General features: G+C 45.6%; 3 protein-coding genes and 1 pseudogene across 3 annotated transcripts in view; all 4 read right to left on the bottom strand.

The window, feature by feature from the left end:
* Positions 1–2,935: 2,935 nt before the first annotated feature.
* On the bottom strand, positions 2,936–4,101 carry LOC144135413 (sulfotransferase ssu-1-like; annotated as a pseudogene).
* Positions 4,102–28,845: 24,744 nt separating this feature from the next.
* On the bottom strand, positions 28,846–30,125 carry LOC144135412 (sulfotransferase ssu-1-like). The gene has a single exon (XM_077668075.1). It carries the CDS (start codon positions 30,123–30,125, stop codon positions 29,184–29,186), a length of 942 nt encoding a protein of 313 aa, XP_077524201.1. The 3' UTR covers positions 28,846–29,183.
* Positions 30,126–49,171: 19,046 nt separating this feature from the next.
* LOC144135411 (sulfotransferase ssu-1-like) lies at positions 49,172–55,209 on the bottom strand. Its single transcript, XM_077668074.1, has 2 exons — positions 55,145–55,209; positions 49,172–50,495 (listed from the first exon to the last, which is right to left on the bottom strand). Exon 2 carries the CDS (start codon positions 50,476–50,478, stop codon positions 49,537–49,539), a length of 942 nt encoding a protein of 313 aa, XP_077524200.1. The 5' UTR covers positions 50,479–50,495; positions 55,145–55,209; the 3' UTR covers positions 49,172–49,536.
* Positions 55,210–69,772: 14,563 nt separating this feature from the next.
* LOC144135409 (sulfotransferase ssu-1-like) overlaps positions 69,773–72,089 on the bottom strand; it is a 5,563-nt gene continuing 3,246 nt past the window's right edge. The window contains exon 2 of the mRNA XM_077668073.1: positions 69,773–71,182. Coding sequence (XP_077524199.1) covers positions 70,224–71,165 — 942 coding nt within the window. The 5' untranslated portion in view covers positions 71,166–71,182 and the 3' untranslated portion in view covers positions 69,773–70,223. The remainder of the gene's footprint in view (positions 71,183–72,089) is intronic.

The raw sequence follows: 72,089 nt of genomic DNA, 5'->3' as shown, positions 1-72,089 counted from the left end.
TTACCATATATACAGTCTTAACTGGCTCTACTATCATTTCACTGATTTCAGCTTGAAGAGGCAGCTGGTCGTCTAATATTTGTTCAATAACATCCTTTTGATTCGGCCCAGGATTCGCTTCGAGATCGCTACAAAGAAGCAACTTGCAATAAATAAAACATTCATATGATGGCTGAATCTCGTCGCTGGAAGAACAGTGTCATCAAATTACGACACCCAGACCGATGCGTTGTCGAAGTGAGGTTGATTTGCATCACAGCAACAGATGTCATCAGGCCACACGTGTCCAGTTCGTAACGCGTCTGAACCCAGGAAAACCTGTAGCACGTAGAGAAGCGCCCTAGTCCGTGACACGTTGGACCCTGGTTCGCCGTGCCCACTCAGTTCTGTTGTTGCTACTAGTTTCTGATAAAAAAAACATCCCAGGAAATCTCTTGTGACGGAAGAAATTTTTCTGTTTGTATTTTCTAACTCTTTTGCTCACCGTTGCTGTCTATAGCAGCTGCAAGTTTAAAAGAATAAGAGAGGTAAATTTCAACATAGGCTTTGTTGCATCGTTGTTCCTTCATTTCTAGACGTCATTATTCATGCACCTGTGACGAATTGGTTTAGGTGCTCCCGCTGCAGCGAGAAATCAGTCCCCAAGCGAAATAGGAAAAGAAAAGGTGCGGTACCACGGCTTTTTTACATATTGAGCAGTTCAGCCGATAAGGATAAGTTACGGGAGAGACGCTTGTCGCTCCTATTGCACATGTACCCACAGGGAAGGATATGCTTCGGGGGCGAGTAAAAATATTAAAAATGTGATCTCCATTTCTCTTTCTCGGAGATAGGGGTAATATAGTATGGCGCACATGTTGAGCCGATAGGATTTGGTGTGGATTTGCAGTTGTAATTTGCGCTTGGTCCAGAAGAACAATTCTCTGGGATTCACCGTTCCCGGAACCTAGTTATACGAGTGAAACCTCTGTTGAGCATGCACTCTAATGTCTCAAATGAAATGTCATGGTCAAGGCCATGGGTCAACGTTAAAAGTTGAGGTCAGGTACGCAATGATCGGAAATATACGATGACATGGTCATACTTAGCCTGGGCCATGCCATCAAACAGTGAAGTTCGTTTTGACCTTTTGAGGCATTGAAGGTCATTGTTGATGTGGTGACAGCTGTCTCAAATCGAAGGCCAAGGACAAGGCTAAAATGAAGGTCAAGTTCACAGTGGTCATATACATATGATCGCGTGGTGATACCACCATAGCTAGTGCCGTACTACCACGCAACTGTTGAATTTGACCTTGTGATGCATTGAAGGTCATTGCCTCATCCACATTGAAATCGCAAGTTGTACGCCGAGGAGTAGCTCTCTTGCTCTGTAAAAACAACTCCGCAAAGTAAACTGCGGATCAGAGGTACTACATGCATTTACTGCAGGAGACTTAGCACGCCTACATCTATGTTTTTGTAATTTTCAAATAAAGGTGTGCTTTTGCTGGAATTTCATCGCTTTCATTGTGAAAACTGAAAAGAAGACAATTAAGACATTGCATTCGGAATTAGCGAACCATAGCTTGCTATAGTCTGATACTTCGGCATAATGAAGAGGGACTTGGAAATTTCATGATTTGTTTCTTTACTTTTACCGGCTCCTCTGACCTGTCACGCTTATCTCCTGGGCTCTGCGAAACGCATCACGTAATATAATTTCGTTACAGTGTCTGGCGGTGAAGGTACATCTTTCAGGGTAGTAGCGCAGGCAACCGATGAAGGGACATGTCATCTCTCAATCCTTAAGTCCACTCTTATCACGCAAGAAGAGAGCTAATGAGCTTTACCAAAGCCTCTTGATATGCCCAGAGGAGAGTGATGATGATGATTATGGATTTTTGTGGCGCAAGGGCATCTATGGCCAAAGAGCGCCATGGCACATGGTATGTTTCGATTACTCTTGGTGGGGTGAAAGACCCATTTTCCAAGCATTTTACACCTTACTAGCCGAGCACCAGGCCAGGGAAAGATTGTACCCACTGTTCCACCGGTGGGTACCCGGCGGCACTGGGGATCGAACCCCGCACCTCCCGCATGCGAGGGGGATGCTCACCCACTCAGCCACCGCTGCGGCACCAGAGAAGCTTGAGCTGCTCTTGAGCTTGTTCGCTGCTGCGAACGAGCTAGTTTCAATATCTGTAAATTGCAGCTGGAGAGTCCCGTCTTGTTCCCGATATGGCGAAGTAATTCGTAGGTTAGGAGTAGGTAGGATATTTTCAGCGGCTTGCGCCAGCCACCCTTTCTTGAAGAATATTTGGCTGGTCACGTGGGCCACAACGGAAAGTACCACACCCACCCACCGCGCTCCCTTTCTCCTCACATTTTTTTTGTCCTGTCAGGAAGACACAGTGAAAATTTGGCAGAGGTTTAGCACAGATAAACATGATGTTCAGAGACAGCTTCACAGCAATGGATAAGCGACGTCTCCACGCGACTACTCTCATTACCCCCTCCCACTTGCCCTAACACAAGACTGAAAGGTCACTCCAAGGACAGAGGTGATCCTAAGGCCAAAGGTCAGTGTTAAAGGTGAACGTTTATTTATTTATTTTTTATTTATTTTAGCACGAAAGTCAGTATGCTTTAGTAAGCGTTAAGTTCCAAAGACACCTTCTTACACTTATTATATTTCCTTCTATTTCAATAAGTATTTTGGAACACTTCCTGCACTAAAGTGCAAGAACGCCTGCGTTTTACTCTGGAGTGCATTAAAAGACAGGTTTTTTAAAAGCGCTACAATCGCCGATTCTTTTATTTAGACCGAAATAAACATGAAACTAAGTTCTCTAAGACACTGCATTCTTGCTCACTCTTTCAGAATACTGCTGGACACGCAGGGGAGTTCTTCGACGCCAGGCCTCAAGAAGTGTTCTCTTTTCCCACAACAATTCGTGAAGAAATTTCCAGTCTTTGTCTTTCACACATTTTGTATATCATGCTGCGAGCTGATTTCAACACAAACAGACAATAGTAGATACGTAAAAGAAAATACTAATGATGATCATCTATATTCTGGCCTTCAAGCCGTTCAACATATGTCCAAACGAAAACTATTTAAGGCATTCATATTCCTCTTCTGGTTCACGTTTCCTTCATTGGTAATGTTAAGGCAAATCACAGTTCTTCCACAGTTGCATAACGTCCGATCCCCGTGTCTTTTCACTGATCCAGGCTTTAGTCTTCTCGATCTGATCCGGCGTGAAATGATTCTTCCAGTCACCAACAACCCCTTTGCGGACAAACTGTTTCTGTTCGTGCATCTCCGGCAATTCAGCCACAAACTTGCGCTGCACTTCCAAGGATTTAATGGCTTTTTCGGGTGGGAGGCTCCAAATTTTTTTAGAAAGGGCCTCTCCCCGCTGAATACTTGATTCACGTTCTCCTTGCTCGAGGCGCTTACCACTTTGTGCAGTAATGCAGAATCCTTCCGAAGTTCACTTCCGTACTGTTTCCCAAGAAAGTCAGCTACCTTTAGCGTCCAGAAGGTGGTATCGTTCCTCATATCTTCGAATGTGAAGCACAAAATGTTCGGCAAATCTCGGTGCTCGTACCAGGACAACAGGTGGTCGAAGTAGTCGCCGAAATTCAGCCTCCCCGAGATGAAAAGTTCGTGAAACCGTCCAAAGGATACGTCCTCTACACTCTTAGGTGTGAAGCCTACGACTTGATAGTAGAAGGAAACGCACACGTCATACGGATTTCTTGTAGCATAGATGTATTTAGCCTCACTCGAGAAAGGCACCTTGTGAAAAGGTAGGTGCGTCTTGATGGGCCCCGGCCTCACCATTTTTTCGCCTGCTTCAGCGCCCATAACCTCCAGGAACGGAGAAGCCAACAAGAACTCGATGGGCGTTTTGGGAGGTTCGCCCCTGTGTAGGATACTCAGTGCAAGGAACTGCGTCCACGTTGTTCCACATTTGGGATAGGCTGCGACGAATATATCCCCTGGATGGGGTTTGTAGTTAATCGCGCTGCGCAAGATGTCGTCGTGGAATGTCTTGTTCACCCACACTCCGTCCACATTTCTATAGGCCTGCAGGTCCATTTTGCACTCTTGCTGCCCTGCAAAGTTGAGTATCGTCTGTGAGAACCACAAATGTCAGTTCTGCTGACGTGTTAAACATGCCAATCATTACAAAAATCGAATCATCAATAAAAGCAAGAAAAGAACATCACGTCATGTAGGAGGTTCGGGCCACGACCTCTGCATGTCACGCGACCTCATCTACCAACTCAGTCGCGCCGGCGCCTGTCCCCTCTTCGAATTTCAAGCGAATTCGTGCTTTGTGTACCCTAACCTTGAAAGTGTAATCGAGTGCTGCATCGCCCCGCAAGTTACAGCTCTGGCGCCGCACGTGCAACAGCCTGCTCTACCGCAGGCGGCTCGTAGGGTGTCATCGAATGAGGAGGTCAGCAGCTTTACGAAAGCCCTCTTATGCAGCCTAAGGTGTGAGTTGTGCCAAAACGAAAACACTCGTTATGCTGTTGAGCCCAGAAGGGTAAGGAGGTGGTGCCTGATGTTATCATTTTGTGCACCTCTAAGTTCATTTCAGTTGCAATTCTCAATTAACGGCGACTATTTGAAGAAACCGACGAATCGCTTACATTAAGTTCATTTGAATCTGATACCTTATTTATTACAGAAGTAAAGGCAATTTCTAAAAGTTAGCCACAGACTTCTCACACTGACGTTAAAAGATTTCGAATTTTTATGCAAAATTCACTGTGCACACCTACAATAAACTGAATGAAAGGGAGAGAGTGGATGTTTAGATGTCATACATTTTACGAGTAAGATGTGGCACACCAGAAGGAATTTTTCAGAGTTCCCCTCTCTCCAATAATTATGCTAATCGTATTGATTAAGTACTAGAGAGAAGAGGACTCTAATTCCTTCTGGTGTGCCACATATGAGAGGTAAAATATATGACCTCAAAACATACACTCTTTCTATTTATTTCAGTATTTTACGGGTTTGCACAGTGAATTTTGCCTCAAAATTCGAAATCTTATGCTTATCGCCCCACGGCGGCGGTTTAGTGGTTATGGCGCTCGGCTGCTGACCCGGAAAACGCCTGTTCGATTCCGGCCGCGGTGGTCGAATTTCGATGGAGGCGAAATTCTATAGGCCCGTACGTTAAAGAACCCCAGGTGGTCTAAATTTCCGGAGCCCTTCACTACTACGTCCCTCGTAGCCTGAGTCGCTTTGGGGCGTTAAACCCCCATCAAACAAACAAAACTTATGCTAATAATATATTCAATATATGCACCTCAGCTAAATTAATCATTCCACACTACAATGCCTCACTTATTTCTGGGAATATTATCTGCCAAAAGGATCTAAGCTGCAATGACTTCCTTACTAAGATTTAGCATGCGTGAGACTAAATCAGATCGAGGTAAATGTAATTTATTCCAAAGCCATTACCTTCCATGCTTAGAATAAATTAGCTCCTTTGTGGCACATGTCCATAATGCAAGACCAACGCCTACAAACTGTTAAAAAACTTACAATTCTCGGTGTACACATTTCCTCTCACCTTAAATCAAACGCTCATGTAGCCTGCATCTGCAAAAGGCCGTACGATCTCACAGGTGTAATTTCACGCTGCCGCACCTTGACACCCGTGAGAGCCAAACTACAAATATATGTCATGGTCTGTTCCTTTCCCACCTTATCTATAGTTCTCTACTATGGGCAACAAACAGAAAAAATAGGAAAGACCTGCTCGCCTTCCTAAGAAAAATGACTCCTCTCAAAGTAAGAATTGAACTGAATTGGAGGGTTCACCCCACATTAGTATAGCGTAATACCATCTCCATGGATAATATGCGTGAATTTCATTTCTTGCAATTAACACAGTGATATCCATTCCTAGGTTGAGATTTTTATGTTAGCGTTCCTTGTTGGGGTGTTGTATAAGGAGCGGCTAAAAAAGTTCCCCCGCCTGAAACTTTCAAACGAATGATTGATCGTGTGGCTAGCTGCCCAGGAAAGACCATGCTTCACGATCTGACTGCAGATCTTGTTGATGATGCGTATGCTACCGCCACCTGAGCATTATACTTCATCCAGCGAACAGCGCTCCTGCGCGATAATGCCTGTGGGCGTCATGCGTTCGAGAATTTTTTTATATATTCACCTGTGGTGATAAGTTGCAGTCATTTGGCGCTATTACAATGAAAAATAGGCTAACCAAGTTTATGATCAGGCATCTCATAAGGAACAAGCAAAAAAATAATTTGTCTAGATTACCGCAGAAATAAACAAGAAAGCGAACCAAACTACCTATAAGGAAAGAACAAGTTATGAGGTTGATGTAGATATACTTTTCAAGAATAAACTGCCAGCCGCGCGGATGATGGCTTCTAAAATAATTCTTATTAGCATGCGAACGACCTGGAATAATATTTTTATTTAACGAAGCTTAGAATCCGTTGTTAGTGGAGAGCTCGTAGACAAGAAGAACACGACGTAAGCAATTTTTTTTTTGAAGCGAAAGAAAAATCGATCTATAACGTTCTGCTCAATGTATTGGATTAGGATAACTGTTGCAATGGAAGCCCTGGGCAAGCGGAACACGTGAAGAAGCAAGCGCCGAAATTTCAGGCAGCTACGCTCCGGCGCAGCTTTCTCTGTTACGTGGCAGCGAAGAAAAGGCAGTAGTTTGCTGTCGCGAATAGTGTCCTTTTAAACGTGGCATTCAAGCCGGAGGTCAGTATTCGTGCCATTGCGACACCCGCCACGGCTCAGACATCACTATGGAGACAGCTTGTAAGGCATCGATTATACCTTTTACACATCATCCTGCACCATGTATGCAAGAAAGGGACTTTGAGAGACTCCTGTTCTTCAGCAACTGTATCTTAATTAAAACAAACTGCGAACGCGAACTTGATAAGAAAACTATTCGGACTAAGGGGGCTCACTTCTGCAGAAGTTCAACTGTGGACTTGCACCATGGCCACTACCGTCCCAGCGCCAACCCACACTGGACCTGCCAGCACAAATCATGTCAGACGGCCCATTTTTAATGACAGGACTGATGCACCAGAGTTCTTTGAACAAACACTGACATGTTAGATCTATTCAGAAGCAAAATATCATGAATATGCTGGAGGATACAAGGCTTCCTGATGACGTGGCTGCAGCCCAATCTTCGCCACCTGATGCTCACTTTCGTGGCTGCACTTTCCTGGGAAGTGAATTCGGCGCTCCAATCGCACTTAGTGGTTATCGCCTCCTTTCGCTTCAGTGCATTTATTTGCGGGTTTATATGAAAAATGGTTTTCATAAAACAGAACTCAGCAGCACGAAGTCCATCAAGCGGAGATTTGCCGCCGCTTGTGCCGCCATTCATCCTGAAAGGACAAAGGGGCAGATTTCTAATCGTGATCTTCTGATGATTGCCGCTACTGTTTGGACAGCGCTTTAAAAGGTTTTGTAACTGCTGCAGTAAAGCCAAGTGTTTTCGTTTAAACTAATAAAACGCACGAGTGTGTTTGACGAAGGGCGATTAGGAAATTTTTTTGCATGCTCACCTTCTCAAGGCATAAAATTTGATTACTTTTCCACATACACGGTCCTGCGATGACCTGATGAGCTTGCATTCTGATATTTCTTAAAAATATGAGGATGCACTCATCCAGCCATGCCAATCAGTGGTGTTTATTGCAGCGGCCAGTGTACAAACACTTCTGCTATGCGCACTTATCAGCCTACAACACTACCGAATAGGCTCGAAGCGCCTGCGGATTGCAAGAAGGACGCCATAGATCACCACGCCTTTTGTAAGCTAGACACGGCCGTTTTCGGTGGCAGCGGACGATATCAGACGTCACCGTTAAAAGCTGCTGCCGAAGGAAGAAAACAGAGCACACGGGGAAAGCATGCTGATGGCGCTGACGATGCTGCCATGCTGCGTTCCCACTGAAGGCAGAGACACCGACGTCACCATCGCAATTTTGCGGACCAGTTTCAGTTTGAATACGGGTGGGTGGGGAATGGAATGGTTTCGCCTTCGGGACGCAAAACAATATATTTTATTCCTTTCATTTGATCGTACAGGTGTGTATCCGGAGGTGGTCGTTCAGATTGACTGCATCAAAAGGAATAAAACTTGAGTCCGTGGAAAAGAGAAGCAGTCTTATTTATATGGCGGTTCTCTGAGCACAATTTGTGGCATGCGACGGGTGACCTCTTCTTGTCACTTTATGCCCTTCCTGAGACACATGTGCATCACACACATTGCCACATTGAGCTTGACTGGATCGGAAATATACCTATGCACACACCTTCGTCTAATTGGTTTAAGGTGTTGTCCTGACGCATTTAATCTACCTTGAAAGGAGAGGGAACGTGCAAAACGCTGAAAGCAGTGCATTCTTACCGTATCGTGGCGTTCGGCAATAGAAACAAGTCTATGCAAAATGTCTCTGCTTGCCATGCATATTGAAAGTATAGCCAACGGAAACTGCTTTTTTTTCGTATAAAATGTAAAGAAAATTATTCGCCTATTCATCATGCGCACAGCTTACATGCGTTAAGGTAGGCTGTTCTTGCTATAAAAACAGGACGTTGTTTTTTTATTAGAATTCATCATTTGTTCTTTACTCACTAAAAAATTCCTAACGGAAACTGCGTGGCAGGGGCACTGCTCCCATTAAGAAGCCACCTCCTGCGCATGCGTTGCCGGCAGATGCTTTACCGCTCCACTCGGTGAAGGTGTGTGACGTCACGTAGAGAGTAGGCCGTGCACCTGGGATGCCTGCTTTCCTCCTCTCCGCAACGCGGCGACAGCGACAGAGCGCATATTGGTCGAAGCTCCACGGCTGGCGTCGGATGGAACACCACCAGCGTTCCGATGAGCGCATCATAGTGCACCTGCGTTCTATGCAGAACCCACTTTCATACATTGCGCACGCGATGCCGCGTCTGTAAGATTGAACAATCAGGAATGAAAATACATTAACGATACTATACAACGCAAGACATGTGTTCGTCTTTGTGAGCCTAACAAAGCCTTTCGCGCGCATAACTACGATTAGTTGAGCCAAAATTCAACCGTTTTTTTTTATTCTAGATTCCAGAGAAAGGCCTAGCCGTACAAAAAAATACCCTGCTATCTGCTCATCCGCTGAATCCAGCGCTGCCATCCGTGCTTTGAAGAAACGAATCTCGCGCTCTAACTGCTTCGCACGCCCTCTTTCTCCCTGAAGTGAAACACATCGTTACCGACTCGAAGGAGCCTGAAGGAACTACGAGCTGTGTTGGATACCTCCTCTCACCTGAGGCATCCTAAAAACACATCATTACCGACTCCAATGGGCCTATCGGAACGTTGAGCTGGGTTGAATACCTCCTCTCACCTAGCGCATCCTAAAAACACATCCTTACCGACTCGAAGAGGCCTGTTGGAATTATGAGTTGGGTTGGATACCTCCTCTCACCTAACGCATCCTAAAACACACAATTACCGAATCGAAGGGGCCTGTCGGACCTATAAGCTGGGTTGGAGACCTCCTCTCACCTGGCGAATCCTAGAAAATATCTCCCGGTCCATCGACCCTCCAAATTGATAATTCATCCGGGCTCCCGTCAACCAATAACTCGAGGGCAAAGAGCCGATTAAGCGGCCTGCGCGCTCTCTCCTCGGGCACTCACCCCAACAAATACAAAACCTCCTCAAAATCTCCCTGAAATAGCCCATCGGAACATTTCGAATCAATCACCCCAGGAGGTGATCATTTTTCCTCAAGACATCCAAAAAACGTCCTCACAACTAGGGTAATACTCGGTGTATTGGCTCTGGCTCAATAAAATTCTTTTTTTTTCATGAACACACCAGTCATCTAAGCGCACATATGTGCCAAATTTCAGGAACATGATTAGGTTACACGTCGTGTAATACATTTGTCCACACGCGTGAATGCATGCTGGCTAGGCCATTCGGACTTACCTGTTTACATGAAATGTGCTTGAACAAGGTGAAAATTTGGGCTGGATGGAGCATGATCTTGTGACGGGAGCAGCGCAGCACGAGACAAAGAGAGAGGCGGGACACGATGCTGAATAACAACCAGATTTTTAATGCACGTTCGTCGAATATATACATCTCGCTCGTATAAGAATGAAAAGAAAGAAGCATGAAAAACGGATAAGTTGTACACGTGGTAGAATATTAAGACATCGCACGCAGATAATCAATTTCTCTCTCACGAAGCGCTTTTGAAGGTTAGCAGACGCATATACGTCGCTCTTTTGTAGGATGTTGAAGGCTTCTTCAATCTCCCTGGTCAGTTGATCAAAATACGACGAGAGGACCATCGTGTTGACGAATTGGGGCGCGCAATCATGCTCTCTGCTATGTTTTGCTAATTCACTGCTGATGACGCCCTTTATTGATCTTTTTTGCTCTCGAAGCCGTTTAATTCAAAGAGCGCCCTGTTTGACCAATGTAGGTGCGTCCGCATGACAGATATATTTCATAAACCTTGCTTTTCACACATTTCACACGTGTTTTCCGGTGCTTTTTCTTGCACTGATTTTTTTTGCTCACTGTTGACTTTGGCAGCACAGGCCTGTTAACTTGTTGGGTGCTGACACGAGCACTTTTACACCAGCTCTTGCGCCTACCTTTTTGAGATTGTGGGAAATTCCATTAATGCAAGGGATGACCGTGTACACCTTCTTTTCTTCTTATGTGGTTGTAACCTACTTTCTGCCTCTATGTGCTTGCAGAATCCCTTCTGCGATACTGGATAGCAGTCTCGTCGGGCAACCTGCTGCTTTCAGCCGACGGTTTCCGGTGTCAAAACTGCCTTGAACTTCATGATGACAGGATCTCGTCAATGCGGCTCTCATTGCTGCATTTGCTAAGGACTAGAAGAACTAGGACAAGAAATAACGATTGAACTCCAGAGAGCAACGTTATGCGATTTCTTGACTTACCGCAAACTTTTCTAGGCGCTCACATATGCTGGCGGTAAGAACCACGAAGCTAGAAGAGACTGCTCTCCTACACACCTGCGCACTCCAATATCATCAAGCGGGGGTAGAAAAAAGCAGCAACGAGAGGCGCACTGACGAGATCCTGTCATCATAATGTTCAAGGCAGTTTTGACACCCGAAACCGTCGGCTGAAAGCAGCAGGTTACCCGACGAGGCTGCTATCCAGTGTCGCAGAAGTGATTCTGCAAGCACTTAGAGGCAGAAAATATGTCACAATCACATCAGAAGAAAGGAAGCCGCACGCGGTCATTCCTTGCATTAATGGCATTTCCCACACTCTCAAAAAGGTAGGCGCAAGAGCTGGTGTAAAAGTGCTCGTATCAGCACCGAACAAGTTAAGAAGCCTGTACGCCAAAGTCAACAGCGAGCAAAGAACAAGTCAATGCAAGAAGAAGCACCGAAAAAAACATGTGAAATGTGTGAAAGGGTGTTTATGAAATACCTCTGTCATGCGGACGCACCTTTATTGGTCAAACAGGGTGCGGTTTGAATGAACGGCTTCGAGAGCACAAAAGATCCCTGAAGTGCGCCATCAGCAGTGAATTAGCAAAGCATTCAGGATAGCATGAATGTGACCTGCAGCGTAGGAACACAATCGTCATCACGTCATATTTCGATCAACGGACCGGGGATATTGAAGAAGCCTTCAAGATCCGACAAAAAAGCGACGTATGCGTCAGCATACTTTCGAAACCGTTTCGTAACAGCGAAATTGATTATCTGCGTGCGTTGCCCTGATATTTTACCGCGTTTACATCTTATGCGTTTGTCATGCTTCTGTCTTTTCCTTATTGAACGAGCGAGATGTATATATTCGACGAACGTGCATTAAATATCTGGTTGTTAGACAGCGTTGATTCCAGCCTCTGTCTTTTTCATTTCGTGCTGCGCTGCTCCCGCCAAAAGAACATGAAATGTGCTGCAATTTTACACACAAAGGAAATATTAATTCATAAAGTCGTCCGATCCCTCCCAGATAACAGGAAATAGCAGCATAATACAGATGTAATCTCAGTTTATTAGATGTGCTCTTTGCGTTTAAAATGAATGCAAACGGGAGACGCATATGTATGCACCATTTAACCCACAAGGCACGTATCACCACGGCACCAGCATATAACAATGGCCAAATTTTTCTCCAGCTCCGAGAAATCTGAAAAAGTGAAGCAATAAAAACATAATACAGGCTGAAAGTTGTTGCACCTTAAGCAAGCATTCTAAAGGGTACCAAAGCATATATGACCATGCGAAAGAAAACGCATGTAAAGAACAACCTCGGTGAAAAGACAAGATGGGTGTTAGATACAGATACGCTGTATCAGATCACGGATTTTCTGGAGATTGAAACCTCCCTCTCGCTCTGCCTCACGCACGAGCCTCGGGGTATAAGCTTGAGCGTGTTATAAAACTGGAATAAAAGAATTAATTCTACTAGGCGAAAATAAAACGTGAGCATAAACCAACATACCTTGACGACGTTGACAACAGAAACCCGGGGATGAAATCAAATGCTGGAACAGCTGCAACTGTATATAAGAATTCAACGCAGCCTTTTGTCCTGCGCCTTCTCACGGCACAGCAAACGCTCAAACGTACGCGTTACATCCTCGTTACACCCCCGTTTTATTTTCTTGTGACTAAGTGGGGAGATAAGACTGCTTGGAGCCGGATGGAAAGGGGGGACGTCTTGAGGTAGGAGCCCTGGCGCGCCGCACCCATGGTACAGCAGACCGCGCGTGCGGCACAATACGGCGTGGGAGGCGAGATCAAGGTGATCAAGGCACAAGTAATCCGGTTGAGGGTGGGTTGGGAGTCAGCGATGCGAACACAACCCAACCTATGCCGCTGCCACAAGGTGGCAATGTAGGTAGAGCAGGATAACCCATGGGCACTCGCAGCAAGAGTGTGGTCGGACACCGAAGATCTCGTCCGCCTATGACCGCAGTGGACAGCCACGCTGCCACCAACAACACGCCACAGTCGTAGGAGGCGCTGAGGAATGCAGAGTGCGTGCTAGGAGTCGCCCATTGCCTTGAAATCCGCTGCCGCGAACGACGCATGGAAGAGCGCCGTTATGGTGTAGGGCCGTGAAGCTGCGAAAAAGACTTCCTCTGCGCCGCGTGCCGCTGCATCAGTTCCAAAAGGAATTATGTGGGCACGCCGAGGTTCGCGGGAAAGCTGCCATGAATCCGCAGCTACGATGTTCAGGACAGCCCAATTATGAGAGCAAGAGCTGCCGCTCGAGCAGCGAACGGCTGCTCGAATACGTGTGCGCATGATGGATTCCGTCCGGCGAGGAAGCCTGGCGACCGACGGCAGGCCATTACTGCACCTCTGCTAGACAGCGGCGCAGCGAGGACTGCTGGTAGTTGGAGATGCCTGCAGGGACCACCGCACCGTGTTTTAGTTGGAAACACGATGGAAGACGGGAACGTTGGTGTCCGCCGCTTCCGGCAGTGTGATGAACAGGCAAACCGCCATCGCCTGCCTGCCTGCAGATGGAGCCGACGGCCCACGAGACAGATGCGGGGTGAACTGCGCTTCCATCGGCTGTTCGAACGATACTGTTTGATCTTTCAAAACGGCGAGTGCAAGAGCAAAACCATCTCTCCCCGTAGCTCCTGGCGAGAGGGAGAGAGAAAACAGAGCGAGGAGTGAATTTGTATATTTTGTTGAGGAGCATTTGTCCAAAAAACGTTCTCGCAGTCACCTTTCTGGAACCAAGATGCTATGATTTATTTTTTTTTTCTGCTTAACAACCGCGAAAAAAACTTTCTAGACCGTTAATGGGTCCACTGCCCTTTTGCTTGTGTTTCAGTGTCCTGCCTCTACGGCTTTTAAATGTTCGATAAATGTTGTACTGGGACTGGGACATTCCATCCTTTCTGGGCGCACATGGGGAGGTATTTTGTTTGCTGGAACACTTGCTCTGGAAGTGTACTCCGAGCCTACCCAATTTCTAGTTACATTCAAAGACATCGCTACATATTATAAGGACAGTCATCGTCGCTTTTCGGAACACTGTAAGCGTCTCCGCAGAGCAGACGAACAACTTCTTCGCAAAAGGTTTACAAATACAATGCTGTAGCCGGCAGCATGAAAACACTTAAATTCGGAATTTGATGGCGACTGCAGCCTGTGCGGAGCGACATTCTCGAACTTTTTCCACATGGTCTGGGCCTGCCCTTCCAATCCCCACCCTTCCAAATCCTCCATCTCCCACCATTCTAGGGTGGCCTGTGAGGCGACGCTACACAGCTGCCATGACCTACACTCCCAAAGAACCCTGGTCGCTAGGGCGCGAGCGGCGCTAGACGTCATTGGCTGTCCGGAATAGGAGCTCCACCTAGATTTTTGAGGACCTGGGCCATAGGGCCTGAGCCCAAACACCTCTTTCTACTTAGTCAATGAATGTTTACCACCACCGCCACCACCCACTTCGATGGGCTACACAATGATACAAACAAAGAAAATGGAGGCAGTAATGACTGGTTAGAAACAGTTCAACATTCACAAAAAAAGCTAGGAGTCACAACCTGGAACACACAGAACACGATACAGGAGGCATATAACAAATGAAACCACCTGAAAAGATAATACAGCAGAAAATGGTGACTTCGGTGCTTTCCCTACCTTTTTAACTTTTTTTTCTGTCGTTGCTTCGTCTGACCTGGCTATCGGTTGCCTGCCCGTAAGATATCACGTACCATAGAGTGCGCTATCTATATACCGGCATAATGAGCTGACGCACTTTCCAAGACTGTGCCCACAGCGGCATCGGCAGCTCACATCAACACGGTGACCGCACAGGCTCTCATCATTCAAGAACAAAAAAAACGATTGTGTCAAAAGAATAAATCCTCTCCTGTCTATGAAAGCCAGTGTTCCAGCAGTTACCGAAAAAAAAACTAAATATTCTACTCGTTACGCCAAAAAAACGAACGCGTTACCACCCGACGTAAGCTACAAAAAAAAAGGTAACGCGCTACAGGTACCTATACCGAAAAAAGTACTGCACGTTACTTTGCCGTTACTGCATGGCCATAAATTATAAACAATGCGGCTTGGCTGCACAAACCTCTCGAAAACAGTTTTATAAAGGCTCATATTTAACATGAAACTGGTAGCCCAAGCAATTATTTTAGCCGAAATCCTGATTTAACGACAATACTTTGCACAAATTTGCAGGAGCTTAGCAGTGTTATCGTGGCATAACGTTGCCTTTAGGGTTGACTTCTAACTGTGTGGCACATGCTGAAGCCATTTTCTGAATGTGACATTAAACAAATAATGCCACTTCATCATCAATTCCAACTTCACAAAGAAAGCATCGATGGACTAAACTAATTCACAATAATTCTGACAAACGTGATGTTCCAAAATGCTCGGCAAGCTTCCACTCTTTAGATAGTTGTGTGTTTGAGTAGTTTGGTAAAGAGAGATAGGTGCAGGCAAGTTTGTGAATGTGTGTTCGGGCTCGTGTTTCGTGCTCTATGGGTATTCTGCCTTTTTATTTATGTTGCGTGCATCTTCTAGGGAAGGTGTTTTTTGGCATGCATTTGAGCCGCAATGAGGGTCGTAGAGACCGCCTGCACTATTTGTTTGTTTGAAACATCACTTTGTTGGCTCAGCGCTTCTTTTTCTAAAAAGGCGGCGAGGGGGGTTTGGAGGACAATTGAAATAAAAAGTAACTGCCAATGTGACACCTCACGTTACCGAAAAGCGTTAACATAAGTATGGTACCCGTTACACTTTAGAAATGGTAACGAGTACGTTACTAAGTTAGCGAAAAAAAGTAACGCGTTAACGGTGACGCCGTTAATCACAACGTGTTACCGCCAATAGTGATGAAAACTACAGAGCCGTGTCAAAAATACGACTAAATATTTGTAGCTTTTTCATAAACGAAAGTTTCTTTGTAGCTGTTGTTCTCTGGAAAGAGCACAATATTTTTCATTTTTTATCTTTTTTTACAAAGTGCAGCAGACATTAAGCCCGAGAAGGGTTGGTCGAACAAGTCACTCAAACCACATAAAAACCACACAATATAGCAATAATTGGTTAAACCTCATGGCACAATGGCTTAATTACCTGAATTCAGTCTGTTATTGTCCGTGAAAATAACGAAAACTTTTGTCTGTTCTAGCGAGTATAGGGGTTAGAGAACTGGGATGGTGTTGACGAGTATGTGTGGTTGGTGCCAGCGTTAAGTGTGATGTGGGATCCAAACCAAGTTGGTTATGTAATAAAACAGAAATAAATTCTAACCTAAGCTTTCTTCTCCGGTGTTCAAGTGGTTCAATTTTATTAATCTCCAGTAAAGTGGTTGGGGAGTCAGTCCTTGCATATTTATTAAAAATAAACCAAACAGCTCTTCTCCGTATTCCTCCTAGATTTTTTACGTTAGATTTAGCATACGGGCCCCACACTATGCAAGCATATTCGAGGATAGGTCTAATTACTGAAGAATAACGAAGTAGCTTCATGTTAGAAGAGGCATTTTTTTTGTATATGTGTTAAGCAGCACAATTTTCGAAATGCAGCAGAGCAGATATTCTTTATGAGCAAGTTCCACGATAGATTGCTACTTATGGTTACTCCTATGTATTTGCAGTTGGATACTTGTTAAAGAGGGATCAAGCCTAACTTATATGTGTAGCTATGATGTATAGTTTGTCGGGTTATCGACATGTAAACACTTTTATCTGCATTCAGAATTATGCCCATGGGTCGCACCGTTCGAAAACGTTGTTCAAAGCATTGTCCAGGTCCCTTTGATCTTCCTGCTTTGTCGCTTCTCGGTAAAGAATGCAATCGACAGCCAGCAATCGAATATACACTGATGGGTTAACAACTTGAATGATATCATTGACATACAAAAGGAACAGCAGAGGGCCCAAAGCACTTCCTTTGGGAACACCGGATGAAACTGGAGGAGAGCTCGAACGTTGTCGACCCACTTCAACAAACTGTTGGCGGTGTTTTAAGTATGCAGTAATTCATGTTACTGAAATATCAGGAATGCCAATTTCTTTCATTTTAAAAATTATTTCATCACGAGGAACTTTGTCAATTGCCTTGCTAAAATGCAAAATATTGCAACGATTTGGCCTTCATCTATGCAGGAAGCAAATGAATTTATTACTCTATTTAGCTGTGTTACCGTCGAAAATCCTTTTCAGAAACCGTGGTGGAAGATAGCTAGCACAAGATTTTTTTTTCTAAAAATTCGCTCATACAGTGTGCAACTTTATGTTCTAATAGCTTACAGCACGGGGACGTCAATGATATGGGACGGTAGTTCTGCAAAAGAAGGTGTCCGTTTTTATAAACGGGAACAATTCTGGCTCTCCACCAATCATCGAGTACTTTGCCAACTGACATTGAAGCACAAAAAATTATCACAAGGAATTCAGCCAGAGTTTCGGCATGGCGTCGCAGAAATGCGCTTGGAATCTTATCAGGGCAACATGACGTTTTGGTTTCAGGTTCAGTAACATAGAAAATACACCACGGTAAGAGATTAAACACACTTCGGCAGGATAATACACTCGGCTGTGTTTGGCACATGTGCACGGGGCAGGAAATACTTTGCAAAAGAATTAATAAAATTCTGAGCAATAGGCTTTGGAACACATACTGTAGTGTTTACCAAAATTTGTGTGACTGCTTTCTTTTTTTCACTGGTATAATTCCAAAGCTTTCTTAGCTCGGTTTTTGCAAACTTTTTAATTGATGTGTTGAAGAAATAATGTTTTGAATCACGTAAGACACCTGCTACATTCTCCAGCAAATCCTTGAGCAAACTACGGCTCATTTGAATTATATTGCGTGGCATCCTTTGGGTTTCCTTTCTTTATTTTTTGTGCCTGCTTGGTACAAAAGTTTTGATACAATAGAAACAGTTTTTTTAATCTTTTTATTCCGTCCCAGACTGCGCAGACATCAGCATCATCGAAATCAACAAGGCAGGTTTCCAGATGTTCTATGACGGATGCATCATTGGCACGCGAATAATCTTTAATTTAACGTGGTGATGAGTGTTTCTTTTTTGTTTGCCGTACTAGAGGAAATGAAGCACTCACCAAGTTTTGGTCAGACAGGCCTTGTTCCACAGAAACAGTAAAATTTACAATGTCGCAAAGAACGAACAGCAAATCTAACAACGAATTCGGGGAACCGACTTTACGGGTTGGTTCCTTAACTATGTGTGTCAGGTTGAGGAGAAGCATTATTTTAAACAATACGTTTGCTTGCTTTGTGTATGCACCGAGACACTCAAGTACTTCCCAATCCAATCCTAGCAAGTAGAAGTCGCCAGTCAATAAAGTTGTGCTGTTTTGGTACTGAGACATCTGATTTTCTAGTTTAGTTAAGTAGTCGGTTCCAGATCAAGGAGGCCTATAAAGAGCATATGAAACCAAGTTTGGTCCCCAACAGGAGAGTTTCACACATAGGCATTCAATATCATCTACGTCATCTTTAAAGAGGCTTCAATTTGTTTCTTAAATAGGAGAGCCACTCCACCACCTCAAGATTGACTGTGTTTTCGAAATACAGTGTAAGAAGGAGGAAAAACGTCATCATCATTCACTTCACTGTGAAGCCAAGTCTCAGTAATCACTCTAACGTGGGGATCATGGAAATAGTGTTATTTCGAGCAAGTCTGTCTTATTAACTAAACTACGCGCGTTAATGTTTAGTATGCGCAAAAGTTTGCTCTGATCTTGTAAACCGCGTCATGCCTTGTCGTGCTGATTCACTCTCTTATCCGAGTAAACTAACTTTACGCGTTTATTTTGTGATTTATCCCTGAAAAACGTATCTTTATCCGCTTTTAGCTTGTCATGAATAAGGGTGACGTTTTGTTTTATCCCTCTCTTCTTACGCTATATGCCAACGCAGTGATCGTGTCTGCAGCGTAGTTCGGGAATAATCATTCCGAACTTAACTTCCTGAGCATTTTAGCTTTGTAACATTTTCTATTATTGTCTTATGTTCTGCAAAACGTTTTAAATAGAGCAGAACAGGGCAGGTATCATTCCTATGACCCAAGCTATGAATGCGCCCGACAGATTGGTAACTGACTTGAAGCTTGTCTTTAAAACCTTCTTTCATTATTTTATCTTTCATCGTAGCTTCTGTTTCGTCAGATTCTTATGTAATACCGTGAATGCCTAGGTTGGACCGTCTGCTTCGATCATCGAGATCGGTCAAATTTTCAGCTTGAAAACCCATTACTTTCTCTATTGATTTCAAGGTTGTGTGTATTTCATGGGGCTGCTCGGTGAAGGTTGATGTTTCGTTCAGCTTTTTCTTCATTTTATTCATTAGACTGTGTAGATCCTTTACCATATATACAGTCTTAACTGGCTCTACTATCATTTCACTGATTTCAGCTTGAAGAGGCAGCTGGTCGTCTAATATTTGTTCAATAACTTCCTTTTGATTCCGCCCAGGATTCGCTTCGAGATCGCTACAAAGAAGCAACTTGCAATAAATAAAACATTTATATGATGGCTGAATCTCGTCGCTGGAAGGACAGTGTCATCAAATTACGACACCCAGACCGATGCGTTGTCGAAGTGAGGTTGATTTGCATCACAGCAACAGATGTCATCGGGCCACACGTGTCCAGTTCGTAACGCGTCTGAACCCAGGAAAACCTGTAGCACGTAGAAAAGCGCCCTAGTCCGTGACACGATGGACCCTGGTTCGCCGTGCCCACTCCATTCTGTTGTTGCTACTAGTTTCTGATAAAAAAAACATCCCAGGAAATCTCTTGTGACGGAAGAAATTTTTCTGTTTGTATTTGCTAACTCTTTTGCTCACCGTTGCTGTCTATAGCAGCTGCAAGTTTAAAAGAATAAGAGAGGTAAATCTCATCATAGGCTTTGTTGCATCGTTCTTCCCTCATTTCTAGACGTCATTATTCATGCTCCTGCGACGAATTGGTTTAGGTGCTCCCGCTGCAGCGAGAAATCAGTCCCCAAGCGAAATATTAAAAGAAAAGGTGCGGTACCACGGCTTTTTTACATATTGCCGCCAATATTTGCAGTGTTTGTTCGTTTTTCAAATCTGCCGCGAACCACCTTATCGCTTTGTTTGCGACGCAAGACGCGACTAGATTTATCTCGATTGATCGCAGCCAGGCAAAGCTGATTCTACGTTGTTCCCGAATGTTCTAGTATCTTTGCGCCCTTTATCTCTAATGTTCGCTATCAGCTTTAAATTGAGCACGGCCGACAGCGGCGGGCATTCTGTTCGACGACCGCCGAGCACGCTTGTCGCTTCGCCGCCGCCGAGTGATTCAGTCCATTTTGGGTGCAAGTCACCCCAATAAACAGTTCTTTTAGAAGACCCTTTCGTCCGTCTTCATCGCTGCTTCGACTGCCGTCACCCCTACGTGACATCTGGTGGAGGTGCGGGGTAGCCTTCCATGTTCCGGACGCCCCCTTCAAGTCGTGAACCCAGCCCTAAGCGCTTCACACCCGACGACGAACCAGCAGCTCAGCGAGCCAGCCGACGTCTCCAGGGAGAGGAGCCTGAGTTTGGGAAACTGCCGGACCGCACCAGACAGCGAAAAGACGCTGCTAAGAGCACCGCAACCTCGCCGAAGATGTCGACACCGATCATACTACAGCAGCCGCGGGTGCCGCCAACTCTCAGTGGATCCCCAGTCGAAGACCCTGAAGAATGGTTGGACCAATTTGAGCGCGTGGCGTCAATCAACAAGTGGGATGATGCGGCAAAGATTGGACACGTTTTTTTCTCAATGGATGGCTCCGCACGCACGTGGTACGAATACTACGAGTCGTCCCTTACGACATGGGAGCTATTCAAGAGAGAACTATTGAAGGTATTCACCAGTGTCGCGAGGAAAGAAAGAGCCGAACGACTCCTCGAGTCCAGGATCCAGTTTCCGAATGAGCCCGTCCGCAGTTACGTCGAGGAGATGAAGCGCCTATTTCGCCGCGCCGATCCCGGGATGACCGAGGAAAAGAAAGTTCAGTTTTTAATGCGCGGCGTAAAAGAACAACTCTTTGCAAGCCTCGTCCGCCATCCGCCAAAAACAGTCGAGGAGTTTATGCAAGAAGCCTGCACGATTGAGAATACCCTCGACGTTCGAGCTCGGCAGTACAATCGCCCTTCCTCTGCCTGTGCAATCCGTTCGGACACGCCGGCCACCACCAGCGACAGCTTGCGGGAAGTTATCCGCGAAATCGTACGAGAGGAGCTACGCCGATTACTGCCATCTTCCCCACAGCCACAAGCAGCGACTCAGATGGATGTGGTACGGGAAAAAGTGCAACAGGCACTTGGCACCCCGACGGCCACAGAACCCCAGGCCATGACCTACGCCGCTGCAGTAAGCACTGCTCAGCCCCAGCGACAACCCCCCCGTCCTCCCCGAGATGAGCCAATCGTTCCACAACGCCGCCTCCCAGCCCCCACCCGCCCAGCCTATGACCGACGCTCAAGCCCCAGGAAATGCGACGCCTGGAGGACTTCCGACAACCGGCCGCTGTGCTTCCATTGCGGTGAGGCCGGCCATATTCTTCGTCACTGCCCGTACCGACGTATCGGTCTTCGAGGATTTGCCGTTAACGCCCCACGACCACGCTTCGGACAACGTCCGCACGAAATCGACGAGTACCTGCGTCGAGAAGAGTACACGCCGAACCGCTTTTCGCGCTCACCATCGCCGTCAACCTCGCGCTTTGCGTCGCCACGCCGCAGCTACGCAGCCGCGGTACGAGAAAGGTCGCCCAGCCCCCGTAGGGGAAACTAAAGGCAGCAACCTCTGGAGGTGAGGTTGCTCACGAGCTAAACGCCGAAGATCCTCCACCAACCACGCCCCATGAAGACGCTGCACCCGCGACGCCGCATGAAGAACCGACACTCGCTGCACCGACGCCGCACACAATGACAACCTCGACCACGACGCAGGCTACCTTGAAATCGACGCCGCCACCCAGAAGAGCTTCGACCACACGCCCAACCCGTGACTCGCATACGCGACGAAGCCGTGACCCGACGCCGAGAGCGGCATGCAATGCAAGAGCCAGGACCTCCGACCTAGAAGTGACTATCGACGGCCGGAAAGTTACCGCTCTAGTCGACACAGGAGCCGATTACTCGGTGATGAATGGAACATTCGCTGCGCAGCTCAGAAAAGTCACAACGGCTTGGGACGGCCCACAAATTCGCACCGCTGGGGGCCACCTCATTACGCCATCAGGACGATGCACAGCGCGAGTGACTGTCAAAGGACATACCTATCCTGCGACCTTTGTTGTGCTACCGCAATGCTCCCGCGAAGTGATCTTGGGTATGGATTTCCTTAATGAGCATCAGGCTATCATCGACCTGTGATCCAAGTTGATCACGCTTTCGACGGACGAAGCCATCGCTTCGATGAAAACCCGGGAAAATCACGTTGCCCTAAGTGTCCTGGAGGAAGAAGTGAGCGTCCCACCCCGTTCAAGCGTTATCGTGACCGTAGGCGCCACGAAAGCCATAAACACTGAAGCCATCATCGAGGGGAACACGCAGTTGCTACTAGACCGAGGAATCAGCATCGCAAGAGGCATCGCACATTTCCGCAATGGTCAGGCCGAAGTACTGCTTACTAACCAAGGTAGATGTACACTGGTAGCGAAGGCTCCATAGACGCCCATTGGTCCAAAAAATGGCGGCTCGTGGGCACTCCAGCGCCCCCTGGATTTTGGGGGGCAAACTATGCAAACGTGACATAGAATGACGTCACACATACGTATGCTTTGGCGCGAATTATAAAGCGGTCTTTCTGTAGAATCCGCGTTTTCGAGCCCGTACCTCTCGAAGGTTGCTGCCTTTCAGCGCGCCCCAACCTTTGCCAGTCAAATGTGCTCGCCTTGTGTGCTCGAGTTCCTGCTAGTTATGGCCTTGTTAATGTGAAATTGGGAACGCAATGAAAGTGACTGGTAAAGGAGGGGCAGCATAGAAAGGCAGCAACACTTCCAGACACTGGCGTGGCCGGGTTAGCCGGGTATCGAAACAAGGCCTGCAAAGACGCGCTGTAATGCACCGCACACTCATGAATAGGGGGCAGGTCAAGAGTGTTGCAAAAATACAAAATTTGCCAGGTTTTAATAAAATGACTTACCTCTTTCATAAAACAAGGTGCTAATATATTTTTTCTTTTCTATTGGCAGATTACATTCCAATTTTGTAGCTTTATGATTTCTTTATATGAGTGTTTTGCCCCCCATCCTCTGGTTGTGCTGCAGTCGCGCTAAACCACTTTTCGGCCCAGCCTTCGCCACCACTTTAAATCCGCCTTGGACTAACTTCAGCGAAGAATACCGGCATATTAACAGAGGAACGACGATTGCTTTCTACCACGAAATATCTGACGTACGAGATTCCTTCGCCCTCTCCGACCCCTCCGCAGAAGATCCGCCTGACCAAGAGAACTCGCCCACTTTCGACATCAACCCAGCCCTGCACCGGAACAGACAAGACCAGATCCGCAATCTGCTTCAAAACTACAGTGAGTGCTTTTCGACATCGCCGAAGGTGCGACAGACGCCAATTGCCAAGCATCGCATTATAACGGATCAACACGTCCGACCTCTCCGTCAAAGCCCCTACCGTGTGTCTCCGCGAGAACGACCAGCCATCCGGGACCAAGTCGAAGAAATGCTTCGCGACGACGTCATCCAGCCTTCAAACAGCCCATGGGCGGCACCGGTTGTTCTAGTGAGAAAGAAAGACGGCGCACTTCGATTCTGCGTGGATTGCCGCCGCTTGAACAACATAACAAAGAAGGACGTCTACCCCCTCCCCCGCATCGACGACACACTGGACCGCCTCTGCAACGCCAAATATTTCTCATCGATGGACCTCAAGAGCGGCTACTGGCAAATTGAGGTCGACGAAAGAGATCGCGAGAAGACAGCATTCATAACTCCGGATGGGCCGTTTGAGTTCAAGGTGATGCCATTGGGTCTCTGTTCCGCACCAGCGACGTTTCAGCGAGTAATGGATACAGTGCTGGCAGGCCTGAAGTGGCAGATTTGTCTGGTATATTTAGATGACGTCGTTGTCTTCGCCTCGAACTTTGAAGAGCACCTCAAAAGACTTCGAACAGTACTAGACGCAATCAAGTCGTCTGGCATAACCTTGAAAGCAGAGAAATGCCACTTTGCCTACGAAGAGCTGCTGTTTCTAGGGCACATCGTTAGCAAGGAAGGAGTACGCCCAGACCCGCAGAAAACAGCTGCTATTGAACAGTTTCAACCGCCGGCCGATAAGAAAGCATTGCGCAGATTTCTCGGACTATGCGCATATTACCGACGATTTGTGAAAAACTTTTCGCGCATCGCCGAGCCCCTGACCCAACTGACGAAGGCAGACGTGCCGTTTAAATGGGAAGCGCCGCAAGCAGAAGCCTTCAAGGAACTTCAGCGTCGTTTACAGTCCCCACCATTCCTTGCGCATTTTGATGAAAACGCCGATACTGAAGTTCATACCGACGCAAGCAGCGTGGGACTAGGCGCAGTTCTCGTTCAAAAAAGTGACGGGCTGGAGAAGGTCATCGCCTACGCTAGCCGTTCCCTTTCTAAGGCCGAGGCTAACTATTCGACCACTGAGAAGTAGTGCCTTGCCATCATCTGGGCTACGTCGAAATTCCGCCCCTACCTCTACGGACGGCCGTTCAAGGTGGTCAGCGACCACCACGCGCTCTGCTGGCTTGCCGATTTGAAGGATCCCTCTGGCCGACTCGCTCGATGGAGTCTGCGTCTCCAGGAGTTTGACGTCACCGTCGTTTACAAGTCCGGACGCAAGCACACTGACGCCGATTGCCTCTCACGAGCCCCTGTAGATGCACCGCCGCTGGACGACGATGAGGACGCCTTCCTGGGACCCATCAGCGCAAGCTCTTTTGCTCAGCAGCAACGCTCGGACCCCAACCTAAAAGGCCTCATCGAGGACCTGGAAGGCAAGGTTTCTTCACCCCCCGCTTCATTCAAGCGAGGACTGTCTTCTTTCTGTGAGGTCCAGAATGAGGTCCTTGAGAAGAAGAACTTTACAGCGAACAAAACAGCCTACCTCCTTGTTGTACCTACTTGCCTCCGCGAAGAAGTTCTACAGGCTTAAAAGACGAGCCGACAGCTGGACATTTCGGGTTTACTCGCACCCTCCGCCGCATTCAAGACAAGTATTACTGGCCCCGACTGTCTGCCGATGTCGCAAACTATGTTAAAACATGCCGAGATTGTCAGCGACGAAAGACTCCTCCCACACGACCAGCAGGATTTCTGAACCCCATTGAACCTCCCTCAAGACCCTTTCAGCAGATTGGCATGGACTTGCTTGGCCCTTTTCCAACGTCAACATCTGGAAATAAGTGGATCATCATAGCGACCGACTACCTGACCCGCTACGCCGAGGCGAAAGCCATACCGAACGGAACAGCAGCAGAAGTGGCCAAATTTTTCGTGGAGTGCATTCTTCTTCGACACGGCGCCCCCGATGTGCTCATCACGGACAGAGGAACAGCATTTACGGCGGAACTCACGCAAGCCATCCTGCGCTACAGCCAAACCAGCCACCGGAGGACAACTGCATACCATCCGCAGACCAACGGACTGACCGAGCGCCTGAACAAAACCATCGCAGATATGCTCGCTATGTATGTCGATGCCGAACATAAAACCTGGGATGTCATCCTGCCTTACGTCGTCTTCGGCTACAACACCGCAGTGCAGGAGACCACCCAGATGACGCCTTTTAGGCTCGTCCATGGCAGGGATGCCACGACCACGCTAGACGCCATGCTGCCCAACGTTACAGAAGAGGAGAACGTCGACGTTGCCGCCTACCTTCAACGCGCAGAAGAAGCTCGAAGGCTTGCCCGATTACGGATCAAAGATCAGCAGCGGTCCGACGCCAGACGCTACAACCTACGAAGACGCAACGCGGAATACAAGCCAGGAGACCAAGTCTGGGTGTGGACGCCCATTCGCCGCCGTGGATTGAGTGAAAAGCTTTTGCGCCGCTATTTCGGCCCGTACAAGGTTCTTCGTCGGCTGGGTGAACTGGATTATGAAGTCATCCCTGACGCAATGACTGCATCCCAGCGACGCCGCGTACGACCAGAAGTTGTCCATGTAGTCCTTCTGAAGCCGTATTATGCGCGATAAAGGCCGCTGCATTTCCATGCTCTATTTTCACAAGATCCGTTTTTTTCCCTTACTAGTCGCATTATTTGTTTTAATGCATCGGGTCGATGCTTCTTTGAGAGGGGAGTAATGCCGCCAATATTTGCAGTGTTTGTTCGTTTTTCAAATCTGCCGCGACACCACCTTATCGCTTTGTTTGCGACGCAAGACGCGAATAGATTTATCTCGATTGATCGCAGCCAGGCAAACTGATTCTACGTTGTTCCGGAATGTTCTAGTAACTTTGCGCCCTTTATCTCGAATGTTCGCTATCAGCTTTAAATTGAGCACGGCGATAGCGGCGGGCATTCTGTTCGACGACCGCCGAGCACGCTTGTCGCTTCGCCGCCGCCGAGTGATTCAGTCCATTTTGAGTGCAAGTCACCCCAATAAACAGTTCTTTTAGAAGACCCTTTCGTCCGTCTTCATTGCTGCTCCGACTGCCGTCACCACTACGTGACAATATTGAGCAGTTCAGCCGATAAGAATAAGTTACGGGAGAGACGCTTGTCGCTCCTATTGCACATGTAGCCACAGGGAAGGATATGCTTTGGGGGCGAGTAAAAATATTAAAAATGTGATCTCCATTTCTCTTTCTCGGAGATAGGGGTAATATAGTATGGCGCACATGCTGAGCCGATAGGATTTGGTGTGGATTTGCAGTGGTAATTTGCGCTTGGTCCAGAAGAAAAATTCTCTGGGATTTACCGTGGCTTGAACCTAGTTATACGAGCGAAAGCTCTCTTAAGCATGCTCTCTAATGTCTCAAATGAAATGTCATGGCCAAGGTCATGAGTCAACGTTAAAGGTCGAGGCCAGGTACCCAATGATTGCAAATATACGATCACCTGGTCATAGTAAGCCACGGCCATGCTATCAAACATAAGTTCATTTTGACCTTTTAAGGCATTGAAGGTCATTGTTGATGTGGTGACTACTGTCTCAAATCGATGATCAAGGTCAAGGCTAAAATCAAGGTCAAGTTCACAGTGGTCATATACATATGATCGCGTGGTGATACCACCATAGCTAGTGCCGTACTACCACGCAATTGTTGAATTTGACCTTGTGATGCATTGAAGGTCATTGCTTCATCCACATTGAAATCGCAAGTTGTACGCCGAGGAGTAGCTCTCTTGCTCTGTAAAAACAACTCCGCAAAGTAAACTGCGGGGCAGAGGTACTACATGCATTTACTGCAGGAGACTTAGCACGCCTACATCTATGTTTTTGTAATTTTCAAATAAAGGTGTGCTTTTGCTGGAATTTCATCGCTTTCGTTGTGAAAACTGAAAAGAAGACAATTAAGACATTGCATTCGGAGTTTGCGAACCATAGCTTGCTACAGTCTGATACTTCTGCATAATGAAGAGGGACTTGGAAATTTCATGATTTGTTTCTTTACTTTTACCAGCTCCGCTGATCTGTCACGCTATCTCCTGGGCTCTGCGAAAGTCACTACGTAATAGAATTTCGTGACAGTGCCCGGCGGTGAAGGTACATCTATCGGGGTAGTAGCGCAGGCAACCGATGAAGGGACACGTCATCTCTCAATCCTTAAGTCCACTCTTATCACGCAAGAAGAGAGCTAATGAGCTTTACCAAAGCCTCTTGATATGCCCAGAGGAGAGTGATGATGATGATTATGGATTTTTGTGGCGCAAGGGCATCTATGGCCAAAGAGCGCCAAGGAACATGGTATGTTTCGATTACTCTTGGTGGGGTGAAAGACCCATTTTCCAAGCATTTTACACCTTACTAATCGAGCACCAGGCCAGGGAAAGATTGTACCCATTGTTCCACCGGTGGGTACCCGGCGGCACTGGGGATCGAACCCCGCACCTCCCGCATGCGAGGGGGATGCTCACCCACTCAGTCACCGCTGCGGCACCAGAGAAGCTTGAGCTGCTCTTGAGCTTGTTCGCTGCTGCGAACGAGCTAGTTTCTATATCTGTAATTGCAGCTGGAGAGTCCCGTCTTGTTCTAGATATGGCGAAGTAAGTCGTAGGTTAGGAGTAGATAGGATATTTTCAGCGGCTTGCGCCAGCCACCCTTTCTTGAAGAATATTTGGCTGGTCACGTGGGCCACAACGGAAAGTACCACACCCACCCACCGCGCTCCCTTTCTCCTCACATTTTTTTTGTCCTGTCAGGAAGACACAGTGAAAAAATTGGCAGAGGTTTAGCACAGATAAACATGATGTTCAGCGACAGCTTCACAGCAATGGATAAGCGACGTCACCACGCGACTACTCACATTACCCCCTCCCACTTGCCCTAACACAAGACTGAAAGGTCACTCCAAGGCCAGAGGTGATCCTAAGGCCAAAGGTCAGTGTTAAAGGTGAAGGTTTATTTATTTATTTTTTATTTATTTTAGCACGAAAGTCAGTATGCTTTAGTAAGCGTTAAGTTCCAAAGACACCTTCTTACACTTATTATATTTCCTTCTATTTCAATAATTATTTTGGAACACTTCCTGCACTAAAGTGCAAGAACGCCTGCGTTTTACTCTGGAGTGCATTAAAAGACACGTTTTTTAAAAGCGCTACAATCGCCGATTCTTTTATTTAGACCGAAATAAACATGAAACTAAGTTCTCTAAGACACTGCATCCTTGCTCACCCTTTCAGAATACTGCTGGACACGCTGGGGAGTTCTTCGACGCCAGGCCTCAAGAAGTGTTCTCTTTTCCCACAACAATTCGTGAAGAAATTTCCAGTCTTTGTCTTTCACACATTTTGTATATCATGCTGCGAGCTGATTTCAACACAAACAGACATTAGTAGATACGTAAATGAAAATACTAATGATGATCATCTATATTCTGGCCTTCAAGCCGTTCAACATATGTCCAAACGAAAACTATTTAACGCGTTCCTATTCCTCTTCCGGTTCACGTTTCCTTCATTGGTAATGTTAAGGCAAATCACAGTTCTTCCACAGCTGCATAACGTCCGATCCCCGTGTCTTTTCACTGATCCAGGCTTTAGTCTTCTCGATCTGATCCGGCGTGAAATGAGTCTTCCAGTCACCAACAACCCCTTTGCGGACAAACTTTTTCTGTTCGTGCATCTCCGGCAATTCAGCCACAAACTTGCGCTGCACTTCCAAGGATTTAATGGCTTTTTCGGGTGGGAGGCACCACAATTTTTTTAGAAAGGGCCTCTCCCCGCTGAATACTTGATTCACGTTCTCCTTGCTCGAGGCGCTTACCACTTTGTGCAGTAATGCAGGATCCTTCCGAAGTTCACTTCCGTACTGTTTCCCAAGAAAGTCAGCTACCTTTAGCGTCCAGGAGGTGGTATCGTTCCTCATATCTTCGAATGTGAAGCACAAAATGTTCGGCAAATCTCGGTGCTCGTACCAGGACAACAGGTGGTCGAAGTAGTCGCCGAAATTCAGCCTCCCCGAGATGAAAAGTTCGTTAAACCGTCCAAAGGATACGTCCTCTACACTCTTAGGTGTGAAGCCTACGACTTGATAGTAGAAGGAAACGCACACATCATACGGATTTCTTGTAGCATAGATGTATTTAGCCTCACTCGAGAAAGGCACCTTGTGAAAAGGTAGGTGCGTCTTGATGGGCCCCGGCCTCACCATTTTTTCGGCTGCTTCAGCGCCCATAACCTCCAGGAACGGAGAAGCCAACAAGAACTCCATGGGCGTTTTGGGAGGTTCGCCCCTGTGTAGGATACTCAGTGCAAGGAACTGCGTCCACGTTGTTCCACATTTGGGATAGGCTGCGACGAATATATCCCCTGGATGGGGTTTGTAGTTAATCGCGCTGCGCAAGATGTCGTCGTGGAATGTCTTGTTCACCCACACTCCCTCCACATTTCTATAGGCCTGCACGTCCATTTTGCACTCTTGCTGCCCTGCAAAGTTGAGTATCGTCTGTGAGAACCACAAATGTCAATTCTGCTGACGTGTTAAACATGCCAATCATTACAAAAAAGCGAATCATCAATAAAAGCAAGAAAAGAACATCACGTCATGTAGGAGGTTCGGGCCACGACTTCTGCATGTCACGCGACCTCATCTACCAACTCAGTTGCGCCGGCGCCTGTCCCCTCTTCGACTTTCAAGCGAATTCGTGCTTTGTGTACCTTAACCTTGAGAGTGTAAGCGAGTGCTCCATCGCCCCGCAAGTTTCAGCTCTGGCGCCGCACGTGCAACAGCCTGCTCTACCGCAGGCGGCTCGTAGGGTGTCATCGAATGAGGAGGTCGGCAGCTTTACGAAAGCCCTCTTATGCAGCCTAAGGTGTGAGTTGTGCCAAAACGAAAACACTCGTTATGCTGTTGAGCCCAGAAGGGTAAGGAGGTGGTGCCTGATGTTATCATTTTGTGCACCTCTAAGTTAATTTCAGTAGCAATTCTCAATTAACGGCGACTATTTGAAGAAACCTACGAATCGCTTACATTATGTTTGTTTGAATCTGATACCTTAATTATTACTGAAGTGAAGGCAATTTCTAAATGCTAGCCACAGACTTCTCACACTGACGTTAAAAGATTTTGACTTTTTATGCAAAATTCGCTGTGCACACCTACAAAAGACTGAAAGAAAGGGAGAGAGTGGATGTTTATATGTCATATATTTTACCAGTCAGATATGCCACACCAGAAGAAATTATTCACAGTTCCTCTCTCTCCAATAATTATGCTAATCGTATTGAGTAAGAACTAGAGAGAAGAGGACTCTAATTCCTTCTGGTGTGCCACATCTGATAGGTAAAATATATGACTTCAAAACATACACTCTTTCCCTTTCTTTCAGTATTTTGCAGGTTCGCACAGTGAATCTTGCATCAAAATTTGAAATCTTATAATTAAGCTCATCGCCCCGCGGCGTCGGTTCAGTGGTTATGGCGCTCGGCTGCTGACGCGGAAAACGCCTGTTCGATTCCGGCCACAGTGGTCGAATTTCGATGGAGGCGAAATTCTATAGGCCCGTACGTTAAAGAACCCCAGGTGGTCTAAATTTCCGGAGCCCTTCACTACTACGTCCCTCATAGCCTTAGTCGCTTTGGAACGTTAAACACCCGTCTAACAAACCAAACTTATGCTAATCTTATTTTCAATATATTAACCTCAGCTAAATTCATCATTCCACACTACAATGCCTCACTTATTAATGGGAATATTATCTGCCAAAAGGATTTAAGCTGCAATGACTTCCTTACTAAGATTTAGCATGCGTGAGACTAAATCAGATCGAGGTAAATGTAATTTATTCCAAAGCCATTACCTTCCATGCTAAAAATAAATTAGCTGCTTGGCGCCACACGTCCATAATGCAAGACCAACGCCTAGAAACTGATAAAAAACTTACAATTCTCGGTGTACACATTTCCTCTCACCTTAAATCAAACGCTCATGTAGCCTGCATCTGCAAAAGGCCGTATGATCTCACAGGTGTAATTTCACGCTGCCGCACCTTGACACCCGTGAAAGCCAAACTACAAATATATGTCATGGTCTGTTCCTTTCCCACCTTATCTATAGTTCTCTACTATGGGCAACAAACAGACAAAATAGGAAAGACCTGCTCGCCTTCCTAAGAAAAATGACTCCTCTCAAAGTAAGAATTGAACTGAATTTGAGGGTTCACCCCACATTAGTATAGCGTAATACCATCTCCATGGATAATATGCGTGAATTTCATTTCTTGCAATTAACACAGTGGTATCCATTCCTATGTTGAGATTTTTATGTTAGCGTTCCTTGGTGAAGTGTTGTATAAGGAGCGGCTAAAAAAGTTTCCCCGCCTGAAACCTTCAAACGAATGCTCGACCGTGTGGCTAGCAGCCCAGGAAAGTCCATGCTTCACGATCTGACTGCAGATCCTGTTGATGATGCGTATGCTACCGCCACCTGAGCATTATACTTCATCCAGCGAACAGCGTTCCTGCGCGCTAATGCATCCCGCCGCGGTGGCTCAGTGGTTAGCGCGCTCGGCTACTGATCCGGAGTTCCCGCGTTCGAACCCGACCGCGGCGGCTTCGTTTTTATAGAGGACAAACGCTGAGGCGCCCGTGTGCTGTGCGATGTCAGTGCACGTTAAAGATCCCCAGGTGGTCGAAATTATTCCGGAGCCCTCCACTACGGCACCTCCTTCTTCCTTTCTTCTTTCACTCCCTTCCTTATCCCTTCCCTTACGGCGCGGTTCAGGTGTCCAACGACATATGAGACAAATACTGCGCCATTTCCTTTCCCCCAAAACCAATTATTATTATTATTATAATGCCAGTGGGCGTCATGCGTTCGAGAATTTTTTTATATGTTAACCTGTGGTGATATGTTGCAGTCATTTGGCGTTATTACAATGAAGAATAGGCTAACCAAATTTATGATCAGGCATCTCATAATGAACAAGCATAAAATAATTTGTGTAGCTTACAGCAGAAATAAACAAGAAAGGCGAACCAAACTACCTATAAGGAAAGAAGAAGTTACGAGGTTGATGTAAAAAAACTTTTAAAGAGTAAACTGCCAGCCGCGCGGATGATGGCTTCTAAAATAATTCTTATTAGCATGCGAACGACCTGGAATAATATTTTTATTTAACGAAGCTTAGAATCCATTGTTAGTGGAGAGTTCGTAGACACGAAGAACACGACGTAAGCAATTTTTTTTCAAGCGAAGGAAAAATCGATTTATAACGTTCTGCTCAATGTATTCGATTAAGATAACTGTTGCAATGGAAGCCCTGGGTAAGCGGAACACGTGAAGAAGCAAGCGCCGAAATTTCAGGCAGCTACGCTCCGGCGGAGCTTTCTCTGTTACGTGGCAGTGAAGAAAAGACAGTTGTGTGCTGTCGCGAACAGTGTCCTTTTAAACGTGGCATTCAAGCCGGAGGTCAGTATTCGTGCCATTGCGACACCCGCCACGGCTCAGACATCACTATGGAGACAGCTTATAAACCATCCATTATACCTTTTACACATCATCCTGCACCATGTATGCGAGAAAGGGACTTTGAGCGACTCCTGTTCTTCGGCAACTGTATCTTAATTAAAACAAACTGCGAACGCGAACTTGATAAGAAAACTATTCGGACTAAGGGGGCTCACTTCTGCAGAAGTTCAACTGTGGACTTGCACCATGGCCACTACCGTCCCAGCGCCAACCCACACTGGACCTGCCAGCACAAATCATGTCAGCCGGCCCTATTTTTAATGACAGGACTGATGCACCAGAGTTCTTTGAACAAACACTGACATTGTAGATCTATTCAGAAGCAAACTTTCATGAATATGCTGCAGGATACAAGGCTTCCTGATGACGTGGCTGCAGCCCAATCTTCGCCACCTGATGCTCACTTTCGTGGCTGCACTTTCCTGGGAAGTGAATTCGGCGCTCCAATCGCACTTAGTGGTTACCGCCTCGTTTCGCTTCAGGGCATTTATTTGCGGGTTTATATGAAAAATGGTTTTCATAAAACGGAACCCAGCAGCACGAAGTCCATCAAGCGGAGATTTGCCGCCGCTTGTGCCGCCATTCATCCTGATAGGACAAAGGGGCAGATTTCTAAGTGTGATCTTCTTATGCTTGCCGCTACGGGTTGCACAGCGCTTTAAAAGGTTTTGTAACTGCTGCAGTAAAGCCAGGTGTTTTCGTTTAAACTAATAAAACGCACGAGTGTGTTTGACGAAAGGGGATTAGGAAATGATTTTGCATGCTCACCTTCTCAAGGCATAAAATTTGATTACTTTTGCACATACACGGTCCTGCGATGACCTGATGAGCTTGCATTCTGATATTTCTTAAAAATATGAGGATACACTCATCCAGCCATGCCAATCAGTCGTGTTCATTGCAGCGGCCAGTGTACAAACACTTCTACTATGCGCACTTATCAGCCTACAACACTACCGAATAGGCTCGAAGCGCCTGCGGATTGCAAGAAGGACGCCATAGATCACCACGCCTTTTGTAAGCTAGACACGGCCGTTTTCGGTGGCAGCGGACGATATCAGACGTCACCGTTAAAAGCTGCTGCCGAAGGAAGAAAACAGAGCACACGGGGAAAGCATGCTGATGGCGCTGACGATGCTGCCGTGCTGCGTTCCCACTGAAGGCAGAGACACTGACGTCACCATCGCAATCTTGCGGACCAGTTTCAGTTTGAATACGGGTCGGGAATGGAATGGTTTCGCCTTCGGGACGCAAAACAATATTTTTTACCTTTCATTTGATCGTACAGGTGTGTATCCGGAGGTGGTCGTTCAGATTGACTGCATCAAAAGGAATAAAACTTGAGTCCGTGGAAAAGAGAAGCAGTCTTATTTGTATGGCGGTTCTCTGAGCACAATTTGTCGCATGCGACGGGTGACCCCTTCTTGTCACTTTATGCCCTTCCTGAGACACATGTGCATCACACACATTGCCACATTGAGCTTGGCTGGATTGGAAATACACCTATGCACACACCTTCGTCTAATTGGTTTAAGGTGTTGTCCTAACGCATTTAATCTACCTTGAAAGGAGAGGGAACGTGCAAAACGCTGAAAGCAGTGCATTCTTACCGTATCGTGGCGTTCGGCAATAGAGACAAGTCTATGCAAAATGTCTCTGCTTGCCATGCATATTTAAAGTATAGCCAACGGAAACTGCTTTTTTTTCGTATAAAATGTAAAGAAAATTATTCGCCTTTTCATCATGCGCACAGATTACATGCGTTAAGGTAGGCTGTTCTTGCATAAAAACAGGACGTTGTTTTTTTATTAGAATGCATCAGTTGTTCTTTACTCACTAAAAAATTCATAACGGGAACTGCGTGGCAGGGGCACTGCTCCCATTAAGAACCCACCTCCTGCGCATGCGATGCCGGCAGATGCTTTACCGCTCCACTCGGTGAAGGTGTGTGACGTCACGTAGAGAGTAGGCCGTGCACCTGGGATGCCTGCTTTCCTCCTCTCCGCAACGCGGCGACAGCGACAGAGCGCATATTGGTCGAAGCTCCACGGCTGGCGTCGGATGGAACACCACCAGCGTTCCGATGAGCGCATCAAAGTGCACCTGCGTTCTATGCAGAACCCACTTTCATACATTGCGCACGCGATGCCGCGTCTGGAAGATTGAACAATCAGGAATGAAAATACATTAACGATACTATACAACGCAAGACATGTGTTCGCCTTTGAGAGCCTAACAAAGCCTTTCGCGCGCATAACTACGATTAGTTGAGCCAAAATTCAACCGTTTTTTTTATTCTAGATTCCAGAGAAAGCCCTCGCCGTACAAAAAAATACCCTGCTATCTGCTCATCCGCTGATTCCAGCGCTGCCATCCGTGCTTTGAAGAAACGAATCTCGCGCTCTAACTGCTTCGCACGCCCTCTTTCTCCCTGAAGTGAAACACATCGTTACCGACTCGAAGGAGCCTGAAGGAACTACGAGCTGTGTTGGATACCTCCTCTCACCTGAGGCATCCTAAAAACACATCATTACCGACTCCAATGGGCCTATCGGAACGTTGAGCTGGGTTGAATACCTCCTCTCACCTGGCGCATCCTAAAAACACATCCTTACCGACTCGAAGAGGCCTGTTGGAATTATGAGTTGGGTTGGATACCTCCTCTCACCTAACGCATCCTAAAGCACACAATTACCGAATCGAAGGGGCCTGTCGGGCCTATAAGCTGGGTTGGAGACCTCCTCTTACCTGGCGAATCCTAGAAAATATCTCCCGGTCCATCGACCCTCGAAATTGATAATTCATCCGGGCTCCCGTCAACCAGTAACTCGAGGGCAAAGAGCCGATTAAGCGGCCTGCGCGCTCTCTCCTCGGGCACTCACCCCAACAAATACAACACCTCCTCAAAATCTCCCAGAAATAGCCCATCAGGACATTTTGAATCACCCCAGGAGGTGATCCTTTTTCCTGAAGACATCCAAAAAACGTCCTCACAACTAGGGTAATACTCGGTGTATTGGCTCTGGCTCAATAAATATCTTTTTTTTTTCATGAACACACCAGTCATCTAAGCGCACATATGTGCCAAATTTCAGGCACATGATTAGGTTACACGTCGTGTAATACATTTGTCCACACGCGTGAATGCATGCTGGCTAGGCCATTCGGACTTACCTGTTTACATGAAATGTGCTTGAACAAGGTGAAAATTTGGGCTGGATGGAGCATGATCTTGTGACGGGAGCAGCGCAGCACGAGACAAAGAGAGAGGCGGGACACGATGCTGAATAACAACCAGATTTTTAATGCACGTTCGTCGAATATATACATCTCGCTCGTATAAGAATGAAAAGAAAGAAGCATGAAAAACGGATAAGTTGTACACGTGGTAGAATATTAAGACATCGCACGCAGATAATCAATTTCTCTGTCACGAAGCGCTTTTGAAGGTTTGCAGACGCATATACGTCGCTCTTTTGTAGGATGTTGAAGGCTTCTTCAATCTCCCTGGTCAGTTGATCAAAATACGACGAGAGGACCATCGTGTTGACGAATTGCGGCGTGCAATCATGCTCTCTGCCATGTTTCGCTAATTCACTGCTGATGACGCCCTTTATTGATCTTTTTTGCTCTCGAAGACGTTTAATTCAAAGAGCGCCCTGTTTGACCAATGTAGGTGCGTCCGCATGACAGATATATTTCATAAACCTTGCTTTTCACACATTTCACACGTGTTTTCCGGTGCTTTTTCTTGCATTGATTTTTTTTGCTCACTGTTGACTTTGGCAGCACAGGCCTGTTAACTTGTTGGGCGCTGACACGAGCACTTTTACACCAGCTCTTGCGCCTACCTTTTTGAGATTGTGGGAAATTCCATTAATGCAAAAGATGACCGCGTACACCTTCTTTTCTTCTTATGTGGTTGTAACCTACTTTCTGCCTCTAAGTGTTTGCAGAATCCCTTCTGCGACACTGGATAGCAGTCTCGTCGGGTAACCTGCTGCTTTCAGCCGACGGTTTCCGGTGTCAAAACTGCCTTGAACTTCATGATGACAGGATCTCGTCAATGCCGCTCTCATTGCTGCATTTGCTAAGGACTAGAAGAACTAGGACAAGAAATAACGATTGAACTCCAGAGAGCAACGTTATGCGATTTCTTGACTTAACGCAAACTTTTCTAGGCGCTCACATATGCTGGCGGTAAGAACCACGAAGCTAGAAGAGACTGCTCTCCTACACACCTGCGCACTCCAATATCATCAAGCGGGGGTAGAAAAAAGCAGCAACGAGAGGCGCACTGACGAGATCCTGTCATTATAATGTTCAAGGCAGTTTTGACACCCGAAAACGTCGGCTGAAAGCTGCAGGTTACCCGACGAGGCTGCTATCCAGTGTCGCAGAAGGGATTCTGCAAGCACTTAGAGGGAGAAAATATGTCACAATCACATCAGCAGAAAGGAAGCCGTACGCGGTCATTCCATGCATTAATGGCATTTCCCACACTCTCAAAAAGGTAGGTGCAAGAGCTGGTGTAAAAGTGCTCGTGTCAGCACCCAACAAGTTAAGAAGCCTGTACGCCAAAGTCAACAGCGAGCAAAGAACAAGTCAATGCAAGAAGAAGCACCGAAAAAAACATGTGAAATGTGTGAAAGGGTGTTTATGAAATACCTCTGTCATGCGGACGCACCTTTATTGGTCAAACAGGGTGCGGTTTGAATGAACGGCTTCGAGAGCACAAAAGATCCCTGAAGTGCGGCATCAGCAGTGAATTAGCAAAGCATTCAGGATAGCATGAATGTGACCTGCAGCGTAGGAACACAATCGTCATCACGTCATATTTTGATCAACGGACCGGAAATATTGAAGAAGCCTTCAAGATCAGACAAAAGAGCGACGTATGCGTCAGCATACTTTCGAAACCGTTTCGTAACAGCGAAATTGATTATCTGCGTGCGTTGCCCTGATATTTTACCGCGTGTACATCTTATGCGTTTGTCATGCTTCTGTCTTTTCCTTATTGAACGAGCGAGATGTATATATTCGACGAACGTGCATTAAATATCTGGTTGTTAGACAGCGTTGATTCCCGCCTCTGTCTTTTTCATTTCGTGTTACGCTGCTCCCGCCAAAAAAACATGAAATGTGCTGCAATTTTACACACAAAGGAAATATTAAATCATAAAGTCGTCCGATCCCTCCCAGATAACAGCAAATAACAGCATAATACAGATGTAATTTCAGTTTATTAGATGTGCTCTTTGCGTTTAAAATGAATGCAAACAGGAGACGCATATGTGTGCACCATTTAACCCACAAGGCACGTATCACCACAGCACCAGCATATAACAATGGCCAAATTTTTCTCCAGCTCCGAGAAATCTGAAAAAGTGAAGCAATAAAAACATAATACAGGCTGAAAGTTGTTGCACCTTAAGCAAGCATTCTAAAGGGTACCAAAGCATATATGACCATGCGAAAGAAAACGCATGTAAAGAACAACCTCGGTGAAAAGACAAGATGGGTGTAAGATACAGATACGCGGTATCAGATCACGGATTTTCTGCAGATTGAAACCTCCCTCTCGCTCTGCCTCACGCTCGAGCCTCGGAGTATAAGCTTGAGCGTGTTATAAAACTGGAACAAAAGAAATAATTCTACTAGGCGAAAATAAAACGTGAGCATAAACCAACATACCTTAACGACGTTGACAACAGAAACCCGGGGATGAAATCAAATGCTGGAACAGCTGCAACTGTATATAAGAATTCAACGCAGCCTTTTATCCTGCGCCTTCTCACGGCACAGCAAACGCTCAAACGTACGCGTTACATCCTCGTTACACCCCCGTTTTATTTTCTTGTGACTAAGTGGGGAGATAAGACTGCTTGGAGCCGGATGGAAAGGGGGGACGTCTTGAGGTAGGAGCCCTGGCGCGCCGCACCCATGGTACAGCAGACCGCGCGTGCGGCACAATACGGCGTGGGAGGCGAGATCAAGGTGATCAAGGCGCAAGTAATCCGGTTGGAGGTGGGTTGGGAGTCAGCGATGCGAACACAACCCAACCTATGCCGCTGCCACAAGGTGGCAATGTAGGTAGAGCAGGATAACCCATGGGCACTCGCAGCAAGAGTGTGGTCGGACACCGAAGATCTCGTCCGCCTATGACCGCAGTGGACAACCACGCTGCCACCAACAACACGCCACAGTCGTCGGAGGTGCTGAGGAATGCAGAGGGCGTCTAGGAGTCGCCCACTGCCTTTAAATCCGCTGCCGCGAACGACGCCTGGAAGAGCGCCGTTATGGTGTAGGGCCGTGAAGCTGCGAAAAAGACTTGCGATGCGCCGCGTGCCGCTGCATCAGTTCCAAAAGGAATTATGTGGGCACGCCGAGGTTCGCAGGAAAGCTGCCATGAATTCGCAGCTACGATGTTCAGGACAGCCCAATTATGAGAGCAAGAGCTGCCGCTCGAGCAGCGAACGGCTGTGCGAATACGTGTGCGCATGATGGATTCCGTCCGGCGAGGAAGCCTGGCGACCGACGGGAGGCCATTGCTGCACCTCTGCTAGACAGCGGCGCAACGAGGACTGCTGGTAGTTGGAGATGCCTGCAGGGACCACCGCACCGTGTTTTAGTTGGAAACACGATGGAAGACGGGAACGTTGGTGTCCGCCGCTTCCGGCAGTGTGATGAACAGGCAAACCGCCATCGCCTGCCTGCCTGCAGATGGAGCCGACGGCCCACGAGACAGATGCGGGGTGAACTGCGCTTCCATCGGCTGTTCGAACGATACTGTTTGATCTTTCAAAACGGCGAGTGCAAGAGCAAAACCATCTCTCCCCGTAGCTTCTCGCGAGAGGGATAGAGAAAACAGAGCGAGGAGTCAATTTGTATATTTTGTTGAGGAGCATTTGTCCAAAAAACGTTCTCGCAGTCACCTTTCTGGAACCAAGATGCTATGATTTATTTTTTTTCTGCTTAGCAACCGCGAAAAAAAGTTTCTAGACCATTAGTGGGTCCACTGCCCTTTTGCTTGTGTTTCAGTGTCCTGCCTCTACGGCTTTTAAATGTTCGATAAATGTTCTACTGGGACTGCTACATTCCATCCTTTCTGGCGCACATGGGGAGGTATTTTGTTTGCTGGAACACTTGCTCTGGAAGTGTACTCCGAGCCTACCCAATTTCTAGTTATTCAATGACATCGCTACATATTATAAGGACAGTCATCGTCGCTTTTCGGAACACTGTAAGGGTCTCCGCAGAGCAGACGAACAACTTCTTCTCAAAAGGTTTACAAATACAATGCTGTAGCCGGCAGCATGACAACACTTAAATTCGGAATTTGATGGCGACTGCAGCCTGTGCGGAGCGACATTCTCGATAGGATAGGATAGGAAAACTTTTATTGAATCATAAGTATTTAGGCGATCAGAAGTCTTCTTGCTTGCTTCGCGTGTCGCTGTCTTCACGCTGCGCTGCAGGGAAGGCTTCTTCAGCAAAGGGTGGTCCCTCAGTCCAGGGCTCCACTGAGTTTGGCTGCATCCCGTGCGTGCTCTACCATCCTCTTTTGGACGGCGAGCTCGCAGCTGACGAGCCGGCTCTCCCAGTGCTCCGCACTCGGGGGTTTGTGTTCTCGGAATGCGTTGTTTCGTTCGCATTCCCATGATATGTGAAATAGTGTGGGTGTGGCCCCGCACCACGGGCATGTGCCCCTATATTGCATTGGGAACATCTTGTTGTATTCTCGAACTTTTTCCACATGGTCTGGGCCTGCCCTTCCAATCCCCACCCTTCCAAATCCTCCATCTCCCACCATTCTAGGGTGGCCTGTGAGGCGACGCTACTAAGCTGCCATGACCTACACTCCCAAAGAACCCTGGTCGCTAGGGCGCGAGCGGCGCTAGACGTCATTGGCTGTCCGGAATAGGAGCTCCACCTAGATTTTTGAGGACCTGGGCCATAGGGCCTGAGCCCAAACACCTCTTTCTACTTAGTCAATGAATGTTTACCACCACCGCCACCACCCACTTCGATGGGCTACACAATGATACAAAGAAAATGGAGGCAGTCGTGACTGGTTAGAAACAGTTCAACATTCACAAAAAAAGCTAGGAGTCACAACTTGGAACACACAGAACACGATACAGGACGCATATAACAAATGAAACCACCTGAAAGGATAATACAGCAGAAAATGGTGACTTCGGTGCTCTCCCTTCCTTTTTAACTATTTTTTCTGTGGTTGCTTCGTCTGAACTGGCTATCGGTTGCCTGCCCGTTAGATATCACGTACCATAGAGTGCGCTATCTATATACCGGCATAATGAGCTGACGCACTTTCCAAGACTGCGCTCACAGCGGCATCGGCAGCTCACATCAACAAGGTGACCGCGCAGGTTCTCATCATTCAAGAACAAAAAAAAAAACGATTGTGTCAAAGAATAAATCCTATCCTGTCTATGAAAGCCAGTGTTCCAGCAGTTACCGAAAAAAAGACTAAATATTCTACTCGTTACGCTAAAAAAACGAACGCGTTACCACCCGACGTAAGCTACGAAAAAAAGGTAACGCGCTACAGGTACCTATACCGAAAAAAGTACTGCACGTTACTTTGCCGTTACTGCATGGCCATAAATTATAAACAATGCGCCTTGGCTGCACAAACCTCTCGAGAACAGTTTTATAAAGCTCATATTTAACATGAAACTGGTAGCCCAAGCAATGATTTTAGCCGAAATCCTGATTTATCGACAATACTTTGCACAAATTTGCAGGAGCTTAGCAGTGTTATCGTGGCATAACGTTGCCTTTAGGGTTGACTTCTAACTGTGTGGCACATGCTGAAGCCATTTTCTGAATGTGACATTAAACAAATAATGCCACTTCATCATCAATTCCAACTTCACAAAGGAAGCATCGATTGACTCAACTAATTCACAATAATTCTGACAAACGTGATGTTCCAAAATGCTCGGCATGCTTCCACTCTTTAGAGAGTTGTGTGTCTGAGTGGTTTGGTAAAGAGAGGTAGGTGCAGGCAAGTTTGTGAATGTGTGTTCGTGCTCGTGTTTCGTGCTCTATGGGTATTCTGCCTTTTTATTTATGTTGGGTGCATCTTCTAGGGAAGGTGTTTTTTGGCATGCATTTGAGCCGCAATGAGGGTCGTAGAGACCGCCTGCACTATTTGTTTGTTTGAAACATCACTTTGGTGGCTCAGCGCTTTTTTTTTCTAAAAAGGTGGCGAGAGGGGTTTGGAGGACAATTGAAATAAAAAGTAACTGCCAATGTGACACCTCACGTTACCGAAAAGCGTTATCATAAGTATGGTACCCGTTACAGTTTAGAAATGGTAACGAGTACGTTACTAAGTTAGCGAAAAAAAGTAACGCGTTAACGGTGACGCCGTTAATCACAACGTGTTACCGCCAATAGTGATGAAAACTACAGAGCCGTGTCAAAAATACGACTAAATATTTTGTAGCTTTTTCATCAACGAAAGTTTCTTTGTAAACTGTTGTTCTCTGGAAAGAGCACAATATTTTTAATTTTTTATCTTTTTTTACAAAGTGCAGCAGACATTAAGCCCGAGAAGGGTTGGTCGAACAAGTCACTTAAACCACATAAAAACCACACAATATAACAATAATTGGTTAAAACTCATGGCACAATGGCTTAATTACCTGAATCCAGTCTGTTATTGTCCGTGAAAATAACGAAAACTTTTGTCTGTTCTAGCGAATATAGGGGTTAGAGAACAGGGATGGTGTTGACGAGTATGTGTGGTTGGTGCCAGCGTTAAGAGTGATGTGGGATCCAAACCAAGTTGGTTATGTAATAAAACAGAAATAAATTCTACCCTAAGCTTTCTTCTCCGGTGTTCAAGTGGTTCAATTTTATTAATCTCCAGTAAAGTGGTTGGGGAGTCAGTACTTGCATATTTATTAAAAATAAACCAAGCAGCTCTTTTCCGTATTCCTCCTAGATTTTTTTACGTTAGATTTAGCATACGGGCCCCACATTATGCAAGCATATTCGAGGATAGGTCTAATTACTGAAGAATAACGAAGTAGCTTCGTGTTAGAAGAGGCATTTTTTAGTATATGTGTTAAGCAGCACAATTTTCGAAATGCTGCAGAGCAGATATTCTTTATGAGCAAGTTCCACGATAGATTGCTACTTATGGTTACTCCTATGTATTTGCAGTTGGATACTTGTTAAAGAGGGATCAAGCCTAACTTATATGTGTAGCTATGATGTACAGTTTGTCGGGTTATCGGCATGTAAACACTTTTATCTGCATTCAGAATTATGCCCATGGGTCGCACCGTTCGAAAACGTTGTTCAAAGCATTGTCCAGGTCCCTTTGATCTTCCTGCTTTGTCGCTTCTCGGTATAGAATGCAATCGACAGCAAGCAATCGAATATACACTGATGGGTTAACAACTTGAATGATATCATTGACATACAAAAGGAACAGCAGAGGGCCCAAAGCACTTCCTTTGGGAACACCGTATGAAACTGAAGGAGAGCCCGAACGTTGTCGACCCACTTCAACAAACTGTTGGCGGTGTTTTAAGTATGCAGTAATTCATGTTACTGGAATATCAGGAATGCCAATTTCTTTCATTTTAAAAATTATTTCATCACGAGGAACTTTGTCAATTGCTTTGCTAAAATGCAAAATATTGCATCGATTTGGCCTTCATCTATGCAGGAAGCAAATGAATTTATTACTGTATTTAGCTGTGTTACCGTCAAAAATCCTTTTCAGAAACCGTGCTGGAAGATAGCTAGCACAAGATTTTTTTTTCTAAAAATTCGCTCATACAGTGTGCAACTTTATGTTCTAATAGCTTACAGCACGGGGATGTCAATGATATGGGACGGTAGTTCTGCAAAAGAAGGTGTCCTTTTTTATAAACGGGAACAATTCTGGCTGTACTCCAATCATCGAGTACGTTGCCTGCTGACATTGAAGCACAAAAAATTATCACAAGGAATTCAGCCAGAGTTTCGGCATGGCGTCGCAGAAATGCGCTTGGAATGTTGTCAGGGCCACATGACGTTTTGGTTTTAGGTTCAGTAACATAGAAAATACACCAAGGTAAGAGATTAAACACACTTCGGCAGGATAATACACTCGGCTGTGTTCGGCACATGTGTACGGGGCAGGAAATACTTTGAAAAGAATTAATAAAATTCTGAGCAATAGGCTTTGGATCACATACTGTAGAGTTAACCAAAATTTGTGTGACTGCTTTCTTTTTTTCACTGGTATAATTCCAAAGCTTTTTTAGCTCGGTTTTTGCAAAGTTTTTAATTGATGTGTTGAAGAAATAATGTTTTGAATCACGTAAGACACGTGCTACATTCTCCAGCAAATCCTTGAGCAATTCAGTATCTGCGCGTTTCGTCTTGTGCCAATTTTAACTACAGCTCATTTGAATTATATTGTGTGGCATCCTTTGGGTTTCCTTTCTTTATTTTTTGTGCCTGCTTGGTACAAAAGTTTTAATACAATAGAAACAGTTTTTTTAATCTTTTTATTCTGTCCCAGACTGCGCAGACATCAGCATCATCGAAATCAACAAGGCAGGTTTCCAGATGTTCTATGACAGATGCGTCATTGGCACGCGAATAATCTTTAATTTACCGTGGTGATGAGTGTTTCTTTTTTGTTTGCCGTACTAGAGGAAATGAAGCACTCACCAAGTTTTGGTCGGACAGGCCTTGTTCCACAGAAACAGTAAAATTTACAATGTCGCAAAGAACGAACAGCAAATCTAACAACGAATTCGGGGAACCGACTTTACGGGTTGGTTCCTTAACTATGTGTGTCAGGTTGAGGAGAAGCATTATTTTAAACAATACGTTTGCTTGCTTTGTGTAAGCACCGAGACACTCAAGTAGCTCCCAATCCAATCCTAGCAAGTAGAAGTCGCCAATCAATAAAGTTTTGCTGTTTTGGTACTGAGTCATCTGATTTTCTAGTTTAGTTAAGTAGTCGGTTCCAGATCAAGGAGGCCTATAAAGAGCATATGAAACCAAGTTTGGTCCCCAACAGGAGAGTTTCACACATAGGCATTCAATATCATCTACGTCATCTTTAAAGAGGCTTCAATTTGTTTCTTAATTAGGAGAGCCACTCCACCACCTCCAGATTGACTGTGTTTTCGAAATACAGTGTAAGAAGGAGGAAAAACGTCATCATCATTAACTTCACTGTGAAGCCAAGTCTCAGTAATCACTCTAACGTGGGGATCATGGAAATAGTGTTATTTCGAGCAAGTCTGTCTTAATAACTAAACTACGCGCGGTAATGTTTAGTATGCGCAAAACTTTGCTCTGATCTTGTAAACCGCGTCATGCCTTGTCGTGCTGATTCACTCTCTTATCCGAGTAAACTAAATTTACGGGTTTATTTTGTGATTTATCCCTGAAAAACATATCTTTATCCGCTTTTAGCTTGTCATGAATAAGGGTGACGTTTTGTTTTATCCCTCTCTTCTTACGCTATATGCCAACGCAGTGATCGTGTCTGCAGCGTAGTTCGGGAATAATCATTCCGAACTTAACTTCCTGAGCATTTTAGCTTTGTAACATTTTCTATTATTGTCTTTTGTTCTGCAAAACTTTTTAAATAGAGCAGAACAGGGCAGGTATCATTCCTACGACCCAAGCTATGAATGCGCCCGACAGATTGGTAACTGACTTGAAGCTTGTCTTTAAAACCTTCTTTCACTATTTTATCTTTCATCGTAGCTTCTGTTTCGTCAGATTCTTATGTAATACCGTGAATGCCTAGGTTGGACCGTCTGCTTCGATCATCGAGATCGGTCAAATTTTCAGCTTGAAAACCCATTACTTTCTCTATTGATTTCAAGGTTGTGTGTATTTCATGGGGCTGCTCGGTGAAGGTTGATGTTTCGTTCAGCTTTTTCTCCATTTTATTCATTAGACTGTGTAGATCCTTTACCATATATACAGTCTTAACTGGCTCTACTATCATTTCACTGATTTCAGCTTGAAGAGGCAGCTGGTCCTCTAATATTTGTTCAATAACTTCCTTTTGATTCGGCCCAGGATTCGCTTCGAGATCGCTACAAAGAAGCAACTTGCAATAAATAAAACATTCATATGATGGCTGAATCTCGTCGCTGGAAGAACAGTGTCATCAAATTACGACACCCAGACCGATGCGTTGTCGAAGTGAGGTTGATTTGCATCACAGCAACAGATGTAATCGGGCCACACGTGTCCAGTTCGTAACGCGTCTGAACCCAGGAAAACCTGTAGCACGTAGAAAAGCGCCCTAGTCCGTGACACGTTGGACCCTGGTTCGCCGTGCCCACTCAATTCTGTTGTTGCTACTAGTTTCTGATAAAAAAACATCCCAGGAAATCTCTTGTGACGAAAGAAATTTTTCTGTTTGTATTTTCTAACTCTTTTGCTCACCGTTGCTGTCTCTAGCAGCTGCAAGTTTAAAAGAATAAGAGAGGTAAATCTCATCATAGGCTTTGTTGCATCGTTGTTCCCTCATTTCTAGACGTCATTATTCATGCACCTGCGACGAATTGGTTTAGGTGCTCCCGCTGCAGCGAGAAATCAGTCCCCAAGCGAAATAGGAAAAGAAAAGGTGCGGTACCACGGCTTTTTTACATATTGAGCAGTTGAGCCGATAAGAATAAGTTACGGGAGAGACGCTTGTCGCTCCTATTGCACATGTACCCACAGGGAAGGATATGCTTCGGGGGCGAGTAAAAATATTAAAAATGTGATCTCCATTTCTCTTTCTCGGAGATAGGGGTAATATAGTATGGCGCACATGCTGGGCCGATAGGATTTGGTGTGGATTTGCAGTGGTAATTTGCGCTTGGTCCAGAAAAAAAAATCTCTGGGATTCACCGTTCCCGGAACCTAGTTATACGAGTGAAACCTCTGTTGAGCATGCACTCTAATGTCTCAAATGAAATGTCATGGTCAAGGCCATGGGTCAACGTTAAAGGTCGAGGTCAGGTACCCAATGATCGGAAATATACGATGACATGGTCATACTTAGCCTGGTCCATGCCATCAAACAGTGAAGTTCGTTTTGACCTTTTGAGGCATTGAAGGTCATTGTTGATGTGGTGACAGCTGTCTTAAATCGAAGGCCAAGGACAAGGCTAAAATGAAGGTCAAGTTCACAGTGGTCATATACATATGATCGCGTGGTGATACCACCATAGCTAGTGCCGTACTACCACGCAATTGTTGAATTTGACCTTGTGATGCATTGAAGGTCATTGCCTCATCCACATTGAAGTCGCAAGTTGTACGCCGAGGAGTAGCTCTCTTGCTCTGTAAAAACAACTCCGCAAAGTAAACTGCGGGGCAGAGGTACTACATGCATTTACTGCGGGAGACTTAGCACGCCTACATCTATGTTTTTGTAATTTTCAAATAAAGGTGTGCTTTTGCTGGAATTTCATCGCTTTCGTTGTGAAAACTGAAAAGAAGACAATTAAGACATTGCATTCGGAGTTTGCGAACCATAGCTTGCTACAGTCTGATACTTCTGCTTAATGAAGAGGGACTTGGAAATTTCATGATTTGTTTCTTTACTTTTACCAGCTCCGCTGATCTGTCACGCTATCTCCTGGGCTCTGCGAAAGTCACTACGTTATAGAATTTCGTGACAGTGCCCGGCGGTGAAGGTACATCTATCGGGGTAGTAGCGCAGGCAACCGATGAAGGGACACGTCATCTCTCAATCCTTAAGTCCACTCTTATCACGCAAGAAGAGAGCTCATGAGCTTTACCAAAGCCTCTTGATATGCCCAGAGGAGAGTGATGATGATGATTATGGATTTTTGTGGCGCAAGGGCATCTATGGCCAAAGAGCGCCATGGCACATGGTATGTTTCGATTACTCTTGGTGGGGTGAAAGACCCATTTTCCAAGCATTTTACACCTTACTAGCCGAGCACCAGGTCAGGGAAAGATTGTACCCATTGTTTCACCGGTGGGTACACGGCGGCACTGGGGATCGAACCCCGCACCTCCCGCATGCGAGGGGGATGCTCACCCACTCAGCCACCGCTGCGGCACCAGAGAAGCTTGAGCTGCTCTTGAGCTTGTTCGCTGCTGCGAACGAGCTAGTTTCTATATCTGTAATTGCAGCTGGAGAGTCCCGTCTTGTTCTAGATATGGCGAAGTAAGTCGTAGGTTAGGAGTAGGTAGGATATTTTCAGCGGCTTGCGCCAGCCACCCTTTCTTGAAGAATATTTGGCTGGTCACGTGGGCCACAACGGAAAGTACCACACCCACCCACCGCGCTCCCTTTCTCCTCACATTCTTTTGTCCTGTCAGGAAGACACAGTGAAAAAATTGGCAGAGGTTTAGCACAGATAAACATGATGTTCAGCGACAGCTTCACATCAATGGATAAGCGACGTCACCACGCGACTACTCACATTACCCCCTCCCACTTGCCCTAACACAAGACTGAAAGGTCACTCCAAGGCCAGAGGTGATCCTAAGGCCAAAGGTCAGTGTTAAAGGTGAAGGTTTATTTATTTATTTCTTATTTATTTTAGCACGAAAGTCAGTATGCTTTGATCTGTAAGTTTTTAGTTTATATAATCTGTAATATATGTGTTTCATTTGTTGATACTCTTACAAGTGTTGAGAGTGATGTATAGCCTTTTTTTTTTTACTAACTTGCTTACTTTATTTTGGTATATTGTTGCCTGCATGCTTGTATACATTTTCTCTATTGGACCCGTTACTAGCCGTTGGCTATGGGTCCGAGCAGTGTTTGCGTACAATTGTAAAGCAACAAAGATCAATAAATCAAAAAAAAAAAGTTCCAAAGACACCTTCTTACACTTATTATATTTCCTTCTATTTCATTAATTATTTTGGAACACTTCCTGCACTAAGGTGCAAGAACGCCTGCGTTTTACTCTGGAGTGCATTAAAAGACAGGTTTTTTAAAAGCGCTACAATCGCCGATTCTTTTATTTAGACCGAAATAAACATGAAACTAAGTTCTCTAAAACACTGCATCCTTGCTCACCCTTTCAGAATACTGCTGGACACGCTGGGGAGTTCTTCGACGCCAGACCTCAAGAAGTGTTCTCTTTTCCCACAACAATTCGTGAAGGAATTTCCAGTCTTTGTCTTTCACACATTTTGTATATCATGCTTCGAGCTGATTTCAACACAAACAGCCATTAGTAGATACGTAAAAGAAAATACTAATGATGATCATCTATATTCTGGCCTTCAAGCCGTTCAACATATGTCCAAACGAAAACTATTTAAGGCGTTCCTATTCCTCTTCCGGTTCACGTTTCCTTCATTGGTAATGTTAAGGCAAATCACAGTTCTTCCACAGTTGCATAACGTCCGATCCCCGTGTCTTTTCACTGATCCAGGCTTTAGTCTTCTCGATCTGATCCGGCGTGAAATGAGTCTTCCAGTCACCAACAACCCCTTTGCGGACAAACTGTTTCTGTTCGTGCATCTCCGGCAATTCAGCCACAAACTTGCGCTGCACTTCCAAGGATTTAATGGCTTTTTCGGGTGGGAGGCTCCACAATTTTTTTAGAAAGGGCCTCTCCCCGCTGAATACTTGATTCACGTTCTCCTTGCTCGAGGCGCTTACCACTTTGTGCAGTAATGCAGGATCCTTCCGAAGTTCACTTCCGTACTGTTTCCCAAGAAAGTCAGCTACCTTTAGCGTCCAGGAGGTGGTATCGTTCCTCATATCTTCGAATGTGAAGCACAAAATGTTCGGCAAATCTCGGTGCTCGTACCAGGACAACAGGTGGTCGAAGTAGTCGCCGAAATTCAGCCTCCCCGAGATGAAAAGTTCGTGAAACCGTCCAAAGGATACGTCCTCTACACTCTTAGGTGTGAAGCCTACGACTTGATAGTAGAAGGAAACGCACACGTCATACGGATTTCTTGTAGCATAGATGTATTTAGCCTCACTCGAGAAAGGCACCTTGTGAAAAGGTAGGTGCGTCTTGATGGGCCCCGGCCTCACCATTTTTTCGGCTGCTTCAGCGCCCATAACCTCCAGGAACGGAGAAGCCAACAAGAACTCGATGGGCGTTTTGGGAGGTTCGCCCCTGTGTAGGATACTCAGTGCAAGGAACTGCGTCCACGTTGTTCCACATTTGGGATAGGCTGCGACGAATATATCCCCTGGATGGGGTTTGTAGTTAATCGCGCTGCGCAAGATGTCGTCGTGGAATGTCTTGTTCACCCACACTCCGTCCACATTTCTATAGGCCTGCAGGTCCATTTTACACTCTTGCTGCCCTGCAAAGTTGAGTATCGTCTGTGAGAACCACAAATGTCAGTTCTGTTGACGTGTTAAACATGCCAATCATTACAAAAAGCGAATCATCAATAAAAGCAAGAAAAGAACATCACGTCATGTAGGAGGTTCGGGCCACGACCTCTGCATGTCACGCGACCTCATCTACCAACTCAGTTGCGCCGGCGCCTGTCCCCTCTTCGACTTTCAAGCGAATTCGTGCTTTGTGTACCTAACCTTGAGAGTGTAAGCGAGTGCTCCATCGCCCCGCAAGTTACAGCTATGGCGCCGCACGTGCAACAGCCTGCTCTACCGCAGGCGGCTCGTAGGGTGTCATCGAATGAGGAGGTCAGCAGCTTTACGAAAGCCCTCTTATGCAGCCTAAGGTGTGAGTTGTGCCAAAACGAAAACACTCGTTATGCTGTTGAGCACAGAAGGGTAAGGAGGTGGTGCTTGATGTTATCATTTTGTGCACCTCTAAGTTAATTTCAGTTGCAATTCTCAATTAACGGCGACTATTTGAAGAAACCTACGAATCGCTTACATTATGTTTATTTGAATCTGATACCTTATTTATTACGGAAGTGAAGGCAATTTCTAAATGCTAGCCACAGTCTTCTCACACTGACGTTAAAAGATTTCGACTTTTTATGCAAAATTCGCTGTGCACACCTACAAAAGACTGAAAGAAAGGGAGAGAGTTGATGTTTATAGGTCATATATTTTACCAGCCAGATATGGCACACCAGAAGGAATTATTCAGAGTTCCTATCTCTCCAATAATTATGCTAATCGTATTGAGTAAGAACTAGAGAGAAGAGGACTCTAATTCCTTCTGGTGTGCCACATCTGATAGGTAAAATATATGACTTCAAAACATACACTCTTTCCCTTTCTTCCAGTATTTTGCAGGTTCGCACAGTGAATCTTGCATCAAAATTTGAAATCTTATAATTAAGCTCATCGCCGCGCGGCGTCGGTTCAGTGGTTATGGCGCTCGGCTGCTGACGCGGAAATCGCCTGTTCGATTCCGGCCACGGTGGTCGAATTTCGATGGAGGCGAAATTCTATAGGCCCGTACGTTAAAGAACCCCAGGTGGTCTAAATTTCCGGAGCCCTTCACTACTACATCCCTCATAGCCTTAGTCGCTTTGGGACGTTAAACTCCCGTCTAACAAACCAAACTTATGCTAATCTTATTTTCAATATATGAACCTCAGCTAAATTCATCATTCCACACTACAATGCCTCACTTATTAATGGGAATATTATCTGCCAAAAGGATCTAAGCTGCAATGACTTCCTTACTAAGATTTAGCATGCGTGAGACTAAATCAGATCGAGGTAAATGTAATTTATTCCAAAGCCATTACCTTCCATGCTAAGAATAAATTAGCTGCTTGGCGCCACACGTCCTTAACGCAAGACCAACGCCTACAAACTGTTAAAAAACTTACAATTCTCGGTGTACACATTTCCTCTCACCTTAAATCAAACGCTCATGTAGCCTGCATCTGCAAAAGGCCGTATGATCTCACAGGTGTAATTTCACGCTGCCGCACCTTGACACCCGTGAGAGCCAAACTACAAATATATGTCATGGTCTGTCCCTTTCCCACCTTATCTATAGTTCTCTACTATGGGCAACAAACAGAAAAAATAGGAAAGACCTGCTCGCCTTCCTAAGAAAAATGACTCCTCTCAAAGTAAGAATTGAACTGAATTTGAGGGTTCACCCCACATTAGTATAGCGTAATACCATCTCCATGGATAATATGCGTGAATTTCATTTCTTGCAATTAACACAGTGATATCCATTCCTATGTTGAGATTTTTATGTTAGCGTTCCTTGGTGAAGTGTTGTATAAGGAGCGGCTAAAAAAGTTTCCCCGCCTGAAACCTTCAAACGAATGCTCGACCGTGTGGCTAGCAGCCCAGGAAAGTCCATGCTTCACGATCTGACTGCAGATCCTGTTGATGATGCGTATGCTACCGCCACCTGAGCATTATACTTCATCCAGAGAACAGCGTTCCTGCGCGCTAATGCCCCCCGCCGCGGTGGCTCAGTGGTTAGAGCGCTCGGCTACTGATCCGGAGTTCCCGCGTTCGAACCCGACCGCGGCGGCTGCGTTTTTATAGAGGACAAACGCTGAGGCGCCCGTGTGCTGTGCGATATCAGTGCACGTTTAAGATCCCCAGGCGGTCGAAATTATTCCGGAGCCCTCCACTACGGCACCTCCTTCTCTCTTTCTTCTTTCACTCCCTTCCTTAACCCTTCCCTTACGGCGCGGTTCAGGTGTCCAACGACATATGAGACAAATACTGCGCCATTTCCTTTCCCCCAAAACCAATTATTATTATTATTATAATGCCAGTGGGCGTCATGCGTTCGATAATTTTTTATATGTTAACCTGTGGTGATATGTTGCAGTCATTTGGCGTTATTACAATGAAGAATAGGCTAACCAAATTTATGATCAGGCATCTCATAATGAACAAGCAAAAAATAATTTGTGTAGATTACTGCAGAAATAAACAAGAAAGGCGAACCAAACTACCTATAAGGAAAGAAGAAGTTACGAGGTTGATGTAGAAAAACTTTTAAAGAATAAACTGCCAGCCGCGCGGATGATGGCTTCTAAAATAATTCTTATTAGCATGCGAACGACCTGGAATAATATTTTTATTTAACGAAGCTTAGAATCCATTGTTAGTGGAGAGTTCGAAGACACGAAGAACACGACGTAAGCAATTTTTTTTCAAGCGAAGGAAAAATCGATCTATAACGTTCTGCTCAATGTATTGGATTAAGATAACTGGTGCAATGGAAGCCCTGGGTAAGCGGAACACGTGAAGAAGCAAGCGCCGAAATTTCAGGCAGCTACGCTCCGGCGCAGCTTTCTCTGTTACGTGGCAGTGAAGAAAAGACAGTAGTGTGCTGTCGCGAACAGTGTCCTTTTAAACGTGGCATTCAAGCCGGAGCTCAGTATTCATGCCATTGCGACACCCGCCACGGCTCAGACATCACTATGGAGACAGCTTATAAAGCATCGATTATATCTTTTACACATCATCCTGCACCATGTATGCAAGAAAGGGACTTTGAGAGACTCCAGTTCTTCAGCAACTGTATCTTAATTAAAACAAACTGCGAACGCGAACTTGATAAGAAAACTATTCGGACTAAGGAGGCTCACTTCTGCAGAAGTTCAACTGTGGACTTGCACCATGGCCACTACCGTCCCAGCGCCAACCCACACTGGACCTGCCAGCACAATTCATGTCAGACGGCCCATTTTTAATGACAGGACTGATGCACCAGAGTTCTTTGAACAAACACTGACATGTTAGATCTATTCAGAAGCAAAATATCATGAATATGCTGCAGGATAAAAGGCTTCCTGATGACGTGGCTGCAGCCCAATCTTCGCCACCTGATGCTCACTTTCGTGGCTGCCCTTTCCTGGGAAGTGAATGCGGCGCACCTATCGCACTTAGTGGTTATCGCCTCCTTTCGCTTCGGGGCATTTATTTGCGGGTTTATATGAAAAATGGTGCTCATAAAACGGAATCCAGCAGCACGAAGTCCATCAAGCGGAGATTTGCCGCCGCTTGTGCCGCCATTCATCCTGATAGGACAAAGGGGCAGATTTCTAAGTGTGATCTTCTTATGCTTGCCGCTATCGGTTGCACAGCGCTTTAAAAGGTTTTGTAACTGCTGCAGTAAAGCCAGGTGTTTTCGTTTAAACTAATAAAACGCAAGAATGTGTTTGACGAAGGGGGATTAGGAAATTTTTTTGCATGCTCACCTTCTCAAGGCATAAAATTTGATTACTTTTCCACATACACGGTCCTGCGATGACCTGATGAGCTTGCATTCTGATATTTCTTTAAAATATGAGGATGCACTCATCCAGCCATTCCAATCAGTCGTGTTCATTGCAGCGGCCAGTGTACAAAAACTTCTGCTATGCGCACTTATCAGCCTACAACACTACCGAATAGGCTCGAAGCGCCTGCGGATTGTAAGAAGGACGCCATAGATCACCACGCCTTTTGTAAGCTAGACACGGCCGTTTTCGGTGGCAGCGGACGATAACAGACGTCACCGTTAAAAGCTGCTGCCGAAGGAAGAAAACAGAGCACACGGAGAAAGCACGCTGATGGCGCTGACGATGCTGCCGTGCTGCGTTCCCACTGAAGGCAGAGACACCGACGTCACCATCGCAATTTTGCGGACCAGTTTCAGTTTGAATACGGGTCGGGAATAGAATGGTTTCGCCTTCGGGACGCAAAACAATATTTTTTACCTTTCATTTGATCGTACAGGTGTGTATCCGGAGGTGGTCGTTCAGATTGACTGCATCAAAAGGAATAAAACTTGAGTCCGTGGAAAAGAGAAGCAGTCTTATTTATATGGCGGTTCTCTGAGCACAATTTGTCGCATGCGACGGGTGACTCCTTCTTGTCACTTTATGCCCTTCCTGAGACACATGTGCATCACACACATTGCCACATTGAGCTTGGCTGGATTGGAAATATACCTATGCACACACCTTCGTCTAATTGGTTTAAGGTGTTGTCCTGACGCATTTAATCTACCTTGAAAGGAGAGGGAACGTGCAAAACGCTGAAAGCAGCGCATTCTTACCGTATCGTGGCGTTCGGCAATAGAGACAAGTCTATGCAAAATGTCTCTGCTTGCCATGCATATTTAAAGTTTAGCCAACGGAAACTGCTTTTTTCTCGTATAAAATGTAAAGAAAACTATTCGCCTTTTCATTATGCGCACAGCTTACATGCGTTAAGGTAGGCTGTTCTCGCTATAAAAACAGGACGTTGTTTTTTTATTAGAATTCATGAGTTGTTCTTTACTCACTAAAAAATTCCTACCGGAAACTGCGTGGCAGGGGCACTGCTCCCATTAAGAACCCACCTCCTGCGCATGCGATGCCGGCAGATGCTTTACCGCTCCACTCGGTGAAGGTGTGTGACGTCACGTAGAGAGTAGGCCGTGCACCTGGGATGCCTGCTTTCCTCCTCTCCGCAACGCGGCGACAGCGACAGAGCGCATATTGGTCGAAGCTCCACGGCTGGCGTCGGATGGAACACCACCAGCGTTCCGATGAGCGCATCAAAGTGCACCTGCGTTCTATGCAGAACCCACTTTCATACATTGCGCACGCGATGCCGCGTCTGTAAGATTGAACAATCAGGAATGAAAATACATTAACGATACTATACAACGCAAGACATGTGTTCGTCTTTGTGAGCCTAACAAAGCCTTTCGCGCGCATAACTACGATTAGTTGAGCCAAAATTCAACCGTTTTTTTTATTCTAGATTCCAGAGAAAGCCCTCGCCGTACAAAAAAATACCCTGCTATCTGCTCATCCGCTGATTCCAGCGCTGCCATCCGTGCTTTGAAGAAACGAATCTCGCGCTCTAACTGCTTCGCACGCCCTCTTTCTCCCTGAAGTGAAACACATCGTTACCGACTCGAAGGAGCCTGAAGGAACTACGAGATGTGTTGGATACCTCCTCTCACCTGAGGCATTCTAAAAACACATCCTTACCGACTCGAAGGAGCCTGAAGGAACTACGAGATGTGTTGGATACCTCCTCTCACCTGAGGCATCCTAAAAACACATCATTACCGACGCGAAGGAGCCTGAAGGAACTGCGAGATGTGTTGGATACCTCGTCTCACCTGAGGCATTCTAAAAACACATCCTTACCGACTCGAAGGAGCCTGAAGGAACTACGAGATGTGTTGGATACCTCCTCTCACCTGAGGCATTCTAAAAACACATCCTTACCGACTCGAAGGAGCCTGAAGGAACTACGAGATGTGTTGGATACCTCCTCTCACCTGAGGCATCCTAAAAACACATCATTACCGACTCGAAGGAGCCTGAATGAACTACGAGATGTGTTGGATACCTCCTCTCACCTGAGGCATCCTAAAAACACATCATTACCGACTCGAAGGAGCCTGAAGGAACAACGAGATGTGTTGGATACCTCCTCTCACCTGAGGCATCCTAAAAACACATCATTACCGACTCGAAGGAGCCTGAAGGAACTACGAGATGTGTTGGATACCTCCTATCACCTGAGGCATCCTAAAAACACATCATTACCGGCTCGAAGGAGCCTGAAGGAACTACGAGATGTGTTGGATACCTCCTCTCACCTGAGGCATCCTAAAAACACATCCTTACCGACTCGAAGGAGCCTGAAGGAACTACGAGATGTGTTGGATACCTCCGCTCACCTGAGGCATCCTACAAACACATCATTACCGACTCGAAGGAGCCTGAAGGAACTACTAGATGTGTTGGATACCTCCTCTCACCTGAGGCATCCTAAAAACACATCATTACCGACTCGAAGGAGCCTGAAGGAACTACGAGATGTGTTGGATACCTCCTCTCACCCGAGGCATCCTAAAAACACATCATTACCGACTCGAAGGAGCCTGAAGGAACTACGAGATGTGTTGGATACCTCCTCTCACCTGAGGCATTCTAAAAACACATCCTTACCGACTCGAAGGAGCCTGAAGGAACTACGAGCTGTGTTGGATACCTCCTCTCACCTGAGGCATCCTAAAAACACATCATTACCGACTCGAAGGAGCCTGAAGGAACTACGAGCTGTGTTGGATACATCCTCTCACCTGAGGCATCCTAAAAACACATCATTACCGACTCGAAGGAGCCTGAAGGAACTACGAGATGTGTTGGATACCTCCTCTCACCTGAGGCATTCTAAAAACACATCCTTACCGACTCGAAGGAGCCTGAAGGAACTACGAGCTGTGTTGGATACCTCCTCTCAGCTGAGGCATCCTAAAAACACATCATTACCGACTCCAATGGGCCTATCGGAACGTTGAGCTGGGTTGAATACCTCCTCTCACCTGGCGCATCCTAAAAACACATCCTTACCGACTCGAAGAGGCCTGTTGGAATTATGAGTTGGGTTGGATACCTCCTCTCACCTAACGCATCCTAAAACACACAATTACCGAATCGAAGGGGCCTGTCGGACCTATAAGCTGGGTTGGAGACCTCCTCTCACCTGGCGAATCCTAGAAAATATCTCCCGGTCCATCGACCCTCCGAATTGATAATTCATCCGGGCTCCCGTCAACCAGTAACTCGAGGGCAAAGAGCCGATTATGCGGCCTGCGCGCTCTCTCCTCGGGCACTCACCCCAACAAATACAAAACCTCCTCAAAATCTCCCAGAAATAGCCCATCAGGACATTTTGAATCACCCCAGGAGGGATCATTTTTCCTGAAGACATCCAAAAAACGTCCTCACAACTAGGGTAATACTCGGTGTATTGGCTCTGGCTCAAAAAATATCTTTTTTTTTTCATGAACAGACCAGTCATCTAAGCGCACATATGTGCCAAATTTCAGGCACATGATTAGGTTACACGTCGTGTAATACGTTTGTCCACACGCGTGAATGCATGCTGGCTAGGCCATTCGGACTTACCGGTTTACATGAAATGTGCTTGAACAAGGTGAAAATTGTCTCTGTCACGAAGCGCTTTTGAAGGTTTGCAGACGCATATACGTCGCTCTTTTGTAGGATGTTGAAGGCTTCTTCAATCTCCCTGGTCAGTTGATCAAAATACGACGAGAGGACCATCGTGTTGACGAATTGCGGCGCGCAATCATGCTCTCTGCCATGTTTTGCTAATTCACTGCTGATGACGCCCTTTAGGGATCTTTTTTGCTCTCGAAGCCGTTTAATTCAAAGAGCGCCCTGTTTGACCAATGTAGTTGCGTCCGCATGACAGATATATTTCACTAACCTCGCTTTTCTCACATTTCACATGTGTTTTCCGGTGCTTTTTCTTGCATTGATTTTTTTTGCTCACTGTTGACTTTGGCAGCACAGGCCTGTTAACTTGTTGGGTGCTGACACGAGCACTTTTACACTAGCTCTTGCGCCTACCTTCTTGAGATTGTGGGAAATTCCATTAATGCAAGGGATGACCGCGTACACCTTCTTTTCTTCTTATGTGGTTGTAACCTACTTTCTGCCTCTATGTGCTTGCAGAATCCCTTCTGCGATACTGGATAGCAGTCTCGTCGGGCAACCTGCTGCTTTCAGCCGATGGTTTCCGGTGTCAAAACTGCCTTGAACTTCATGATGACAGGATCTCGTCAATGCGGCTCTCATTGCTGCATTTGCTAAGGACTAGAAGAACTAGGACAAGAAATAACGATTGAACTCCAGAGAGCAACGTTATGCGATTTCTTGACTTAACGCAAACTTTTCTAGGCGCTCACATATGCTGGCGGTAAGAACCACGAAGCTAGAAGAGACTGCTCTCCTACACACCTGCGCACTCCAATATCATCAAGCGGGGGTAGAAAAAAGCAGCAACGAGAGGCGCACTGACGAGATCCTGTCATCATAATGTTCAAGGCAGTTTTGACACCCGAAACCGTCGGCTGAAAGCAGCAGGTTACCCGACGAGGCTGCTATCCAGTGTCCCAGAAGGGATTCTGCAAGCACTTAGAGGCAGAAAATATGTCACAATCACATCAGAAGAAAGGAAGCCGCACGCGGTCATTCCTTGCATTAATGGCATTTCCCACACTCTCAAAAAGGTAGGCGCAAGAGCTGGTGTAAAAGTGCTCGTGTCAGCACCCAACAAGTTAAGAAGCCTGTACGCCAAAGTCAACAGCGAGCAAAGAACAAGTCAATGCAAGAAGAAGCACCGAAAAAAACATGTGAAATGTGTGAAAGGGTGTTTATGAAATACCTCTGCCATGCGGACGCACCTTTATTGGTCAAACAGGGTGCGGTTTGAATGAACGGCTTCGAGAGCACAAAAGATCCCTGAAGTGCGTCATCAGCAGTGAATTAGCAAAGCATTCAGGATAGCATGAATGTGACCTGCAGCGTAGGTACACAATCGTCATCACGTCATATTTTGATCAACGGACTGGAGATATTGAAGATGCCTTCAAGATCCGACAAAAGAGCGACGTATGCGTCAGCATACTTTCGAAACCGTTTCGTAACAGCGAAATTGATTATCTGCGTGCGTTGCCCTGATATTTTACCGCGTGTACATCTTATGCGTTTGTCATGCTTCTGTCTTTTCCTTATTGAACGAGCGAGATGTATATATTCGACGAACGTGCATTAAATATCTGGTTGTTAGACAGCGTTGATTCCCGCGTCTGTCTTTTTCATTTCGTGCTGCGCTGCTCCCGCCAAAAGAACATGAAATGTGCTGCAATTTTACACACAAAGGAAATATTAATTCATAAAGTCGTCCGATCCCTCCCATATTACAGGAAATAGAAGCATAATACAGATGTAATTTCAGTTTATTAGATGTGCTCTTTGCGTTTAAAATGAATGCAAATAGGAGACGCATATGTATGCACCATTTAACCCACAAGGCACGTATCACCACGGCACCAGCATATAACAATGGCCAAATTTTTCTCCAGCTCCGAGAAATCTGAAAAAGTGAAGCAATAAAAACATAATACAGGCTGAAAGTTCTTGCACCTTAAGCAAGCATTCTAAAGGATTCCAAAGCATATATGCCCATGCGAAAGAAAACGCATGTAAAGAACAACCTAGGTGAAAAGACAAGATGGGTGTAAGATACAGATACGCTGTATCAGATCACGGATTTTCTGCAGATTGAAACCTCCCTCTCGCTCTGCCTCACGCACGAGCCTCGGAGTATAAGCTTGAGCGTGTTGTAAAACTGGGATAAAAGAATTAATTCTACTAGGCGAAAATAAAACGTGAGCATAAACCAACATACCTTGACGACGTTGACAACAGAAACCCGGGGATGAAATCAAATGCTGGAACAGCTGCAACTGTATATAAGAATTCAAAGCAGCATTTTGTCCTGCGCCTACTCACGGCACAGCAAACGCTCAAACGTACGCATTACATCCTCGTTACACCCCCGTTTTATTTTCTTGTGACTAAGTGGGGAGATAAGACTGCTTGGAGCCGGATGGAAAGGGGGGACGTCTTGAGGTAGGAGCCCTGGCGCGCCGCACCCATGGTACAGCAGACCGCGCGTGCGGCACAATACGGCGTGGGAGGCGAGATCAAGGTGATCAAGGCACAAGTAATCCGGTTGGGGGTGGGTTGGGAGTCAGCGATGCGAACACAACCCAACCTATGCCGCTGCCACAAGGTGGCAATGTAGGTAGAGCAGGATAACCCATGGGCACTCGCAGCAAGAGTGTGGTCGGACACCGAAGATCTCGTCCGCCTATGACCGCAGTGGACGGCCACGCTGCCACCAACAACACGCCACAGTCGTCGGAGGTGCTGAGGAATGCAGAGGGCGTCTAGGAGTCGCCCACTGCCTTTAAATCCGCTGCCGCGAACGACGCCTGGAAGAGCGCCGTTATGGTGTAGGGCCGTGAAGCTGCGAAAAAGACGCGATGCGCCGCGTGCCGCTGCATCAGTTCCAAAAGGAATTATGTGGGCACGCCGAGGTTCGCGGGAAAGCTGCCATGAATCCGCAGCTACGATGTTCAGGACAGCCCAATTATGAGAGCAAGAGCTGCCGCTCGAGCAGCGAACGGCTGCTCGAATACGTGTGCGCATGATGGATTCCGTCCGGCGAGGAAGCCTGGCGACCGACGGCAGGCCATTACTGCACCTCTGCTAGACAGCGGCGCAGCGAGGACTGCTGGTAGTTGGAGATGCCTGCAGGGACCACCGCACCGTGTTTTAGTTGGAAACACGATGGAAGACGGGAACGTTGGTGTCCGCCGCTTCCGGCAGTGTGATGAACAGGCAAACCGCCATCGCCTGCCTGCCTGCAGATGGAGCCGACGGCCCACGAGACAGATGCGGGGTGAACCGCGCTTCCATCGGCTGTTCGAACGATACTGTTTGATCTTTCAAAACGGCGAGTGCAAGAGCAAAACCATCTCTCCCCGTAGCTCCTGGCGAGAGGGAGAGAGAAAACAGAGCGAGGAGTGAATTTGTATATTTTGTTGAGGAGCATTTGTCCAAAAAACGTTCTCGCAGTCACCTTTCTGGAAACAATATGCTATGATTTATTTTTTTTTCTGCTTAACAACCGCGAAAAAAGTTTCTAGACCATTAGTGGGTCCACTGCCCTTTTGCTTGTGTTTCAGTGTCCTGCCTCTACTGCTTTTAAATGTTCTATAAATGACGTACTGGGACTGGGACATTCCATCCTTTCTGGGCGCACATGGGGAGGTATTTTGTTTGCTGGAACACTTGCTCTGGAAGTGTACTCCGAGCCTACCCAATTTCTAGATACATTCAAAGACATCGCTACATATTATAAGGACAGTCATCGTCGCTTTTCGGAACACTGTAAGGGTCTCCGCAGAGCAGACGAACAACTTCTTCTCAAAAGGTTTACAAATACAATGCTGTAGACGGCAGCATGAAAACACTTAAATTCGGAATTTGATGGCGACTGCAGCCTGTGCGGAGCGACATTCTCGAACTTTTTCCACATGGTCTGGGCCTGCCCTTCCAATCCCCACCCTTCCAAATCCTCCATCTCCCACCATTCTAGGGTGGCCTGTGAGGCGACGCTACTCAGCTGCCATGACCTACACTCCCAAAGAACCCTGGTCGCTAGGGCGCGAGCGGCGCTAGACGTCATTGGCTGTCCGGAATAGGAGCTCCACCTAGATTTTTGAGGACCTGGGCCATAGTACTGAGCCCAAATACCTCTTTCTACTTAGTCAATGAATGTTTACCACCACCGCCCCCACCCACTTCGATGGGCTACACAATGATACAAACAAAGAAAATGGAGGCAGTCGTGACTGGTTAGAAACAGTTCAACATTCACAAAAAAAGCTAGGAGTCACAACTTGGAACACACAGAACACGATACAGGACGCATATAACAAATGAAACCACCTGAAAAGATAATACAGCAGAAAATGGTGACTTCGGTGCTTTCCGTTCCTTTTTAACTTTTTTTTTCTGTCGGTGCTTCGTCTGAACTGGCTATCGGTTGCCTGCCCGTAAGATATCACGTACCATAGAGTGCGCTATCTATATACCAGCATAATGAGCTAACGCACTTTCCAAGACTGTGCTCACAGCGGCATTGGCAGCTCACATCAACACTGTGACCGCGCAAGTTCTCTTCATTCAAGAACAATAAAACGATTGTGTCAAAAGAATAAATCCTATCCTGTCTATGAAAGCCAGTGTTCCAGCAGTTACCGAAAAAAACTAAATATTCTACTCGTTACGCTAAAAAACGAACGCGTTACCACCCGACGTAAGCTACAAAAAAAAAAGGTAACGCGCTACAGGTACCTATACCGAAAAAAGTACTGCACGTTACTTTGCCGTTACTGCATGGCCATAAATTATAAAAAACGCGGCTTGGCTGCACAAACCTCTCGAAAACAGTTTTATAAAGGCTCATATTTAACATGAAACTGGTAGCCCAAGCAATTATTTTAGCCGAAATCCTGATTTAACGACAATACTTTGCACAAATTTGCAGGAGCTTAGCAGTGTTATCGTGGCATAACGTTGCCTTTAGGGTTGACTTCTAACTGTGTGGCACATGCTGAAGCCATTTTCTGAATGTGACATTAAACAAATATTGCAACTTTATCATCAATTCCAACTTCATAAAGAAAGCATCGACTGACTCAACTAATTCACAATAATTCTGACAAACGTGATGTTCCAAAATGCTCGGCATGCTTCCACTCCTTAGAGAGTTGTGTGTCTGAGTGGTTTGGTAAAGAGAGGTAGGTGCAGGCAAGTTTGTGAATGTGTGTTCGTGCTCGTGTTTCGTGCTCTATGGGTATTTTGCCTTTTTATTTATGTTGCGTGCATCTTCTAGGGAAGGTGTCTTTTGGCATGCATTTGAGCCGCAATGAGGGTCGTAGAGACCGCCTGCACTATTTGTTTGTTTGAAACATCACTTTGGTGGCTCAGCGCTACAGTTTAGAAATGGTAACGAGTACGTTACTAAGTTAGCGAAAAAAAGTAACGCGTTAACGGTGACGCCGTTAATCACAACGTGTTACCGCCAATAGTGATGAAAACTACAGAGCCGTGTCAAAAATACGACTAAATATTTTGTATCTTTTTCATAAACGAAAGTTTCTTTGTAAACTGTTGTTCTCTGGAAAGAGCACAATATTTTTAATTTTTTCTTTTTTTACAAAGTGCAGCAGACATTAAGCCCGAGAAGGGTTTGTCGAACAAGTCACTCAAACCACATAAAATCCACACAATATAGCAATAATTGGTTAAAACTCATGGCACAATGGCTTAATTACCTGAATCCAGTCTGTTATTGTCCGTGAAAATAACGAAAACTTTTGTCTGTTCTAGCGAATATAGGGGTTAGAGAACTGGGATGGTGTTGACGAGTATGTGTGGTTGGTGCCAGCGTTAAGTGTGATGTGGGATCCAAACCAAGTTGGTTATGTAATAAAACAGAAATAAATTCTAACCTAAGCTTTCTTCTCCGGTGTTCAAGTGGTTCAATTTTATTAATCTCCAGTAAAGTGGTTGAGGAGTCAGTCCATGCATATTTATTAAAAATAAACCAAGCAGCTCTTCTCCGTATTCCTCCTAGATTTTTTTACGTTAGATTTAGCATACGGGCCCCACACTATGCAAGCATATTCGAGGATAGGTCTAATTACTGAAGAATAACGAAGTAGCTTCATGTTAGAAGAGGCATTTTTTAGTATATGTGCTAAGCAGCACAATTTTCGAAATGCAGCAGAGCAGATATTCTTTATGAGCAAGTTCCACGATAGATTGCTACTTATGGTTACTCCTATGTATTTGCAGTTGGATACTTGTTAAAGAGGGATCAAGCCTAACTTATATGTGTAGCTATGATGTATAGTTTGTCAGGTTATCGGCATGTAAACACTTTTATCTGCATTCAGAATTATGCCCATGGGTCGCACCGTTCGAAAACGTTGTTCAAAGCATTGTCCAGGTCCCTTTGATCTTCCTGCTTTGTCGCTTCTCGGTATAGAATGCAATCGACAGCAAGCAATCAAATATACACTGATGGGTTAACAACTTGAATGATATCATTGACATACAAAAGGAACAGCAGAGGGCCCAAAGCACTTCCTTTGGGAACACCGGATTAAACTGGAGGAGAGCTCGAACGTTGTCGACCCACTTCAACAAACTGTTGGTGGTGTTTTAAGTATGCAGCAATTCATGTTACTGAAATATCAGGAATGCCAATTTCTTTCATTTTAAAAATTATTTCATCACGAGGAACTTTGTCAATTGCCTTGCTAAAATGCAAAATATTGCATCGATTTGGCCTTCATCTATGCAGGAAGCGAATCAATTTATTACTGTATTTAGCTGTGTTACCGTCGAAAATCATTTTCAGAAACCGTGCTGGAAGATAGCTAGCACAAGATTTTTTTTTCTAAAAATTCGCTCATACAGTGTGCAACTTTATGTTCTAATAGCTTACAGCACGGGGACGTCAATGATATGGGACGGTAGTTCTGCAAAAGAAGGTGTCCTTTTTTATAAACGGGAACAATTCTGGCTGTACTCCAATCATCGAGTACGTTGCCTGCTGACATTGAAGCGCAAAAAATTATCACAAGGAATTCAGCCAGAGTTTCGGCATGGCGTCGCAGAAATGCGCTTGGAATGTTGTCAGGGCCACATGACGTTTTGGTTTCAGGTTCAGTAACATAGAAAATACACCAAGGTAAGAGATTAAACACACTTCGGCAGGATAATACACTCGGCTGTGTTCGGCACATGTGTACGGGGCAGGAAATACTTTGAAAAGAATTAATAAAATTCTGAGCAATAGGCTTTGGATCACATACTGTAGTGTTAACCAAAATTTGTGTGACTGCTTCCTTTTTTTCACTGGTATAATTCCAAAGCTTTCTTAGCTCAGTTTTTGCAAAGTTTTTAATTGATGTGTTGAAGAAATAATGTTTTGAATCGCGTAAGACACGTGCTACATTCTCCAGCAAATCCTTGAGCAATTCAGTATCTGCGCGTTTCGTCTTGTGCCAATTTAAACTACGGCTCATTTGAATTTTATTGCGTGGCATCCTTTGGGTTTCCTTTCTTTATTTTTTGTGCCTGCTTGGTACAAAAGTTTTGATACAATAGAAACAGTTTTTTTAATCTTTTTATTCTGTCCCAGACTGCGCAGACATCAGCATCATCGAAATCAACAAGGCAGGTTTCCAGATGTTCTATGACAGATGCGTCATTGGCACGCGAATAATCTTTAATTTAACGTGGTGATGGGTGTTTCTTTTTTGTTTGCCGTACTAGAGGAAATGAAGCACTCACCAAGTTTTGGTCAGACAGGCCTTGTTCCACAGAAACAGTAAAATTTACAATGTCGCAAAGAACGAACAGCAAATCTAACAACGAATTCGAAGAACCGACTTTACGGGTTGGTTCCTTAACTATGTGTGTCAGGTTGTGGGTAAGCATTATTTTAAACAATACGTTTGCTTGCTTTGTGTATGCACCGAGACACTCAAGTACTTCCCAATCCAATCCTACCAAGTAGAAGTCGCCAGTCAATAAAGTTTTGCTGTTTTGGTACTGAGACATCTGATTTTCTAGTTTAGTTAAGTAGTCGGTTCCAGATCAAGGAGGCCTATAAAGAGCATATGAAACCAAGTTTGGTCCCTAACAGGAGAGTTTCATACAAAGGCATTCAATATCATCTACGTCATCTTTAAAGAGGCTTCAATTTGTTTCTTAATTAGGAGAGCCAATCCACCACCTCAAGATTGCCTGTGTTTTCGAAATACAGTGTAAGAAGGGGGAAAAAAGTCATCATCATTCACTTCACTGTGAAGCCAAGTCTCAGTAATGACTCTAACGTGCGGATCATGGAAAAAGTCTTATTTCTACAAGTCTGCCTTATGAACTTAACTACGCGCGGTAATGTTTATTATGCGCAAAAGTTTGCTCTGATCTAGTAAACAGCGTGATGCCTTGTCGTGCTGATTCACTCTCTTATCAGAGTAAACTAACTTCACGCGTTTATTTTGTGATTTATCCCTGAAAAACATATCTTTATCCGCTTTTAGCTTGTCATGAATAAGGGTGACGTTTTGTTTTATCCCTCTCTTCTTACGCTATATGCCAACGCAGTGATCGTGTCTGCAGCGTAGTTCGGGAATAATCATTCCGAACTTAACTTCCTGAGCATTTTAGCTTTGTAACATTTTCTATTATTGTCTTTTGTTCTGCACAACTTTTTAAATAGAGCAGAACAGGGCAGGTATCATTCCTACGACCCAAGCTATGAATGCACCCGACAGATTGGTAACTGACTTGAAGCTTGTCTTTAAAACCTTCTTTCATTATTTTATCTTTCATCGTAGCTTCTGTTTCGTCGGATTCTTATGTAATACCGTGAATGCCTAGGTTGGACCGTCTGCTTCGATCATCGAGATCGGTCAATTTTTCAGCTTGAAAACCTATTACATTCTCTCTTGATTTCAAGGTTTGTGTGTATTTCCTGGGGCTACTCGGTGAAGGTTGATGTTTTGTTCAGCTTTTTCTCCATTTTATGCATTAGACTCTGCAGATCCTTTACTATATATGCAGTCTTAACTGCCTCTACTATCATCTCACTGATTTCGGCTTGAAGTGAGGGCTGGCTCTCAAATATTTGTTCAATAACTTCCTTTTGATTCGGGCCGGATTCGCTCCGATATCGCTACAAAGAAGCAACTTGCAACAAATAAAACATTCATATGAACGATGAATCTCGTTGCTGGAAGAACAGTGTCATCAAATTACGACACCCAGACCGATGCGTTGTCGATGTGAGGTTGATTTGCATCTCAGCAACAGATGTCATCGGGCCACACGTGTCCAGTTCGTAACGCGTCTGAACCCAGGAAAACTTGTAGCACGTAGAACAGCGTCCTCGTCAGTGACATGTTAGGCCCAGGTTCTCCGTGCCCACCCAATTCTGTTGTTGCTACTAGTTTCTGTTAAAAAAAACATAACAGGATATCTCTTGTGACAGAAGAAATTTTTCTGTTTGTATTTTTTGACTATTTTGCTCACCGTTGCTGTCTAAGGCAGCGGCAAGTTTAAACGAATCAGGAAGGTAAATTTCAACATAGGCTTTGTTGCATCGTTGTTCCTTCATTTCTGGACGTCATTATTCATGCACCTGTGACGAATTGGTTTAGGTGCTCCCGCTGCAGCGCGAAATCAGTCCCCAAGCGAAATAGGAAAAGAAAAGGTGCGGTTCCAAGGCATTTTTACATATTGAGCAGTTCAGCCGATAAGAATAAGTTACGGGAGAGACGCTTGTCGCTCCTATTGCACATGTACCCACAGGAAAGGATATGCTTCGGGGGCGAGTAAAAATATTAAAAATGCGATCTGCATTTCTCTTTCTAGGAAATATGGGTAGTATAGTTTGGCGCACATCCAGAGTCGATAGGATTTGTTGAGGATATGCAGTGGTAATTTGCGCTTGATCGAAAAAAACAAATATCTGGGATTCACCGTTCCTGGAACCTAGTTATACGAGCGAAAGCTCTGTTGAGCATGCTCTCTAATGTCTCAAATGAAATGTCATGATCAAGGTCATGAGTCAACGTTAAAGGTCGAGGTCACGTACCCAATGATCGGATATATACGATCACATGGCCATACTTAGCCTGGGCCATGCCATCAAACAGTGAAGTTCGTTTTGACCTTTTGAGGCATTGAAGGTCATTGAAGATGGGGTGACCACTGTCTCAAATCGAAGGTCAAGGTCAAGGCTAAAATCAAGGTCAAGTTCACAGTGGTCATATGCATATGATCACGTGGTGATACCACCATAGCTAGTGCCGTACTACCACGCAATTGTTAAATTTGACCTTGTGAAGCGTTGAAGGTCATTGCCTCATCCACATCGAAATCGCAGGTTGTACGCCGAGGAGTAGCTCTCTTGCTCTGTAAAAACAACTCCGCAAAGTAAACTGCGGGGCAGAGGTACTATATGCATTTACTGCAGGAGGTTTAGCACGGCTACATCTATGCTTTTGTAATTTTCAAATAAAGGTGTGCTTTTGCTGGAATTTCATCGCTTTCGTTGTGAAAACTGAAAAGAAGACGATAAAGAGACTTCATTCTGAGTTAGCGCGCTATCGCTTGCTACCGCCTGATACTTCTGCATAATCAAGAGCGGCTCGGAAATTTAATGATTTGCTGCTTTAATTCTACCGTTCCGCTGATCTGTCATCCTTATCTCCTGGGCTCTGCGAAAGGCACTACGTAATGGAATCTCGTGACAGTGCCTGGCGGTGAAAGTACATCTATCAGGTTAGTAGCGCAGGCAACCAAAGAAAGGACACGTCATCTTTCAATCGTTAAGTTCGCTGCTATCACGCAAGACGAGAGATAATGAGCTTAACCAAAGCCTCCTGACGCCCAGAAAAGCTTGAGCTGCACTTGAGCTTGTTCGTCGCTGCGAACGAGCTAGTTTCAATTGCTGTAATTGCAGCTGGAGAGTCCCGTCTTGTTCTGGATATAGCGAATGAAGTGGTATGTTAGCTGTAGGGAGGTTATTCTCAGCGGCTTACGCCAGCCACCCTTTCTTGAAGAATATGTGGCTAGTCACGTGGGCCACAGCGCAAAGTACCACATCCACCCACCGCCCTCCCTTTCTCCATAAATTTTTTTTCGTCCTGTCAGAAAGAGAGTGAAAAAAGTGGCAGAGCTTTAGCATAGTTAAACAACATATTCAGCGACAGCTTCACGGCAATGGTTACGCGACGTCATCCATGTTACTACTCACATGACACCCTCCCACTTGCCCTAACACAGCCGCCGCGGTGGCTGAGTGGCTATGGTGCTCGGCTGCTGGCCCGAAAGATGCGGGTTCGATACCGGCCGCGGCGGTCGAATTTCGATGGAGGCAAAATTCTAGAGGCCCGTGTACTGTGCGATGTCAGTGCACGTTAAAGAACCCCAGGTGGTCGAAATTCCCGGAGCCCTTCACTACGGCGTCTCTCATAGCCTGAGTCGCTTTGGGACGTTAAACCCCCATAAACCATAAACCAAACTTGCCCTAACACAAAACTGACAAGTCACTCCAAGGTCAAAGGTCATCGTAAGACGAAAGGTCAATGTTAAAGGTTATGGTTTATTTATTTATTTATTTTTAGCCCCAAAAGTCAGTATCCTTTTGTAAGAGTTAAGTTCCGAAGCTACCGTCGTGTCTTTATTATATTTCTTTCTATTTCATTAAGTAATAACGCACCCCGCCTGCCCTAAAGTGCAAGAACGCCTGCGTTTTACTCCAAAGTTTATTAACAGACAGGTTTTATTAAAGCGCTGCAGTCGCCGATTCTTTATTTGGACTGAAAGAAACATGAAACCAAGTTCTCTGATACACTGCATCTTTGCTCACTCTGCAGAGTAGTGCTGGACACGCTAGCTTGTTCTTCGACGCCATGCCTGAAGAAGTGTTCTGTTTTCCCACAAAAAGACATGAAGAAAATTCGTCTTGTTCTTCACTCCTATCGGAAGTCATGCTGTGAGCTGCGTTAGACACAAACACGCATTAGTGGATCCGTAACAGAAAAGAGTAATAATAATCATCTATATTCTGGCCTTCAAGCAGTTCAACATTTGAACAAACGAAAACTTTTCAAGGCGTTTTTTTTCCTCTTCCTGTTCACGTTTTATTGCTTGGTAATGTTAAGGCAAATCACAGTTCTTCCACAGTTGCATAACGTCCGATCCCCGTGTCTTTTCACTGATCCAGGCTTTAGTCTTCTCGATCTGATCCGGCGTGAAATGAGTCTTCCAGTCACCAACAACCCCTTTGCGGACAAACTTTTTCTGTTCGTGCATCTCCGGCAATTCAGCCACAAACTTGCGCTGCACTTCCAAGGATTTAATGGCTTTTTCGGGTGGGAGGCTCCACAATTTTTTTAGAAAGGCCCTTTCCCCGCTGAATACGTGATTCACGTTCTCCTTGCTCGAGGCGCTTACCACTTTGTGCAGTAATGCAGGATCCTTCCGAAGTTCACTTCCGTACTGTTTCCCAAGAAAGTCAGCTACCTTTAGCGTCCAGGAGGTGGTATCGTTCCTCATATCTTCGAATGTGAAGCAAAAAATGTTCGGCAAATCTCGGTGCTCGTACCAGGACAACAGGTGGTCGAAGTAGTCGCCGAAATTCAGCCTCCCCGAGATGAAAAGTTCGTGAAACCGTCCAAAGGATACGTCTTCTACACTCTTAGGTGTGAAACCTACGACGTGATAGTAGAAGGAAACGCACACGTCATACGGATTTCTTGTAGCATAGATGTATTTAGCCTCACTCGAGAAAGGCACCTTGTGAAAAGGTAGATGCGTCTTGATGGGCCCCGGTCTCACCATCTTTTCGGCTGCCTCTGCGCCCATAAGGTCTAGGAACGGAGAAGCCAACAAGAAATCGACGGGCGTTTTGGGAGGTTCGCCCCTGTGTAGGATACTCAGTGCAAGGAACTGCGTCCACGTTGTTCCACACTTGGGGTAGGATACGACAAATATATCCCCTGGATGCGGCTTGTAGGAAATCGCGCTGCGCAAGAGGTCCTCGTGGAAAAACTCGTTCACCCACACTCCGTCCACATTTTTATTTGCCGGCATGTCCATTTTTCACTCTTGCTGCCCTGCAAAGTTTTAGCACTATCTGTGAGAACCATAAATGTCAGTTACGCTGATGTGCATTAATGTGCAGTGATTGCATGTACAATCACATGGCAATCATTAAAAAAGCAAACCATCAATGAAACCAAGAAAAGCATAACAGAGTGTAATATTTTGTTCTTAATGTGGTACTAAGCAAAATAAGCAATTATTTCTCAAATTTTTTAGAGAAGATAATTTCACGTAAAGTGGACGACAACCACGTCATGTATAAGATCCACACCACGACCTCTACATGTCACACGCTCTCCTCTATCAAATCAGTTACGCCGGCGCCGGTCCCCTCTTCGACTTTCAAGCGAATTCGTGCTTTGTGTACCCTAACCTTGAGAGTGTAAGCGAGTGCTCCATCGTCCCGCAAGTTTCAGCTCTGGCGCTGCACGTGCAACAGCCTTATCTACCGCAGGCGGCTCGTAGAGTGTCATCGAATGAGGAGGTCGGTAGCTTTACGAAAGCCCTCTTATGCAGCCTAAGGTCTGAGTTGTGCCAAAACGAAAACACTCGTTATGCTGTTGAGCTCAGAAGGGTAAGGAGGTGGTGCCTGATGTTATCATTTTGTACACCTCTAAGTTCATTTCAGTTGTAATTATCAATTAACGGCGGATAATTGAAGAAACCGACGAATCGCTTACATTAAGTTCATTTGAATCTGCATGATACTTATTTTTTACAGAAATGAAGGCTATTTCTAGAAGCTAGTCATAGTCTTCCCAAACTGTCGCTAAAATATTTCGAATTTTGATACAAAATTCACTGTGCACACCTACAAAATACTGAAAGAAAGGGAGAGAGTGTATGTTTAGATGTCATATATTTTACCAGTGAGAAGTGGCGCACCAGGACAAATTATTTAGAGTCCTCTGCTGTTGA

This window comes from Amblyomma americanum, chromosome 5 (genome assembly GCF_052857255.1).
Source record: "Amblyomma americanum isolate KBUSLIRL-KWMA chromosome 5, ASM5285725v1, whole genome shotgun sequence".
In the NCBI taxonomy this organism is placed as follows: Eukaryota; Metazoa; Arthropoda; class Arachnida; order Ixodida; family Ixodidae; genus Amblyomma; species Amblyomma americanum.
This window is presented reverse-complemented; position numbering and strand designations above follow the sequence as displayed.

What these genes read in the sequence shown, in the direction of transcription:
- LOC144135412 (XM_077668075.1), bottom strand. Translation starts at nt 30,125, where the DNA reads ATGGACGTGCAGGCCTATAGAAATGTGGAGGGAGTGTGGGTGAACAAG.
- LOC144135411 (XM_077668074.1), bottom strand. Translation starts at nt 50,478, where the DNA reads ATGGACCTGCAGGCCTATAGAAATGTGGACGGAGTGTGGGTGAACAAG.